Here is a 72089-nt window from a genome sequence, read left to right as displayed (position 1 = left end):
TAGGACCCCCGCAAAAGTTAGGTTTGTAGTTGGGATTTTGGTCAAACGTTAGGGGGTATTTTAAGTATTTTCTCTGTTATTGGAGATAAAAGTCAAAACACACTTGAACTATTATTTTTTCCTGAATTTCACACTCAAATTAATTGTTTTCTTTTCAACTTGAATTATCACCATTGTTCTCTTTTTTTCTCTGAACTACCACTATCTATCTATTTAAAACGCACTTAATTGAATAGATGATGTTATTTCATGTAGAAAATTGGGAACAACTGATAGTGAACTATAGAATCCAAACTGTGTGGTCACACTACTAGTGCACCACATTCTTTTCTTTCCTTATATCCAATTTTCTGTCATATAATAATTGGTCCTTTCGTCTTGTAACAAGGTGGAAGGTACATGTGTATAATTAAGCACAGATTTCAAAGGTCTGGATTTTCTAGCCTATCCTCCTCTTACCTTCAATCATTTGAATTTTTTGTCATCTAATAATTGGTCCTTTCGTCTTGTAACAAGGTGGAAGGTACATATGTATAATTAAGGGATAAGGCATTGTTATCCCGATCTATACCCGAAATTACTACGACACATTTTACCTTTTCCTGCGTCCTATATTATCCCCTTCCAAACGCTGATGTGGCAAGGAGAGTGTATTGCACTCTCTTTGAGAGAGTGAGAAACATAAAAAACGGGAAAACTTAATTTTTTTCTTAACAATTTGTATTTTCTTAAAGTGTGAAAATAAATCTAGTTTTTCATATTTAGTTTTAAAAAACAAGTTTTCCACATTTTAAAAAATAAATTAATTTTTTCAAAATTTTATAAAAATTCATTTTTTTCACATTTTGAAAAGAAAAACACTTTTTCATATTTTATTTGAAAAATAAAAGTGTCCTAAGAAAATGAAATCATTAAAATCAAGATTTTTTAAGACATTTTAAAAAATTAATCAAGTTTTCCATATTTTAACAAATCCATTTTCCATATTTTAAAAAAAATCATGTTTTCAATTTTTTTTTAAAATAAATAAAATTTTCAAGTGCTTTAAAAATCATTTTTTTAAAAGAAAATTTAGTTTTTTAATCCATGTTTTCAGTTTTGTTTTTTAAAAAAAAAATGGGTTTAAAAAAAATCAAATTTTCAATTTTTTTAAATGGGTTTTAAAAATCATTTCTTTAAAAGAAAATTCAGCTTTTTATTTTTTATTTTAACAAAATTGACACGTAAGCTGAAAAAAAATAATAAAAAAAAAATACACATGTGGCAAGGAGAGTCTATGTCACTCTCCCATATAAGAGTGGACATTAACGTTTAGGGAGGTAATTATTCTATTTTAAATAAATTTAGGGGGTAATAGGACCCAGAGAAAGATAAAGTGTGTTGTAGCAACTTTGGATATAGTTAGGAAGGGTAATAGTGCCTTATCCCTATAATTAAGCACAGATTTCAAAGGTTTGGATTTCTAGCCAATCCTCCTCTTACCTTCACACATTTTCAAATGTGTGAACTTGCTATCCTGTCCTCTTACATACATACACACACTTGAACAAAGCTAACCTTTTTTATTGTACTTGAAGAACAACTTTTTACGGAAGGCAATCACAATTTCCAAGTCTTACTTGTGTTTGCTTTTGTTCGATTCTGATAGAATTCAAACTTGTTACCTTGAAAGAAATAAAAAAAGGTTGAATATTATAACCCTGCTTCTTCCATGACACCACCTCAATCAGGAGACAGGGAGGATCGGACAGAAGTACGAAGTTCCGATCTTTCTACTTCCATGTGTAGCTATGAAGTAGTTGTAGTCATGGTTCCATTTCCGGTTCAAGGCCATCTCAATCAACTTCTTCAACTTGCCTGTTTAATCTCCTCATCATATGATCTTCCTGTCTATTATGTTGGTTCAGCCACACTTAACCGTCAAGCTCGGGTTCGAGCCAACGCCTTAAATTCTTCAGACATAGCCAAAATCCACTTCCATGACATTCCAACTCCTGAATTTGCCTCACCTCCACCTGAGTTTAGCGCCTCGAGCAAATTCCCATCACATCATCGGCCATTATGGGATGCATATTTGCTTATGCGCGAGCCTATTGCTTCCGTTTTACACGATATCTCCTCGAAGTCAAGACGAGTCATTGTTATTCATGATTATTTGATGTCCTCCAATGTTCAGGATGTTTCTTCCTTTCCCAATGCTGAATCCTATGTATTTAATTGCATATCAGCTTTCACTTTGTACAGCGTTTCAACCTTACTTAGTGGAATGTCTGTACAATTTGGAGAAACGCTGCTTAAAAAGCTACCCTCCCTTGAAGGAGTGATGCCAGATGAAGTCAAGGACTTGATAGATTCTCAGCATCCCTATACGGATATTAGATCAGGTGATATCCATAATACAAGCAAAGTGATTGAAGGCGAGTTTCTTGATTTGCTGGCACAAGTAGAAAGTAAACAACAATGGGCAATTGGACCAATTCAGCCTACTAAACAAAATCATATCTCAAATAGGAACAATATATGTTTGGAGTGGCTTAACAAACAACCTCCAAGATCAGTTCTTTATATATCTTTTGGAACAGCAACTTCATTTTCGGATAGAGAAATCAAGGAGCTCGCGATGGGATTAGAACGAAGCAAACAGAAGTTCATATGGGTGTTAAGAGATGCCGATAGAGTAGATATTTTTGCTGGGGAAGCTAGAAGAATTGAGCTTCCACAAGGGTTTGAGGAAAGGGTAAGAGGAGTAGGCTTAGTGGTAAGAAAATGGGCACCTCAACCACAAATCTTGGCTCATTCTTCCACAGGCGGGTTCATGAGTCATTGTGGCTGGAATTCTTGCATAGAGAGTATTACTATGGGGGTGCCTATAGCTGCTTGGCCTATGCACTCTGACCAACCGAGAAATAGTTTCTTGGTGACGGAAATGTTGAAAACAGGCCTGATTGTGAGGGAGTGGGAGAAACGTGAGGAGCTGGTGAGTGCATCTACCATTGAGAACATCGTGAGCAAGCTGATGGCATCTGAAGAAGGTGATGTAATTAGGAAAAGAGCAGAAGAATTAGGAGAAGCTGTAAGGCGTTCCACAGAGAAAGGGGGTGCTTCTCGTATAGAGTTGGATGCTTTTATCTCGCATATCACAAGATAGACTTGCTTTTCACCAGAAGTTTCAAGTATTTTGGTTACTTTTCGTTTTCATTGAAAGTTAACTGTCACTTGTCTGCTTCTTGTCTCAGACTAGTTTATACTAGCCTATATTTCTTTGTTCTTGGAATGTTCAGTATCAAACTTTTTATGGCTATCATTGAGAAGCTTGCTTTGTATTTCTCTCTTAACGATCTTGTGTACATTTCTCAGTTGTTTGAATATGCTAAATTGGATGGAATCAGATGTCCTATATTAAGACTCTATTATGACAAAAGACACTTTGTCCATAGATTCCTATGTCTGTCTAAGGGTTTATTGAGAAACAGTTTTGATACTTGTCCTCTAGAACTTCTTAGGAATGAACATGATTAAACTTTTTTACCTATGTGCTTTGAACTTCTGATATTGCCAGAATCTCTTTTCCTTTTACAAGAGTCCAAATAAACTCATATTTTTTTAATAAGAAGTTATTCCTTACATAATCAATAGACAGGAAAGACTAATGTTACTTAGATTATTACAATCTTAGAGATGAGCAGGTAATAATTAATATTGATTTCTTTATCTTTCATGGTTATTTTAGAACTTATGTGGCCAAGTTCATGTTATAGACAACTAGATGTAAGAAGCATATGCAAGTGTTATCTACCAGACTACCACCCACGGATGTGGTGAGATAGATTTCTCCACTCTTAATTAAAAGTTTGGGTTCGAGCTTTATGAATGGAGATATCCCTGGAACATCAGTATTTTTTCCCTTTAAGAGCCTGTTTGGATGGGCTTATGCCTATAAGCTGCAAACAGCTTATAAGCTAAAAAAAATAAGTTGAGATAGTCTAACTTATTTTTTTTTGGCTTATAAGCTGTTTTCAGCTTATAAGCTGCTTTAGATAAGCTAAGTCAAATTGGCCCAATTATTTTTTGAGCTTATTTTAAGCACAAAATGACTTTAAGCTAGTCAGTCAAACACTCAAAAAAACTGAAAACAGCTTATAAGCAACTTATAAGCCAATCCAAACGGGTTCTAAATGTGTCCAACAAAAAGGTTTAATTGAACTCCCTTCAATACACTTAATCATCCACTACCGATTAAAATTTAACTTCAATTTCTACTCTTACAACCCACCTTAGGACTAAAAGTCTGTTTGGTCAAACTTTCAAAATTTGCTTATTTTGAAAAGCATTTTTTGTTAGAAGTGTTATTCAAAAAATTACTTTTAGAGATTAACAATTTTTGTTTGACTAATCAATTTTAAAACATTTTTCAATATAAGAGCGTCAATTTATGCTTGGACAAACTTTTAAAAAGTATTTGGATCACTTTATGAAAAATAGTTTTTGCTACTATTCCAAAGCACTTCTTTCTTTTTTTCCCCTAAAAGCTTGGCAAACATCTGTGTCTTTAAAATAGGCACTATTTTTATATAAACAGAGCATTGTAGCTCTAGAAGCTAGGCCAAACAAGTAAGGATAAATGTGAGATTCAATGAACCCCTTACTTTGCATTAGAAATGCAAATTAAATACGATATTGGAATGAATAGCTCTGAGTAGAGCAGTAAGTAAATTTTTATAGCCGAACCTACTTGATTAACTGACTGAAATGCAATATATTGTTTCTTTTCGGGGGGGAAAAAAAACTGAATTTCTTACCACTCTGTCCGCACATATCTTTTCAATAACTTAAACAAATATTTGAAGATTACTTAAAATAAGTGCTACTTTGTTTATCAAATCGACTCATTAGCAGCTATGAGCAACACCTACATCCAGAGTAATAATTTTGAAGGTAGGAAATTAGGTACTCGAACCAAATGATGTCAGTTTCAAATTAGAACTCAAACTAACTCCTCGTTGCTTTTTGGATCTCTTTTCTAGTCAACAAAAATAAGATTGGCTGATTTTGCCCGGTACAATGAACACAGTGAATGAATAAGCATTATTGTCGATCGTTTGTATCTATTTTGAGTGCATCAAAAGTTCAAATTACTACTGATTAGTTCATCCATTGATGATGCCAAGGGCTTGGACATCCAAAATATTAGTAATTTATGCACAATAGAGACCAAGAAGACAAACACTCTATAGAAATATTGGAGAGATTGTCTGCTTCACTCAAGGAACTAATCATCTATTTGCGCACACAGCACATTCTGCCTACAAAATAAAACAATGTTGTAACGTTTTAGCCAAGATGTTCAAGAATATCCCTTTCTCTTTCTCCATTTGTGGATTCCGGAATAGGGGGTAGCATAACTAATAACGTCCTTCTGAAGGAAGTACGTAAGGAAGAGGCTCCCCAGATTTAAACAGGCAATCCAAAAACATCGGCATACCTTCCAAAGCTCTTTAGCCCAGCTATGTTTACATGGCCTGAAAATGCAGAGCAAGGAAAGTATCATAACGATCCAAAACAGGAATGACCTTCAAAGTCAAATGCTGTGAGCTAAAGGAGGAAGAAGAAAACCTGAAATAATAGCACAAGTAGCTTTCATGGTTGGCTAACGGAAAAGCCTTGGCACTGATCCTTTTGGAATCTTGCCTTCAAGTTTTAGCCTTCTATATGCTTCTCTCATGTGACACGGCCTGATTGGCCCTGTATCCTTTCTCTCAGCCATCACCATTCTAGCTGGAAAAAATAATTCCAAGAAAGATACAGCATAGTGAATACTTGGGAGTGATTGATGCACTATAGCCCTTAAATTGACAGTGCGAACTTTGATGAGTTTTCGATTGAAGCCATTTTAGTGCTACCTTTTTAGTAGTCAGTTTAAGAGGTTAGGCAACATATTCATTCGTGGAAGGTTCTAAGGGCTGCTACTACATTTTACCCTTTAATCAATGAACCAACTACGCCTCACTGGAAAAGATATTTTGGCTTCATCTAGTATATCTAATATAAGCTTGTAAATGTCTACCAACCTGTTTCAACAAGCTCACCAACAAACAATTTTGCTATACCAGACACCACAATCGTCATTGGGATAGATATCTTTGAATTTCCAGTGATACTGGTCAGTAACTGCATAAACAACATAGGCGAAGTGACGACATATAAACAAAATCATGCATGAGAAATTATGAGTGAACAAACAAGTATCTCAATGGACCAGGGGTTTAAACAATGTCCTTTAAGGTAGCAAAGATCATTGTTCCCAAGGATATTCCCGAAATTTGGCGTTTAATCTTGAGGTTCGGAAATTACATATTCTCGGTGACAAACTTAACGCCAATTGCTTTGGTCGGCTAAATGTAAGAGACTGGTCAAATATCAGATAAGAATGCCCTCTAACCTCAAAAAGATGGAAACAGAACTAGCATTAGAGTAGAGGTGAAATGAAAAGGGAAATAAGAGTCTTTCAGCAAAGGAGACTAGCACTTTTCTACTTATTCTATTTCCATCACATATTTATTTGTTTGTGTTAACTTTACTATTAACTTAGAGAGCCTCAGCATATATTAGAAAGATTAATCGACAGAGGCCGCAGAACTGTTATCCAATTTTCTTCTCACTATAGCCATTTTGTCTAAAAACACACATGAATGAGCCCATACACGTTCACAAGCTAAGAGAGGTCAAGAAACAGTCTCAGTATATCCACTATTATGGTACTTTTGGGAGATAATACAAATCATTTGTAACCTGTGCAGAAAAGAGGCTAAAAGGAGGAAAAAGCAAGAGTGTGAGCAACATACCCGCTTCATGTTAGATTTCTGAAATCCAGACCTACGAAACGACTCATACCTACTCATTTGGTCCTCTGTGAATTGAGACAATATAGACCTGCAAAAAAGAGAATAAATTGAAATATAATAGCATCCCAAGAATAATGTTTCTTCTTTTAATAAGTAAATAACAATGTAATTACTCACTTTTTGCACATCAATGATCAATGGAGACAAGTTTGACCCCAAAAAAAAAATGTAATTACTCAGCAAGAAGCTAACAGGACTGAGGTAGACTTGGTGTAAAATCAATGCCTGTGAAGAGGTTAAGTTTCTGATTAGATATAGCTCAAACCATAGGGATTTAAGATTTTCATGATTAAAAAAAAAAAAAAAAAAGCCCTTTGAATGGACGGTGGCGGTGACGTCAACAGCCATCGGGATTCCAAATCTCAACCTTTACTTATGGCTTATGTTAGTCATTGAACTAGAAATATTTAAGACAAGGACAATTTTGAAAATTTCTTCTGCAGGAGGGAAAAGCACCACAGAAACATGTGTTTCCATTGTCGATAAATGGACAGAATAAACAGCATATTTTGTTACCTAACAGCCCAAGAGCATATTTCCATACCAGGTTTGACCATCTTCCTTAAAATGTGATAGCAACTCTCTCTATTACCAGGTAGAGGACTACTGCAATTGGCCAAACAAAACTTTAAATTGGATGTTCTGCCAGAAGTGCAGAAGGAAATGTTACTGTTCAGGAACGCTCAACAATATACACCTAAGTTATGGTATCTACATTTTGGTTCAGGCAGCAAAAATAATTTTGACCACCATTCAGAAGGTTAAGTGGAATTGTATTGTATCTTCTTATTTTTGGTGTAAAGAAAAAGATGTTGGTAGAATTATTAGGATCGCTGTAAGTATTTATTTCTCTGTTTTTCTTTTGAAGGTCCCCAGCATCTCCATAATGCTGAAGAATACAAATTACCAATTTCCCAAAAAAAAAAAAGTTGACCAATCAAAACAACCAGTTTACTAAAAGTCAGACCATATATACTCCAATATACTATAAACCAAGCAGTTTGGTCTGGAAGGCCTCAATGTACTACCCTCATGATTTGAGTAGTTTGGGTATGTTGTAAGACTTACATATTCTTACAATAAACATAGGAGAAAGAAAATTGCTAACACTTCATAGAACAAATTTCAAAATAATACCAATTGTTTTGGCCCAAAAAAAAAAAAAATTAAGAATACTCGAGAGACGAGCAAAGTTGACTATAACGAACTAGCAAACAATGATGCTGAAAGTGAAAAAAGGAAATTACAGCTTATGGGCTTATAGCCTATTTTTTTAATCTATTATATATATCTACAGAACTCTAACATACATTGTTTAGTACTCTCTCAGTTTCAATTTATAAGCACTTCTCTTATTTTTGCACATTCGGAAATGTTTGACACATTCAGCTAATGATATGATTTTATAAGACTTTCACGACTCTCAATAATACAAATTTACAAATTTTAGACTTTGATTTGATGTTTTCTCTATCAAATTAACTTTTCAACCATTACTTTACAACAACAACAACAAGCCCAGTATAATCTCACTATGTGGGGTCTGGGGAGGGTAGAGTGTACGCAGACCTAACCCCCACCTTGAAAGGTAGGGCGGCTGTTTCCGAAAGACCTCGGCTCAAGAGAGGAGAGAAAAAAAAAAAAGAAAAAAAAAAGGACAAGACAAAAGGTTAGATATGATCAAGCGTATCAAAAACAATATGAAAGCAAGGAATAACAAAGCAAGAAAGTCATGGTAAAAGGAGAATTAACTGCTATAAATAACTATGAAAATGAAAACAATGAAAGTAAATAAGCCATTATAAACCAACACATACTCGCAGAAACTCGCTGAAATCAAGAGACAAGAAACTATACAACAACATAACTACTCTTAAGGGAGGATAAACGTGACTACCTACTATCCTTCTACCCTAATATGAGTCCTCCATACCCTCCTATCTAAGGTCATGTCCTCCGTAAGCAGGAAATGGGCCATGTCCTGTCTAATCACTTCCCCCCAATACTTCTTCGGCCTACCTCTACCTCTTCTGAAACCGTCGCTGGCCAACCTCTCGCACCTCCGCACTGGGGCATTTTCATCTCTCCGCATCACATGTCCAAACCATCTCAGCCTCGCTTCCCGCATCTTGTCTTCCACTGAGGCTATTCCAACCTTGTCTCGGATGACTTCATTCCTAATCCTATCACTCCTAGTGTGCCCACACATCCATCGCAGCATTCTCATTTACGCCACTTTCATCTTCTGAACATGAGATTTCTTGACTGGCCAACACTCCACCCCATACAACATAGTTGGTCTAACCACCACTTGTAGAACTTGCCTTTAAGTTTCGATGGCACTTTCTTGTCACACAACACTCTGGAAGCAAGCCTCCATTTCATCCATCCTGCACCAATACGATGTGTGACGTCATCATCAATCTCCCAATTTCCTTGTATAATAGACCCAAGATACTTGAAACTATCTTTCTTCTGTATGACCTAGGTGCCAAGCTTCACTTCCACGTCAGCCTCATGTACTATATCACTGAACTTGCACTCCAAGTACTCTGTCTTGGTCCTACTCAACTTGAAACCTTTAGACTCTAGAGTTTGTCTCCAAACCTCCAGCTTAGCGTTAACCCCGCTGCGAGACTCGTCAATCAGGACTATGTCATCCGCAAATAACATACACCATGGCACCTCACCTTGAATTTGCCGCGTCAATCCATCGATCACCAAGGAGAATAAAAATGGACTAAGAGCTGATCCCTGATGCAGCCCAATCACCACTGGGAAGTGCTCTGAGTCTCCTCCCAAAGTCCTTACCCTGGTCTTGGCCCCATCATACATGTCCTTGATCGCCCTAATGTACGCCACATGTACACCTCTAGCCTCCAAACATCTCCATAGAACCTCTCTCGGCACTTTGTCGTATGCCTTTTCTAGGTCGATGAATACCATGTGCAAGTCCCTCTTCCTCTCCCTATATTGCTCCACCAGTCTCCGTACAAGATGAATAGCTTCTATAGTTGAGCGCCCCGGCATGAATCCAAACTGGTTCTCTGAGATAGACACGCCTCTCCTCACCCTCATCTCCACCACTCTTTCCCACACTTTCATAGTGTGGCTTAGCAGCTTGATCCCTCTGTAGTTGTTGCAACTTTGAATGTCGCCCTTGTTCTTGTACAATGGAATCATTGTACTGCATCGCCATTCTTCGGGCATCTTAGTCGTCTTAAAGATGACATTAAAGAGTCGAGTCAACCATTCTAAACCTGCCCTGCCTGCAGTCTTCCAAAATTCCCCCGGAATCTCATCGGGTCCGGTCGCTCTTCCCCTACTCATCCTACGAACAGCACCCTTAACTTCTTCAACCTTTATATTCCTACAATATCCAAAATCACGACACCTCTCGGAGTACTCCAAATCTCCCAACACAATATCTCTGTCCCCTCCATCGTTCAAGAGTTTGTGGAAGTATGACTGCCATCTCCGTCTAATGAAAGCGTCCTCCACTAGTACCCTACCATCCTCGTCCTTGATGCACTTCACCTGATCCAAGTTGCGCGCCTTCCTCTTCCTCTCACTCGCCTTGGCTAGTTTGTACAACTTCTTATCCCCGCCTTTGTCCTCTAGTTCGGCATACAGGCGTTCAAAAGCTGCTGTCTTTGCCGCCGTAACCGCTAACTTTGCCTCCTTCCTCGCCATCTTGTACAATTCCCTATTCGTTCGCCTCTCTTCATCCTCCTTGCTGTCTACCAACTTCGCATACGCCACCTTTTTTGCTTCCACCTTCTCTTAAACTCCTCCATTCCACCACCAGTCCCCTCGGTGCCGACCACGGCTACCCTTCGAGACCCCCAGCACCTCTCTAGCTACTTCTCTAATGCAACCGGCCGTCCTATCCCACATATTGATCGCCTCCCCACTACTCTCCCAGGCACCCATAGATCTCAGCTTCTCCCTCATCTCAGGGCACCCGTCATGGTCAAACTCCCCCATTTGATCCTAGGCCTATCGTCCACGACCTTCTTTCTCTTCCTCATCTTGATTTCTAAATCCATCACCAAGAGCTTATGCTGGGTCGATAGATTCTCACCCGGGATCACCTTGCAGTCTTTACAAAGACCTTTATCTTCCTTCCTAAGGAGTAAAAAGTCTATCTGCGTCTTAGCCACCGAACTACGAAAGGTTACCAAGTGCTCCTCCTTCTTCGGGAAACTCGAATTGGCCACCATCAGCCCAAAGGCTTTTGCAAAATCCAACAGTGCAACTCCTCCTCCGTTCCTGTCCCCGAAACCACAACCTCCATGCACATCGTCATATCCCCCTGAAATTGACCCAATGTGCCCGTTGAAATCTCCTCCTTTTCAACCATTACTTTGATACTTTTTTTTTTTTTTTGGTAAGGACTTTGATACTTCCTTCCCTTGCCGCTAGTATAATGGCAAAGACAAATAAACATCTTGAATTCTGCATTGAACAACCAGATTAATACAAAATGAAAGTGAAGGAGTACATAGTTTGAGAAAGTATCAAATCATGGAAAAATCAAGCTAATCATTTCAAAAAATATTTAAACCATGAGTTTCAGTTTTCTTGATGGATTAGGTTGGTTTGGCAGTTCTTTAGACATCCCTCACTATCAAAAGGCAAAATCTTATCAGAAAAGAACATAGATCCTATTTTTGTTGGTGATTTCATGACCATATACTTCCTTCAATACAAGCTACAGTAGTAACCTTCCCAATTTTCCCCCTCATTTACAAATCCCAGCCCAAGCAAAAACATACTAACTTGGCAGAAAGATGGACCTACATCGCTAGCAGGAGGCACCTGAGTTGTGGATACAGCTAGTTTAAAAGCTAAAAATTCATTGGTGCTTTCTATAGGTACTTAGTTGCATCATAAGCAAGACGCCTTATCAAATTTCTAACAGATCTTTATACAAGAATCCAACCGGTTCTGAACTTACAATTATTCCGAAATTCATAAAGCAGATATCCTAAAGATACAGGCGTGTAGCAACATACTAAAGACACCAATGACATCAGCAATTCTTGTAGCAAAAAGACAAGCAGGAAAGAAATGGGAGAGGGAGAAAATAATGTTAATGACTACGAAAAATAGTTTTCATCGTGTGCAGGTGATAACACTTATTAAGCAGTCCAACCAGCTTTTCAGACAATGAAATCCCTAAAGAATGCTAAAGAAAAAAAAGGAAAAATCAAAGACTTACTGCATCTTCGACAGTTTATCAGGATCACTGCTTGATGCAAACTTTCCTAACTGCACATCCATGTTTTCTTCCTCTTCCTCCTCATCTTCCTCTTTGATTTTACTATTACTTGGACCAGCAGTACCAGCAGAAATTGGTACATTCCTAGATGTCAAACTATTTTCAGGACCAGGATTGATATTAGCATCATCACCTCCATGCGCACTAACATTAAGTGCAGCTTGGTCTTCAGTTTCATTCTCATCAAGGCCAACAGGAGATTCAGGGGGTGATACCTCCTCTTCCTCAATGGCAGCTTCAAAGGGATCCTTTGAATGCTTCATAGTATTATCTGGAGAGAAATTGAGATCAAAATGAAGTACAGTCAAAATTTATAACGACGCCGGATACTTTTTGGCTGCTACAACAAAATGTTGACATATAATGTAACATAACATAAAAAATCAGTTCCAAAAAAAACTTGGCCATTATAGTGAAATGTTGTTATAGAGGATAATTGCTATACAGAGGTTTGACTATATACACCAAGCTTAGAAATGTCCATCTTTAGTAAGATTACCAGCATTCAAATCACAAACTTTAGTGTGACTTATGAAGTTACTTGGTACATGGAGACTAAGGAATGGTGCTATGTAAGACCCTCTGACTAGGTTGATAGGAAATAATTTCCAGCTCGGATATTCTTAAGTAATTTGTAATTGCAAGAATGAAAAAGAGAAAAGAATTCGAGTGTGTTTGGTATGGAGGCAAACATTTCATTTTTCCAATTTCCCCTTCTTTTTTTTTTTTTAATGACATGGGAACCCGCAGCCACTACCCTTCGGGTGCGCACGGGTAAACTCAGCTCCTGTACAATAGCTCGCAAATCACACAAGAGAGACCTGCACTAGGCAAGCCCCGTGCGACGAGCTCGACCCAGAAGGCAAATCCCCTGCTGTCGTAGGCAGGGGGTTTCGAACCTGAGATTTCCATTATGAAAACCTCATGCTCAACCAACTGAGCCACCCTTGCGGGTTCAATTTTCCCATGTTTGGTTGGTCAAAAGTTTTGAAGAACATTTTCTCTAGGATAACAAGTTCCTCAAAAATGAGAAAAATAATTTTTTTAACGGAAGCAGGGAAAACAAGTTCCATAAGTGACACTCTAAGTTCATTGTCCCCTCCCAACCCAACCAACCCCCCCCCCTTCCTTACCATGAACACCCACTCCCCACCCCACCCCATCCCACCCCATAGTGTTTTGCTAGATTACATATGAACTCTTGAAAATATATTTCTTGGCTTACTTAACAAAGACTAGAAAATAAATAATAATCCCACTTATTCAAGAAAAACATTTTCCTTCATACCAAACACACCCTATGTCCAAGATTAAGTTTTAGGAACAACGTTTGTGCCCGTATGTACAAGATAGGGTGGATTAATCGCAAAGAACCTAGTAAAGAACGTTCTGTGCAACTTCAATTTAACTTCAAACCTACCATAAATTACATATTAAATAGGGGTTGTTAATTTTTTCTATTTAAAGATTCATAATTCCCTTAATGTACAGGGAATCAATTTTTTTAAACAAAAAAACACGGATTACCTACTCATCCGTATAGTAAAACTAAGTAATAGATTAAGGTAAATGATGTAAGAGAATATGTAGATAAAACAAGAATGTAGATATGTAATGGAGGAATAACCTGGAATTAAAGTAACAGTGTTGATTTTGGTATTATAAGGAGATAGAACAAGAAGAGATGCCTCTAGTAAACCGAACCCGATTTATAGCTTTTCAATCGAAAGCAATATTATACTCCCTCCTTTCACCGACTTTGCACACCCTGCCAAATAATAATAATAATAATAATAAATGAAGTGTATATTTTACTATAATATTCATATTAATTAGTATATGATTTTTTAGTGAAGTTGAAAAATAATTTGGAATGAGTAATCAATATTAAAGGTAAAACAGGAAAAATAAATTATTTTTCTCTTGATTTATCAAAGTGGATAAGTAAAAGTGAAAATCTATTTTTGAAATAGTGGATAAGTAAAAGTGAACGGAGGGAGTATATTCGTTTGGGTGATGGGTGATTTTTTTTTTTTTTTGCACGGATTGTCCTTCATTTGAGGTGGTCTTTAATTTTTGTCTTTCAAATTGCTGGTCTTTAAGTTTTATCCCTCAAATTGGTGGTCTTTAACTCTTGCCCTCTGCCTTTGCAAATTCTGCCTCAAGACAGAATTTCACAAATGCATGGACAGAATTTACAAAACTGTCCATGCAGCAGAATTCTGCCTTGCGAAATTCTGCTCTTAAGGCAGAATTTGCAAAGGCAAAGGGCAAAAATCTTTTCAGGAAAAGATTAGACCTAGTAGTATAAATACATGCTACGATTACTTATAAATATCGTATGAATTATGAGTTGGTTCTTTCATCTTTAGGATCGGCAGAATTTCAACATTTCTACCCTGCTAATAGTAAAAAAATTTATAACTTTTCAAAAATTATTATAAAAAAAAAATCTCCAAATGAATGGGGAATCAGTATTTTGAAGGAAAGGGATTATATCCATCCGAAACAAAAAATTCCAGTTAAATTTAACTATTGGGATTAAGTTGAAGGCTTTAATAAAGTCTTTTTATATGAAAATCCTAATAGGAAGCATTCATGGTTTATAAAAATATATGTCAATGTTTATAAATAAGGCATTCCAAATTGGCTTTGTCAACGGTGGATCAATTATGGTCCAACTGTAAAGATTTTACCAGAACCCTTTAAAAGTTTATATACTGAATGGGTTGAATTTTCTCCAAAAATTATAGATTTGGAGACTAATACTACGTTCTTTGAAGGAATTGCTAATATGTATTTCTTCATTGAATTCTCTATCCCATGGATCATGAAATGGTCTGTAGAAGTGGGTAATACCCTACGAAATATTCCTTGCCTACACAGGATTTTTTATATAAAATTCTGGAATAAGTTAATACAAAAATCTGCTGATGGAACTATTCCTGGACAACAGTTAATAGATCAGATTGAGACTACGATAGCTAGTTATAGAGACTCAATCCATTTCAGACAAAGGGAAATTCTCAGTCCCTTCGAGCATATTGCTAGAAGAATTCAAATCAAAAAGGGAATTATACCCCAGGACGAAATAATAGCCGCATACATGGAAGAATTTAAAAAATATTTAATGAAAAATCATAACATGAAAATTCCCTCAGATGCATCCATGGCATCAGCTGGTCATACTACAAATAATGAAGATGATGATGCAAATGCAGAACATATTTTAGCAGGTGAATCACAAAGTCCAGATAATACTGAAGACTTTTCCCAATTTCTGGCACAATTCACAAGCCAGCAGGAAGAATCTTCCAGCTCAGCTCCTCGCTAGGCCTACCTCTGGCACAAGAGAGGTCCCTTGCATAATAGTTCGCGCTGTGTTTGCTATATTTCCCTTTTACTATATGATTTGTTTTGCTATGCAATATGTGTTTCTTTCAACGTTGTTTGCCCAATGTTCGCATTATTTTAAGCAGCAATCATTTGCAATATACTAACACAGTTTTCTTCATTTTTGAAGGTTTTATTTTTTATTTTGATTATTCCCCCAAAAGTTGATTCGTGTTTTCTGCGAACTGGCGGACCACCCGTACTTCACAAGATCAAAAGCACGAGCATCCAACGATATGAATGATTCAGGGGCATCCGAACAGACTGACTTGGGACTTGTCACCGTTCCAAGAGATAAACCTGAGGCTTCGGGAGGAGGAAATGATGAACTTATCGCCCAATTGGTGCAGCAAATAGCCAACATGCAAAGTGAAATTGAGCGACTGCGAAATCTTACCAACCTCTCCATTACCCTCAACACTCCTCACCACGAACAAAGAACAAATGCGACAATTCCACCATCCTTTTCACCTGTTGACTCGCCCGCTCCTCAGCCCTCTCTCTCAAACCCTCAGCTTTACACAGTCAATCCAAGCACTACCAATTCAACCCCCCATCCTACAACAAACTAGCCTGCAACAAACCATCTCACAACAATCAAATCCACAACAAGCCATTCCACCACCGATCCACTCACAACAAACCATCCTGCAACAAACCACTCCGCAACAAACCAACATACAACCAACCATCTCGCAACACAATGACCCGCAACAAGCCAACCCCCAACAAATTAACTTCCAACAAGCCAATCCGCCACCTTTAAACACTCCCTATATTACTCAACCCCCAGTTATCCAAACTACCCTACTTACCCAAAACTATCAAGCAACTCAACACATACCATTGGCACATACCGCTAACCATAACACGCAGTATGTGCCACCAGTATATGTAGCAGAAGCTCAACCTTTCACTACCCAGTTGCAGGTCGTGCAGCATCCAGAGGTTGACCCTTATGAGGAGATGGAAAGGGAAGCCAGGGCGAAAGCAGACGAGAATGTAGCAAAGGATATTCGTAGTCTAAAGGAAGGTTAGAAACATCCAAACCCACAAGGGATGTGAAGGACTGGAGTACGAAAATCTGTGTATTCATACTGACATCGAGTTGCCTGTTGGATATAAAGTATCGAAATTTGATATGCTTGATGGAAAAGGAAATCCTCGGGCTCACTTGAGATCGTACTGTGACAAGCTTGTTGGAGTAGGAAAAGATCAAGCTATCATGATGAAACTTTTCTAAGAATCTTGATAGGAGAGGCGCTTGATTGGTACACATGTCAAGATCCGCATAAATGGCATAATTGGGGAGAAATGGCACAAGAATTCATAGACAAGTTTAGGTTTAACACTGAGACTGTCCCAGATAGATTCTACTTGATAAATCTAGAAAGGAAGTCAACAGAAACTTTCCGAGAGTAAGCTATGCGCTGGAGAGCAGAAGCCGCGAAAGTCCAGCCCCCAATGGCGGAGAGTGAGATGACGACACTTTTTGTACAGTCTTTAAAAGATGCAACATACTATGAAAGACTGATAAGTGTCATTGGACAAAAAAAATTGAAGTTATTAGAATGGGATATTTTATAGAAGAAGGAATCAAGACAGGAAGAGTCACAAATCTTGCAGCCTTGCAAGCAACAAGTAAGGCAATGCAATCAGATTCAGCTAAGAAGAAGAGGGACGGAGTGTCCGCGGTCATGACCATCCAAGAACGAAGACCAAAACATATGTTAACTTACCAATACCCTTCATCCCAGCCTTCATATTATAGCCAATACACCCAAACCCCTCAGCCTTATTACCAACCTCCACCCACTTCCCATCCTGTTTACCATACCCAGCCAGCCTATCACTCATCTCGAGCACCTGCCCATCAAAGCCCATCACAATGCCAGCCAACCTACTCACCTCAACCCCAATACCAATCACTAAACCGTCCACAAAATGCACCCAGACCTCGCCCAAATTTTGAAAGAAAGCCAACCAAAACCTACACACCGTTAGCCGAACCCTTAGCCCAATTATATGAAAGATTGAGAAACACAGGGATACTCCAACCAAGCAAAGAAAATGGCCAAAAGAAGGTTGTGACTCAGGCTGAAGTTTAAGAATTTTGGAGAAAAATGTCGACCAAAGAATATTTTATTGTAGAACAACTGAAGAAAACACCAGCCCAGATTTCTTTATTGGCATTGTTGATGAGTTCTGAAGCTCACAGGAATGCTTTAGCAAAAGTACTAAATGAAGCTTATGTTCCGCCTGAGACTTCCAGCGAAAAATTTTCAGCCATGATTGGAGAAGTCCTTGAAGCCCACAGAGTTTCGTTTCATAATGATGAATTGCCACCCGAAGGTTTGGGACACAACAAGGCATTGAACATCACCGTCAGATGCAGGGACAAATTCATTTCCAAGGTGTTGATTGATGGAGGTTCAGCTGTGAACATATGCCCCGTCACTACCCTCCGAGCCTTAGGCATTGATATCGGGAAGCTTCGCGACAACCAGGTGAGAGTCAAAGGTTTTGATGGAGCCCAAAGAGGTGTCGTGGGAGAGATTGAGTTAGCCTTGGAAATCGGACCTGTGGAGTTTACAGTGGAATTCCAAGTAATGGATATATCCGTTTGCTACAATCTGCTAATAGGAAGGCCATGGATCCACATGGCTGGTGCAGTTCCCTCTACCCTGCATCAAAGTTTGAAATTTGTTTGGAATCATCAAGAAATTTTGATCCATGGAGAAGGCAGAAATTCAATCTATCCTGAAAGTTCAGCTCCTGTTATTGAAAGTGTAGAAAGGCTAGATGGATCTGTATTCCATGTCAAAGAAACCACGTGTACTACTCAAGCCGAAGGGGTAAAGTTGCCCCGTGTGCTTAGGATGGTGGCTTGGGAGATGTCGAAGAATGGTTTCTAGCCCGGTCGAGGTCTCGGGTTGAACTTGGATGGGATCGTGGAACCGATTCAGTTACCTGGGCAGAAGGATACTTTCGGTCTTGGATACGAGCCCAATCCCGAAGAAATCTCACTGCTAGTCTCAAAAGAAGAAGTGATATTCCCTTGCTAAAGCCTGTTCCCCTCCTGAATCAGTCATTATTCAGGGCATCCGTCACCCAAGCATCAGAAAAACCTACTGAAGACAACGTCGCGGAAGGATTCAAGAATCTATTCATTGCCGAGGAAGAAGCTTAATGCAACATGATTCTGGATGATTTCCCCAGAACTCCAACTATCTGGGATGCTAATCCTGGGGATATTTTGAATAATTGGACTTGTACACCACCCCCGGTTCTCCGGGAGTCTTGGTAGACGATTTGTATTAGTATTTGATAAAACAACGCGATTCAAAATTGAGGCCTAAATCGTGTTTATGCTTTGGTTGTTTTTGCATCCAAACTTTTGAAAGCTTAAATGCCAAATCCGAACTATGCTTTTATATTTCTTATTTCATCTTTATTTAATTATTTTTTCTTTATTTTTTTCAGCAATCAAACTAGTAAATCTGCTGATACTGTGAATGTGACACGTAATGAAACAAGCGAGCTCATAGTAAATGCCGAATCAGACTCTGAAGAATATGAAGAGTACATGCGACCTGAAGAGTTAACTAAGAATTTTAAACATTTTGAGAATAAACCAAAATCAAATTTGGATGAAACAGAAACCATAAACTTGGGAGATTCAGAAACCGTAAGAGAAACAAGAATTAGTGTCCATTTAACTCCGTCACAAAGGGAAGAATGGATCAAATTTTTGAGACAAAATATAGACGTGTTTGCATGGTCTTATTATGATATGTTGGGTCTGAGCACAGACATTGTTTCGCATAAGCTGCCTATTGATCCATCTTATCCTCCTGTGAAACAAAAGAAGAGAAACATTAAACCGGATTTGAGTTTAAAAATCAAGGAAGACGTTTCCAAGAAATTTGATGCAAAGGTTATTCGAGCTGCAAGGTATCCCACTTGGCTAGCCAATATCGTGTCTGTACCAAAGAAAGATGGCAAAGTCAGGGTGTGTGTGGATTATCGAGATCTCAACAGGGCTAGTCCGAAAGATGACTTTCCCCTCCCAAAAATTCACATACTTATTGATAACTGTGCGAAGCATGAGTTACAGTCATTCGTTTATTGCTACGCAAGATATCACCAGATTCTGATGGATGAAGAAAATACTGAGAAAACGACATTCATCACACCTTGGGGAGTGTACTATTATCGGGTGATACCTTTTGGGCTCAAGAACGCAGGTGCCACCTATATGATAGCCATGACTGCTATTTTTCATGACATGATCCACAAGGAGATTGAAGTCTATGTGGACGATATCATCATTAAGTCACGAAAGAGCTCAGATCACTTAACGGACTTGAAGAAGTTCTTTGACAGGTTGAGGCGATCCAATTTGAAATTAAATCCCGCAAAAGTGTGCATTTGGTGTTCCTGCTGGGAAGCTGTTGGGTTTTATTGTGAGCAGGAGGGGTATAGAATTGGATCCTTCGAAGATAAAGGCCATTCAAGAATTGCCTGCCCCAAAGAGTTGAAAGGACGTGATGAGTTTCCTTGGTCGCCTCAATTACATTAGTCGGTTCATAGCACAATCGACAGTGATATGTGAGCCGATAATCAGGTTGTTGAGAAAAGATGCTGCTACCAAATGGACAGAAGATTGCCAAAAAGCTTTCGATAGAATCAAAGAGTATCTGTCTAATCCGCCTGTTTTGGTGCCTCCAGGATCTGGAAGACCTTTGTTATTGTATTTATCCGTGTCAGCAAATGCATTTGGATGTGTGTTGGGAACTTGATGAAACGGGAAAGAAGGAGCAAGCAATATACTACTTGAGCAAGAAGTTCACGCCTTACGAGGCCCGATATACTTTGTTGGAGCACACCTGTTGTGCCTTGACTTGGGTTGCACAAAAATTGAGACATTATCTGTCTGCATATACTACTTATCTCATCTCGAGGATGGATCCGCTCAAGTACATCTTTCAGAAGCCTATGCCTACTGGGAAGTTAGCCAAATGGAAAATTTTGCTGAGTGTGTTTGATATTGTATATGTTACCCAAAAGGCCGTCCAAGGGCAGGCAATAGCCGATCATCTTGCTGAAAATCCCGTAGATGAAGAGTATGTGCCTGTTAAAACATATTTCCCTGATGAAAAAGTGTTGTTTGTCGGAGAAGACATCGCAGAAGAATATCCGGAGTGGAGAATGTTCTTTGATGGGGCTACAAACTCCAAAGGAGTCGGCGTTGGAGCAGTTTTAATTTCAGAATCAGGCCAGCATTATCCAGTTTCAGCAAAGCTCAGATTCCCGTGCACCAATAATATGGCAGAATATGAAGCTTGTATTCTTGGACTCAGAATGGCCGTTGATATGAACATACAAGAACTTTTGGTTATAGGTGATTCCGACTTATTGGTTCATCAAGTACAAGGCGAATGGACCATTAAGAATGTTAAGATACTTCCGTACCTGCATTGCATGAAAGATCTGTGTAAGAGATTTATCAAGGTGGAATTCAAACATATCCCAAGGGCTCAAAATGAGCTCGCTGATGCTTTGGCGACCTTGTCCTCCATGATTCAGCACCCGGACAAGAATTACATAGATCCTATCAAGGTGGATGTGCACGATCAGCAGGCTTATTGTTTCTATGTAGATGAAGAGCCTGATGGAGAACCTTGGTACTATGACAATAAGAAGTATCTCAAGGCAGGAAACTATCCAGAAAGCATAACCAGTGTTCAGAAGAAAACACTTCGAAGGTTAGCAAATCATTTTTTCCTAAATGGAGAAATCCTTTATAAGAGGACTCTAGATTTAGGGCTGTTGAGATGTGTTGATGCCAAAGAAGCGGCCAAGTTGATCGAAGAAGTGCATGGCGGTACATGTGGGCCTCATATGAATAGTTTTACTCTGGCTAAGAAAATTCTACGAGCTGGCTATTTCTGGATGACAATGGAATCAAACTGCATCCGTTTTGTGCAAAAGTGTCATCGATGTTAGATTCATGGCGATTTGATTCGAGCCCCGCCAAATAAGTTAAATGTGACGAGTTCTCCGTGGCCATTCGCAGCTTGGGGCATGGATGTCATTGGTCCTATCGAGCCAGCCGCGTCAAATGGACATAGGTTCATTCTGGTGGCCATCGACTACTTCATAAACTGGGTAGAAGCATCTTCGCACAAGTCAGTGACGAAGAAGGTGGTGGCAGATTTTGTTCGCAACAACATCATTTAACGATTCGGAATCGCAGAGTCGATTATAACACATAATGGAGCTAATCTTAATAGTGATCTGATGCGGGAGATTTGCGAAATATTTAAAATTACTCACCGCAATTCCACTCCGTACAGACCTCAGATGAATGGAGCAGTTGAAGCAGCCAACAAAACCATCAAGAGAATATTGTGGAAGATGATTGATAATTACAAGCATTGGCACGAAAAATTGCCATTAGCCCTTCTCGGTTATCGCACCACTGCAAGGACTTCAACTAGGGCAACGCCTTATCTTTTGGTCTATGGGACAGAGGCGGTGTTACCTACAAAGGTAGAGATACCATCTTTGAGAATTATTCAAGAAGCTGAGTTGAGTAATGCTAAGTGGATACGAAATCGATATGAACAATTGATGCTCATTGATGAAAAAATGATGAATGCAGTTTGTCATGGGCAACTCTATCAGAACAGAATGGCCAAAGCTTTCAACAAGAAGGTGAGACCAAGACAATTCAAACCGGGGCAATTGGTATTGAAGCACATATTCCCATGCCCAAATGAAGCTAAGGGAAAATTTGCACCTAACTAGCAAGGGCCTTACATGGTTCATCGAGTACTTACTGGAGGAGCATTAATTCTAGCAGAAATGGATGGCGAAGTTTGGCCAAAAGCTATCAACGCAGATGCCGTTAAGAGATACTACGTCTAGGAGCTTTTCATTTATTTCATATGTAACATCTTGTAATGTTTTTCTATGTAATGAAAACTACGTTCCCTCGGCGGGATACGTAAGAAACCTATATCGGGTTTGGTCTTTTAAGATAGAAATTTTCAAAAAAAAAAAAAAAACATTTATTTGTAACATGAACTACGCCTGATCTGATTCCCGCAGTGGGATACGTAGGCGGCCTACATGGGCCTCGGTCACATTATTAGAAAATCTCAATTTTATTTTGCTTGTATTTTGAACTACGCTTGACCTGATTCCCTTAGTGGGATACGTAGGCAGCCTATACAAGGCTCGGTCTCGTCATATAAAAGCTCAACATCCTCCTGTGCCAGCAACTGGGACAATTTTTAAGGGCATCATCCCAAGCGACATCAAGAGACATGAAAGAGTATATGGTCAACAGAGTCATCAGGCAAAAGGAAGACTTTGGAGAAATGACGCTCTCCTTGTTTCACAATGTGTCACAGTCCCAAATTCAGCAGAAATTATTTATTACTATATATATATATATATATATATATTTATACATACTTCTTTTTGAAATGATATGACTTTTAATCAGATATTTTTATTAGTTAGCCAAGACTTAGAAATGAGCGGAGGTTACAAGTCCAGACAAAGTTGGAAGCATGAAGTGTCAAGAGCCAGATCTTCAAAGTCAACGTGAATCAACCCCCCCCCCCCCCCACCCCCAAACTTACAAATTTTCTTTGAATGCAGATTTTCAAATTGCGGAAGCTGAAATGTGTAATGTTTACAGCCTTGCAAGGATTGCGCGTCGAGCGGTTTGAGCTTTCTTATAACAATTATGCCTCCCAAGTGTCGATAATTCTCGAATTTACAATAAATTAATGCTTGAGTCTTGCAAATGATTTTTCAAACGTATCGATGCACAAATGTTTCCTATTGATTTCAAATGCCTCGCATAAATGCTTTCAAATACACTGCGCATGCACTATTGCTTTCAAATGCACCGCACATGCATTGTATTATTACTTTCAAATGCCCCGCAAATGCACTGCATCATTGCTCGCAAACGCACTGCACATGCATTGCATTATTACTTTCAAAGGCCCTGCAAATGCACTGCATCATTGCTCGCAAACGCACCGCACATGCATTGCATTATTACTTTCAAATGCCCCGCAAATACACTGCATCATTGCTCGCAAACGCACTGCACATGTATTGCATTATTACTTTCAAATGCACTGCAAATGCACTGCATCATTGCTCGCAAACGCACCGTACATGCATTGCATTATTACTTCCAAATGCCCTGCAAACGCACTGCATCATTGCTCGCAAACGCACCACACATGCATTGCATTATTACTTTCAAATGCCCTGCAAAGGCACTGCATCATTGCTCGCAAACGCACCGCACATGCATTGCATTGTTACTTTCAAATGCCCTGCAAACGCACTGCATCAATGCTCGCAAACACACCGCATATGCATTGCACTATTACTTTCAAATGCCCTGCAAACGCACTGCATCAATGCTCGCAAACACACCGCACATGCATTGCACTATTACTTTCAAATGCCCTGCAAACGCATCGCATTATGCCGACTTAGAAAGCCTTATTTTTCATAAATCATTCGGCTTAAATAGCCCATATTCATATCCGGTTTAAGGCCTCATTTTCATTAATCATCACCAAAAGGCATCATTCTCATGAATCATCGGCCTAGAACCTCATTTGCATTAGTCTCAACTAAGGCTATCATTTATTTAAATCATTGCAACTTTTATGGATTTATTTTACATCGCTTTACTTCCGATATTTATTTTACTGATTATTTTATCTAGTTTAAGTTTCGCAGGAGCTTTAGCGCAACGTGAAACTATTTGTTCGGCGGCGAACTGGGGCAATTTGTTGGGGAGGATAATCAGACTTCCCGACAAGGGTCAAGGATCTACCTCGAACACTCGTCTCCTACCCCAAATATTCCGCTTGCGTTCCAGCACATTCAATTTTTAGAATTCTCGAGTTCTATCATAATACCCAGTGTCATCATAATTCGACACTGGATAATATTTTGCAAAGATTCGCGCCAATCGGATTCGTTGTTCACAGGTGTCATAGTTTATCCCAGAACTACATACGACCTAATTCTCGTGTAGCCCGAGATATGTAGGCAACTCGGAGACCGGAGTTCGGCCATAATCCTCTCAAATTTTCTTTACCCTCAGCCCTCCAAAGTCCTTTAGCCGGGACAAAATAGGCTACTGAGTCAACGTCTTTGCCCGAAAATTCTTTCATCATTACCGGTCAAAGAGGGACAAGTTGTTGACACCCAATTTTGTCCCGCCTCCCTCCAAAATATTTATTTACGCTTCTAAATATTTTTGGAAACTTAAGAAATAATTATTTATACTTTACTATCATTATCAGCTTTTATTAATACCGGCGTTCCATTATTCTATTGCAGTCACTAGATGTTATTATTTTATTACTACTACCACTATTATCCTTATCATTATTTTCCTTATTATTATTATTATTATTACCAGTATTATTATAATTCGCATTATAATCATTTCTGCATTTTTTACCATCTTATGCACACTCATTGCATTTTTATTTTCGTGCAATTAAATAATAGCTTTTATTTACTGATATTATCGCACGACTATTACGACGTCATATAATTTTATTTTTATCCGAGCACTAATAAATACATACTTTTATATTAAATAATATTTTGGCACACAACATATATAATTAATTAAAATAGGTCTTTTATTTAAATTTAGAAGCCCGAATTATTTCTTTCATGCAACCCATATTTTTAATTCATCGACCCAATCCTATGAGACCAACTTGTTACCCGTTAATAACCAGCCCACATTTTAATTCATCCAGCCCACATTTTAAGTCATTCAGCCAACCCAGTCCATTAACCTTTCAAGCTACCCGACCCAGCCCATACTCTAAATTTAGCAGCCCATTATTTTAACCCAATACCCGGCCCATTATTTTAACCCAATACCCGGCGCACTACCCAGTGACCCGACCTGACCTGTGAGGACCCACAGCTGGGCGCTGACCATGCTGTGAACCTCTGGGTATCTGACCCCATGAACTGACTGCTGTGGCATCTGCGCCCTGCTGACTAGTCATGACATACTCAGGTATTGTACGGCAGGAAATCACAGACAATTCGAGATAGCACGCTGCAGCGCCTCGAACCCGTGACCTCAAGCCCTTTACATTCCCCTGAGGGAATCGACTCTTACCAATTGAGCTGCAGCTCAATTGGTAAGAGGCGCTTCCTTCGGGAGGACAAAAGGCTTGAGGTCACGGGTTCGAAGCGCTGCAGCGTGTGCGAATTGTTTGTGATTTCTTGCCACAATAGCTCAGTAGTCCATGCGCAGATGCATGTCAGCTAGTCAGCAGGGTCAGATACCCACAGCAGTCAGTAGAGGGGGCAACCTACAGTGCAGATCACTGTGGATCCTCGACAAAAAGTCGCCTTTTTTGTGAGGACCCACAGCTGGGCGCTGACCATGCTGTGAACCTCTGGGTATCTGACCCCATGAACTGACTGCTGTGGCATCTGCGCCCTGCTGACTAGTCATGACATACTCAGGTATTGTAGCAAGGATACACGTGTCCGCACGATAAACCATCTTCACGCTGCAGCGCTACGGGTATCGAACACGCGACCTCCATGCCCTTTACATTCCCCTGAGGGAATCGACTCATACCAATTGAGCTGCAGCTCAACTGGTAAGAGTCGTCTCCTTCGGGAGGACAAAAGGGGAGAGGTCACGGGTTCGATACCAGCCGCTGCAGCGTATATCGAATTGTCTGTGTCTCTTGCTCATACAATACCTGAGTATGTCATGACTAGTCAGCAGGGCGCAGATGCCACAGCAGTCAGTTCATGGGGTCAGATACCGAGAGGTTCACAGTATGGTCAGCGCCCAGCTGTGGGTCCTCACACGACCTATTCAACGATAATGAACCACTAGGGTTATTTTCTTCAGCGCCGCACACACCCCTCTCTCTCCTCTCTCTCTCTCCCCCCTGCCTCTCTCTTCCTCTCCACTTTCGGCAAAACCCTACTTCCCTTTAGCCATGGACAAGAATTGTCCCTTCCCCTTTCCGTGCAAAACTCGTCTGTCTGCGAACCCTAACAGACTCGTCCTTTTCCCTTTATCCTTCTCTCTCTCTCCTCGACAATCTTAGCAAAATCACAGAAAACCTTCGCGATTACAGGCCGTGCATCGCCATCTTAGGAAAGAAAATTAATGTTCAGTCCAGAATATCAACGGTTGAAGTGTTGGTTTTTTGTTTTCTTTTCCGGCCCTTTGCTTTAAATCTGAGAGCAGTTTAATGGGCTTCGTCGGTTTGTGAAATAAAATCGTTTTCTTTATCAGCCTGTTTCATTTTTCGGGTACGAAGTCTTAATGAATTTTGTCTGTTTCTTTCTTTTTCTGATCGGGCATTTGAAATCCGAATGTTTGATTTGGGGGGTGGAGCGTTGTTGACCGAGAATCCCACTCAAAAGTCGAATCTTAGCAAAAACCCTAGTCTAGATCTATAAATACAAACCCTTTGGAGCCTTAAAGGGGGGTCTCTTTTTTAGCCGCCTTGATCTCTCTAAAAAAATTTATTTTTTTTACAATCTCAATATTTCTGGTTTTCTCATTCGAAATATTAAGCCATTCATTTTTATTTATTTGGGTCGCTACTTTGAATTCGAGTGATATCGGAGACCTCGAAGCCCTTGTTCGCTGCACTTGAAGAAGGTCAGTAAATCCCCTTTTCTTTTATTCTGCATTTTTTCATTCGGTTTCTTGAGTTATTTGTAGTTGAGTATTTGTTAGGTTGGATGTTTTTATGGTTGAGCATGTTTTTTTTAGTTCTAAGTTATCTGCATGTATATGCGTTTATGCGTTAATTTAGTTTGCTAAATATATTTTCCTGTATCAGTCTGGTTCAGTAATTAGACCTGTTTTATATGTCGATCTTTCTCGGTTTAGATTGTTTAGTCTCGTATATCAGCTTAGCTTAGTCCTATTCGATTAAATATGTCTTATATGTTGTCATGACCTAATCTATCTCAGTTAAGCATGATTTAGTTATTAGTTTAACCTGTTTAGTTAAACATGCATTAGGAGCTATTTCAGGCCATTCTGTCTATGCTAAATGCGTATTATATATTGGTTTTGCTCTAGTTAATCATGATTTATACGTTGTCTTGTTGGAACTGATCAGCTAGAGAGATTTAGATGTTGTTGGGTCAAATGATTTAGTAATGGTTTCAATGTACTAGTATTAAGTGTCCAGCCTATTTCTCATGTTTGTTCTGTCCTATTAAAGTTGATCATGCTTAGTTTCTGCCCCATATCTTGCTAATTTGAACTTCTTTGGTCAAATAAGAACTGATGCTATACCTACAAGTTTCAATTCTGTGGACTAAAGGTCATGTTTAGCTTTGCCTATTATCCAAATATGAGTCAGTATACTACTATGCTATTTGATGAATGTTGAACTTGTTTTTGATATGGAAGCCTGCCAAGCATATGGATGTAGTGAAGTTCCATGTATTTGTTTATCTTGTGGACTGTTGGTTCATTCATGCATGTTGGAATTCGTAACATTCTGATCTAAAAATACTAAGCATATCCAATAGTTGTTTTAATAGAATGACTAATTTACTTAACTGATTTCGAAAGTAACTAGCTCACTCCTATAATTAGCATGCCTACCAATTTGTCTACTGTTTTAAATATGACCTGAACCTCCGAATGTTGGTCTCTTACTGGTCTACTTGTTATAATTCGTAGTTGATTGCAATTCAGCCTGTTTGTTTTCCTACAGGGTCTTTCGCGATTGTCTTTACTTTAACTGTATTCATTCGTCCTATGTGATCCAAGCCCGTGGTCGAATTCCCTAGATACCTTTGTCTATGTCCTGTATAGTTTTGTGTTTCTGTTGAAGTATCCCCGTGATATATTGGATCCTGTATTCTCGAATGAGGCACTCTGTTGATTAAAATTAGAACTGAATATAACTGGGCCTGAAATCTGCTTCTTAAAGTTGAAAAGGACAATTATTCTTCTTCGTTTCTAAAGTTAAATCGAGTGCAGTCTGGTCTTAAGCATCAAGTTTGTTATCCGACACTATTCTGGATCTTAAAATGAGTCAAAGGATTTCTGAAATCAGCATCTTATAATATGAATGAGTCTGTTTGGTGATTCTGTGTCTATACAAATCTTATATGTTTGCGCATTACAAGTATAATGTGTTTGGTTATGTATATTTATGTATATTACTGGTATACCTTCATTAAAACACGTCAATGGGGAAGTTAGATTGGTCATTATGGATCAAGCTTGAACCCTCCCCGGTGTTAGCCATGCCTGGGATTCATGAAATCCCTTTGAACTTGTGCAACATCGGGAAGACGGAGGCGAAAGCTTTCCAATATTAACCTTCTATACATCCTTATGAATGTGTATATACGAGGTATACTTAAATATACATAGTATATACATAATCTACTAATCTGTTTTGAGTTTATATTTTACATGTTTAACCTTATTCATTGATTCTATACTAATCATTTTCCTTTCATTTTATGCATGACCATCGCATACGAGTCTGAGGGACTCGTCTTCTTGCGCATTCGGTGTTGGGCTAAAAGCCTAACGTAATCTTCTCGAGTCATCCCCCATCAGCCCATACCCGCAGCAAAATATTAAAAAAAAAATCTAGGCCGAGGCCCATACAGCAGCAACAGATCGTAGTGGCCTTAGAATGGGCCGATCCATTCGATCTTCTTTCCCCCCTACCTTATCTTTGTTGTGTATTTTGATTAGCTTTGTATGACTAACGCTTTATTTTATTTTGTCTCTTAGTTTAGATGAATTATAGGAGAATTAGTGTGGATAGTTTTAGCAGTAAGGGGTAGTTAATTTAAGGGAAACTAATAGTTAATTCTACCTGTTTCGTTCTCTTTTTTTATTTTTATATTTCTAAAATTGTTTATAGTACCTATAATATTTACTTTTATTAAAACAATTGATTTTCAAGGGCGTGAAGCCGTGAACACATTTTGAATTAAAATCATGTTTTCATTCTTACTATCTTGGAAATTTTAAAGCGTTACTCATACACAAATATGGACTCAAGTATATTTTATAAATAACTCTTCAAGTTTGAATCAATCACTCATATTTTTAGCTAAGCATAGTTAATAAGAAATAACAAAAAGGATAAAGAAAACTCACATTAGCTATTTTCGTATTTTGTTTATACTCCTAAACCGCAAAAATCAACTAATACCTCGCCATTTGAGTTCTTTCAAATATTTATTAAAACGCTGGACAAACCCGCATTTTCTTCTACTTATATGCAATTATTATATTTTATGCAAATCTTATTTTAAATAGCATTATTATTTAAAGCCTTAGCAACATTTATAAGTTTTATTTTAAATAGCATTTGAATTCTCCTTTTATGCAAATTATTATATTTTCTACAAGTCTTATTTTAAATAGCATTATTATATTTTCCTTTAAAACCTTAGCAACATTTACAAGCCACTTTTCTTAAAATTAAATGCTATATTTGCATCTTTAGCCTTAAATTAATTAACCTAAGTTTGGACGGTAACCGTGATTAACGGATTCTAAAGGATGCCTAACCCCTTCCCTTTAGGATAATCTAGAACTCTTACCTAGAATCATAAATTAAGCAGACCATTAACGGAGGTTTAGTTAGACTTTACCTTAGTTAATAAATTAGGTGTCCTAATTCACCGTTAAACTAATTAGGTGGCGACTCCTTAAAATAAATAAATAGGGATCACCAATATGTTGTACTCCTACTTTGACCCGTTTAAATGGGGTATAACATAGGGTAGCCCCTAGCAGCCTCCCTCTCCTCCTTTGCAAACAAGCCCCTAGGGCCAAATAAAATAAACGGGAAGGAGTATAAGACCCCCCTCGCCCTCCCCACCTTTTAGCTACTTAATGGACCAGGTTCGGTCCTTTTGGACTGGGCCTGGTCCCTTGTCTATTTTTTAAAAGGCCTGATTCGTGTATATATATATATGTGTATGTGTATATGCACCATGTATATTGATATATACATGGTGTATATACATACATATATATAGAGGGTCGGGGAAAAAAGACTAATACATAAATAAATAATGAAAAACTAATTATTGGTCCATTAGGACTTAAATAAAATAAAAGTAAAAATCATGTTGCAAATACCGACTTTTTGAGATAATTAACCAGACAAAAGAAAATGAATCGATCACGCAAATGCACACAGAATCAGGATTTAGAGGGTAAGATGGTCATTCCTTTTAATTACTCAAAGTGCCTTGAACAATAAAACTGGAATAAAATTACTTATTAATCTAATTTTCCTTGATTTAATTAACTAAACAAATAAATATCCAAAAAGGGTTTTCTTGCCCCCTTTTGATTAATTACAATAAAATATCCTTCGAAAATCAATTTCCACAAAAATTTAAAAATACCTCAAATGTTTCTTTATCAACTCAAAAGGATGAAATATTATCCCGAATAATTTCATAAAAATTACCTAGACCCCTTCGGGGTGCACAACTGATTTTATTTATTGTCCAAGAACTCCGAGCACTTAAAATAAATTTCGGGAGGTCAAAAATTAGGTGTCAACATACAATATATTCAATTATTGTATTCATCAAAATAATACAATATTTTTTAAAGATGTGTGCATTAATCCAAACAAGTTGTAATCCGAATTTGAAAGCCCAATTGAGATTAAAACGCTCTCTACCAAGATAATTCTATTTCTAAAATTGCAATCGGAAACTCTAATTAAAATTAACCTCATCACAGGCTTGATGCCCTCTAGAAAACAATTAAAAAAAAAAAATCCTAAGAGGGCAAAAGGACACTAGTGAGTTAGGTAATCTGTCCCTTTGTTCTAACTTAACTAAATCTAAAAAAACCCATTCTTTAACCCAAATTGCCAAAATCAGATCCAAGATTAACCTCTAAAAACTCATATTAGACCATATCTGCATACACCCTTTACCCTTTTAATGAATCTTGATCTCATGTCTTGTTCAATATTTATGCTCTTTTTCGCTCTATTTTTTTCTTTTTAACTTATTTCAACCTCAGAACAATTCCTTCATGTTTTGAATATTATGATGTAAAAACATAAATTTATGCCTCGCGAATATAAGTTATATTCCGCAAAAGAATTATGTAACTTTTGGGCATTTTTCATTAAATGAACAATAGAGTTAAAGACCACATATAAAAGGGACAAAAATTAAAGACCAATGCGTTTGAAAGACAATCCCTGCTTGGGGAAGTTACGTAAATACAAATAAATAAGTAAAATATTTCATAATCTACAACTATTAACTAAATTACATAATCTACAATATATACTCTATATTTAGGTATATGTATAATTTCATACCATAAATAAAAAAATATTGCTATGAATAAAAGGTTAATAATAAGGAGTTTTTTATATTAGTGATAGCCAAATTAAATACATATCAAAACACATTAATTATTTATCTAAACATCCCAATATATTCAGCTAGCATTAATCCATAAAATAGTATACTACTATTCATATGATATATATTATACAATTCCTTGAACAAGTATATATATTCTTGTACTTAAATATTACATATATTTCACTATTATATACTACTCCCTCCGTTTCAATTTATATTAACCCATTTGACTGGGCACGACATTTAAGAAAGAGGGAAGACTTTTGAAACTTGTGGTTCAAAATAAGCCTTGAAAATTTGTGTGGCTGTAAATCATTCATAAAGTGAATTTGTTTCCAAATTAGGAAAGAAGTAATTCATTTTGGCACAGACTAAAAAGGAAATAGGTTCAAACAAATTGAAACAGAGGGAGCATATATCATAGTTTTACGTATATTAACTAGTATATACAATATATAAAATAATTTCTTATGTATATTAAACAAAAAGTATTATATATATATATATATATATATATATATATATATATAGGACCACATACATTATTGTATATATTAGGCATATATTTTTTATTATATTAAATATATACAAATATATATTTAATTGAGTTAATTTTCCTATTTCATGGAAGAGAGAGAAAAATTGAATAGCAAATATGTGACGGCAGAAAGGAAGACAAGTTTAATGGGATGGGGTGTCAATTATTAATTAAGCTCCTATTTTAGTGGCAATCCATAAGTAATTTTATTATTCTATCTATATATTGTATATTGTATACTTTATATGTTATTGTAGAGCACAATTGGTTGACACATAGAGTAATATATTCATATATTAGGTATATCGTAATATTATATACCATATACACAAATAATATTATTATATTATGTACTATAGATAATATACAAACTTAAATATACTAATTTCTACTATTATATTCACAAACATTTTGTTATCATCTTTTCAGTTAAATATACCAATTTGAATATACCATATACTTTTTAAGGTATATTTTCATGTACATTTCTTATACCTTTATTATTATATCTATATATTGTATATTGTATACTTTATATGTTATTGTAGAGCACAATTGGTTGACACATAGAGTAATATATTCATATATTAGGTATATCGTAATATTATATACTATATACACAAATAATATCATTATATTATGTACTATAGATAATATACAAACTTAAATATACTAATTTCTACTATTATATTCACAAACATTTTGTTATCATCTTTTCAGTTAAATATACCAATTTGAATATACCATATACTTTTTAAGGTATATTTTCATGTACATTTCTTATACCATATTTCCATATACCATATCTTTTCATGTACTTTTCTTAATATTAATATATTCAAATAATTTCTTTTAGTCACAAAAAAATAATTGAATCATCTTCAAGTGAAATTAAAAAAAGAAGAATAAAAAGGAGGAAACGAAAGAAAAAAAAAGTCTTTTTAAAACGGTAGATGAAATATGGTATTTGAAGTTGATTTTGTTATGTTTATTTGAAAAATTACATTCTAATGATTTTGAAAGAAAGGAAAGTAAAAAGTGGATATGCATTAATGGTAGTAACTCCTAAAATTAAGTATTATTGATATTTTAGGATTGTAAAAAATTGTATTTTTGTAATTAAGAAGTTAAAATTTTGAATAAGTTGTATTTATGTAATTTTTTGAAAGTAGTTGTAATCTTTTTAATTACCATTTGAAAAAGTTATATTTGTGTGATTTTCCCAAACTTCAACCATAAAAGCTCAATGCACATAACAAACATTTTTTTTGCGCGGATTGACCTTCTTTTGGGGTGGTCTTTAAATTTTATCTCTCAAATTGCTGGTCTTTAAGTTTTGCCCTACGCTTGAATGGTGGCCGAAAATATTCTGAGGTTCTGGGTTCGCACTCCTGCACAGTAAAAAAAATAAATTCACAAGGTAAGACTTTGTAAAAAGTTCTGTCTTATGGGGTATACTTTACCTTAAGGCATAATTAAAAGTCTGCCGCATACGGTAAAACTTTTCCTTAAGGCATAGAGTTTGCCTTATAAGACAAACTTTTAGTTATGTCTTAAGGAAAAATTCTGCCATATGGGGCAGACTTTTAGTTAAAACTTAACTAAAAGTCTGCTTCATAAGACAGAACTTTTCTTTAAGGCATAGACTTCGCCTTATAAGGCAAACTTTTAGTTATGCTTTAAGGAAAAATTCTACCTTATGACTTATTTTTAATTATGTTTTTTAGTTAACGCATAACTAAAAGTATGCCTCATAAGACATAATTAAAACTTTGCCTTATAGGGCAAAGTTTTGTCTTCTCTGGCAGACTTTTAATTATGCCTTAAAACAATATTTGTCGCATAAGACAGAACTTTTTATAAAATTTTGCCTTGTAATTTTTTTATGACTAAACTGAAATTCAAACCCAAAATCTCAAAGTATTTTAATTCACAGTCACAGATTAAAGACCAGCAATTTGAGGAGGGACAAAAACTAAAGACCACCCCGGGACTGTGTAAAATGGCAGACAGGGATTAAGAAGCCTAGGGAAAACAAATCAAAACCAATTTCAAACAGGGCAAAAGGACAGTACTAAGTTAGGTAACCTGTCCCTCTGTTCTAACTAAATCTTAAAAAAACCATTTCTTTAACCCAAATTACCAAAGTCAGATCCAAGATTTCTCAAATCTCTTCCCTATAAACCTCTAAAAACTCATATTTGACCATTTCTACATACACCCTTTTCAGTTTTACTGAATCTTGGTCTCATGTCTTGTTCAATATTTATGCTCTTATTGGCTCTATTATTTATTTCAACCTTGCAACAATCTACTGGATCTCAACGTGGTATTCTTCGTGTGATTAGTAGTAAACAAGATGGTGAAAAACCTGATTTTGCTGTTGAATTAAATGCAACCAACTTTGATTCAGTGCTTAAAGATACACCTGCCCCTTATGCCATTGTTGAATTCTTTGCACACTGGTTAGTTTTACCTTAAATTTTGTCATTTGGGTTTTAATTATTTTTATAGAATTAGAATTTTCTTGATTGTTGCTTTATATAACCTCTGTTTTAATTTGTTTGTCTGGTTTTGACTTGCCACTGACTTTAAGAAAGTAAATACTTCCTGCGTCCCATAAAAATTTGTGTTGCTAGAATTCATTTTATTAGGGGTGAAAAGGTAAATTTAAAGTTGAATCGTTACTTAATATAGAAAGGTGTCCTATAAATTGGGACGGAGGAAGTAAGACTTTTGAATCTTGTGGTCTTAAACATGTCATGTGAAAAGTTGGAATTAATGTATTGCCAAAATAGGAAAGAGGCATTCTTTTTGAAATGAAATAAAAAGGAAAGTAAGACGAACAAATTGCAACGGAGGGAGTAATAACCTAGTTAATTAAACTACGCCTTTATCCGAAGCTAGTTTTGTTTTATTATAACCTGTGGTGTCCTGGTGAACTTGGATTGACTATTCTAAGTAGGCGTTTGGCCATAGAAAACCAAATGTTTTTTTTCATTTTATTTGAAATTTTTGAAGTTGGAGTTGAAGATGGAGTTGTATTTGGTTATACTATTTGAAAAGGAGAGTAGAGAGCATTTTATTTGGAATTTATGAAGATGGAGTTGGAAAATAGGTTGTAAGCTGTTTTTCAAATTGGGATCCAACTTCAAGTTGAATTTTAAATTTTTAGGGCTAAACACTGATTTTCAAATAAAGTGAGAAATTATTCCGGAAAAAAGTGAATAGTTTTATAGTCAAACGGGTCCTTAATAGCTACCTGTGTTCAATTAGTTGGAATACGGGTAACTTTGTCCATCAAATCTTGAGCGAATGGGAATAAGGTCGCCTAGATTGTTTTGCCCCATCAGGATTTTGAACCTTTATCTCACATGGTTTTCATTCCAGCTTCGTTGTCCATTAGGCCTTTTTTCGAGAAATACGAGACATCAATCCAACGTGAAGGGGGATTGGATTGATGATGAAATGGAATCGCGGGTCGCGAATAGTGGTTCGATTGATGATGAAGAAAGAGAATTCTTGGTTCAGTTCTTCACCTTAACGACAGAAAATAGAATTGATCGAATTCTATTAAAGTCTGACTCATAGTGATCTTTTATCAAAGAATGACTTGGTTATCAAATGATTAGGTTCCACCTTAATCCAGAGCTAGTTGGGGTCGACTATATGAATCTTTGTATCCATTCAGCTCCATAGGGGCTATTTTTTTCCTCTGGCCATTTAATGGTCCACCAATTTCATTCCAAAGAAACATTGTTGATCACATGAATAATAACTTTACCTTATTGCCAAACTGGTTGGGGTAGTCTATATCAATAGTTTGGGTATGAGACGTCTACATCCATCCTGATTTTTGGAGTCCACTTCATTCAAATGCTCGTTGGTCCTATTGAAAATACCAGTGAAGATCCAAGTTGAAAAGTGAAAAACATTTATAGTTGGAGGATCTAACCATTCACCCATTTCATTCCAAAGAAATCTTGTTATTTGGTGGAGATAAATTGCTGGTGTTATGTTACCTGTTTCCAAAAAAACAAAAATAAAATAAAATTGCTGGTGTTGTGGTTTTATCATGTTTATATGTATACAAAGAACAGAAAAATGTTAAATTACAATGGTTGTTTGGAGAAGAAATGTTCTGGTATGACCCATTTCATTTTGTGGGGCAAACTTCTTTCTTTCTTGTCTTAGTTTTGGTTGCTGGTCATCCTAAAAGGGTCTTTTTAAAGTTTGGGAACAGTGTGTACATAGAGGATTCTGAGGGGATTATAAAGATTGTAGTTTCTTGGATCTGAGTATTTGTATTTGGTTTGTCATCTAAAATTTGAGTAGTTTGAATATGGACATCACAGTCAATTTGGTTAAACTTTTAGATTTGTAAATTGTATTGTTAGTTGTGTTCTTTTTATTCACCAAGAAACGTGTTTGCATCATCCAGGAATTCTAATAACTTTTACTGTATATTCTAGTTCTCTTTTTGCCGGGTTATGTAATATGTTACACTTGTGGAACTCATATTAAAATTCTATAAAAGTAGGAAAGGATGAGCAAATTTAGCACCAACTCGACTTTGAGGAAAAGTAAGGTGTTGCCTATACTTGTTTCATTGGCGTGTGTTTCCCAATAGTTTGATCAACTCCTTCATGTTGTTGAAGTTCTTTCTTAAATTCTTAATATATTATTTTGAACCGAGTTTGCAGCCATGTGATTTTAACTTAAAGCTCTTTTATTGGTCTTGTAGGTGCCCTGCTTGCAGAAATTATAAGGTATTAGTCTGCTACTTATTATACGAACTTCCGTTGTGATTTTTACCTTCTTACTTCGTTAAAAAAAAAAAAATCCTTTGTGATATTCTAATGATGAGGCAATACTTTTGCAGCCACAATATGAAAAGGTTGCAAGACTCTTCAATGGAGCAGATGCCAGTCATCCCGGAATCGTATTAATGACGAGAGTTGACTGTGCATTGACGGTATTACTCTATGCTTTATTTATGCTTCCAAAAGTTACTTTATCCTCTATTTGTGTACATAATATCCTCTTTTTAATGTGCTTTTGTTAACGGTCAGTGAGCATATTTTGATACATTTTCCCTTTTTTCTGGTAGTTACTGGGATTTATAAAAAGTGTTCATCTTTCTCTGATGTTCTTTTTCCAAACTTTGTAGTTGCTTGACTCAACTGAAATCCATAGATTATGCTCTCTTGCCCTCTTATTCACCATTTCGAATGTTTTTTTCTTACCATATACCTAACTGATTTTTTCCTCTTATTCATCTTTTTGGCAGCACAGATAAATTCTAATCTTTGTGATAAGTTCTCTGTGAGGCATTACCCCATGCTTCTCTGGGGCCCTCCTAAGAAGTTTGTTGGTAGTGGTTGGGATCCAAAACAAGAAAATAGTGAAATACGCTCCATTGAAAATGGACGCACAGCTGATATCTTGCTAGGCTGGATCAACAAACAACTGGGAAGGTATATATAATCTCATTCATAGATTTTGTACTCATTGGTGAAGTAATAAATTTGAGAATAGATCATTTATCTTTCTCAATAAATCATTTGAGCTGTCTTTCATTGGGTCTTTGTGATCTAGGGAAATGAAGTTAGATCCAGTTGTTACAAATTGACTGTGCTACCTTAAGCTATTATGGTTGTTAAAATTAGCCGTTTAAACTGTATTATCTCTACTAGTGATTTCCATTGACATAATAGAAATAGTTTGTCCACTAAGTAGGTTCCTTGAATACATATAATAGATATAACCATTGAAATTAAGGGAAGAGCCTATCAGGCTGATAAGTTACTTTTGGGTTTTAAGGATAAAAAGGTAAAGAATTGTTGGAGAAGTATAAAGTCAGTTCCATGTGGCTTTTGTATAATGTTGTACCAGGCGTAGAATATATATTGCTGAATAGTGAATGTTGTTTATGATTACCAGAAAAAAGAACACGGTCGTAAGATATAGGTGGAGTATTTTGGAGGTGTCACAGGGAACTTGGGCGGACTTTATGAATCCGTTCACTTTTTTTTTTTCCACATGTGTCTTACACAAGTTTTTTACCTAGTCAGCCATTTCCCTCCCTGCATTGACTTTGAACTTTCAGCTCATATGGCTTCGATGATGGGAAGTATGAGAATGAGCATCTTCAGAGGAACTTTTCGGATCCTGCTCAGGTTATTAGGAGAGAATATGATATTATTCTGATTTCTAATTTTGCAAATTTAAGCTGTCCATTTCATGTGTGTCTCTCACTTCTGCAAACCTTTTCTTATGAAGATTGCCAAAGCTATATATGACGTTGAGGAGGCAACATCTACTGTCTTTGGCATTATTCTAGACCTCAAAGTAAAAAATCTAACTCTCTCTCTCTCTCATGGATAACTTTGGTCTGTATGACTTAGTTTCAATGGCTTTGCTCAATAAATGCAGATGATTAAATCGGGGACGAGGGCCTCACTTATAAAATTCCTTCAACTTTTGGTGGCTCATCATCCTTCGAAGAGGTTAGCTCCTACATTTCTGTGTTCTGTGAACTGTAAAGGCATATCCGGCCTCTTTCTGACTTGTAAAATTTGGATATTTGTGCTAGGTGCCGGAAGGGAAGTGCAGATATACTGGTTGACTTTGATAATCTGTGTCCATCAGATATATTATCAGCGAATAACGAGGAGACTGACAGTTGTAGCAAAAAGGGCGCACTGGGAAATTACCAAATTTGTGGGAAAGAGGTTCCTCGTGGGTATTGGGTGAGTACATAAATTTGCTCCTTTATTGTAGCTAATGCATACTGAGTTCATTAATCACTTCTTTACTTAGTTGAAATTGGATAATGCCCTATCCTAGCAGTGGAGGGGCCGATTCTCTATGTTTTACTAAACTTTTAAGATAGTCAAACTAGCTTATAAACGCTTTTTGGCTTATCTATGGACTATGTGTTGGTAAACACCAAAAGTATTCATAAGCCAAAATCAACCAAAAGCCAAAAGTTGGTTGCCCCCAACTTATGGTTTTAAATCTTATAAGAACTTCTGGTTTGACCACGCCTTTTAATCTCAAAAATACTACTACTAAAACATAACTTTTGATTATATCTCTATTCTATTTTCATCATTTGTCCTTTTTTTAAGTAACAGTACTTCGAAAGTTATATTTTCTGTAAATAGCTTTGGGGACATTTCAGTCATTTTGACAGAAAATGCTTATCCATATCTTTTTACCAACCACATTAACTGCTTATATCAGTTTCAACATTTTTATCTGAACATGTAACTACTTATTATAAATTAAGTCAACACCTAAAAGTGTTTTTAAGCACTTGATGCTTATCAACTACTTTTAATTAGCTAATCAAGTGGGTTCTTATACTGTGCATACAGTCAATCAATCAAATACACCTCAATCATAAACCAGCTATCTTCATATCCACCTAAAAAAAAATGGCAGCCCTGTGCACTAAGCTCCCGCTATGCGCAGGGTCCACCTATTCTTTTCATTTTTTTAAGTCTGTTTATAATAGACGTTTCTCTCTCTCTTTTTTTTTTTTTTTTTTTTTGAGAAGGTAACATAATTGTATACATAGAGACTACACAAAATTGTGTAGTCCCTAATTACAGATTGCAAACGGGTAAGCATCAGATCCTGTGTCATCTCACAAAGATTCTAATACATCAGAGATTGATTCGTTATCTTCTAAACCTATTCCTTTTCACCAAAAGTAGAACAGCCCTAAACACTTCATTTTAATCTTCTGGAAATGGTTAGCTTTGTCTTCAAAACATCTTTGGTTTAGACGGTTCTATGTGTAATGGAATTGTCAGACTACACCATCTTGGTGCTTTGTGTTAATTTAACTCACGTGGATTTTAAAATAATAATATACATAATGAACTCTTGATAATGAGAAAATGGAAGCTTTTGAGATAAAAACTTCCTACGTTTATTATTGTTTATTACTACCGCAAGTCTGCTTTGTGTCTCGTTTTATATGACATTTAAATGGATACGGTATTTAAATTCGGCTTATGCAATTATATTAGTAAATGGCAGAAAATGTTAAGGTAATGGTTGAAGACATTATTTGAAAGATGAAACATCACATCGAAGTTTTAAAATTGATTTGGCAAATGAATTTGGTTTCTTGAAAGCTGTGAAAGTTATATAGAATTTTATTATTGAAATGTGAAGGGGTAAGGTCTGCGTACATCCTACCCTCCCTAGACCCCACTTGTGGTATCACATTGGGTTTGTTGTTGTTTGTCGTTTGGAGCAAACATTTGAGGATGTTCCATTGAGGAAAGATTGTCACATAAATTGAGTGGATGCATTACTTATTTTTATTTGTAAGTAGATAGACTGCTATTATTATTTCCTAACATTTAACTAGGAACGCATGCACCTCTCATTATATTCCATCAGTAAGTGCTCCCATTTCAAGTGTACTCATACCAATTATTCATAAATCTAGCTGTAGTTCTCTGGGAAAACTTATACATAAATCTTAACAGGAGTAATACAGAAAAGTGTAAGCTTTATTGTTCTTCAGTGGAGCAGGTTAATGAATAACGAAAATGAATGCTGACAAATGTTTAGGAAACACTTTTGTGGCTGGAAATCTCAACTCACATTAGTATTTATTCTTTCATAATGTTCTCTTGGTAATATATGACAGCCAACTTTTTGCTTGTCCAACCATCTCTTTATGTGTTTATATTTCAGTCCTTTTTCTTTTTTCATTTCTCGGGGGTGCGGGTTGTGGAAAGGACATGGGGAAGGGGAGGGATTGGTGCTATAAGTTGAATGAAATATCTATAAAATGTGTATAGATCTCTTGGGTTAGATTTAGCTAGTTCATCTTCTGTTTCTGGACTAATAAACTTATTTTAGATTTTTTTTCAAGTAACTATCTATTGGCTATATAAGAATGCTAACCTTTTTCTTGTCCAACCTTTTTTGTGTTTCAGTGTTAAGTCCTTTCTTCAATTTCTTACTTTTTTTCCTTTTGGGGTGTGAGGGTGTGGGTGGTAGATGGGGAAAGGGGAGGGGTTAGTTGGATGAGATATGCTCCACACATATAGATATTCTTGAGTTTGATTTAGCATGTGCATATCTTAGTGGTTCTATAGCTCCTCCCCTCCTCATCCTACTCCTAATTTTGGCTTACATGAGGTCTCGCATGAGTAACAGTACAGTAGCAAAAGCTCCCCAAATGACCCTAACTTCTAATTCGGTGGAATTTGTAAACTGGAATTGTCTTGTGCATGAAGACACTCCCATCTTTTACGATATTAATAGCTTGAAGGAGATGAATGCATTTTGCTTTGCTGTTGGAAATGACAATCTATTTCATGCAGATGTATTGTCGTGGCAGCAAGAATGATACCAGAGGTTTCAGGTAATGGATCATTGATGTACTCTTTATTCATATGTGACATCTTTTACATTTTTATGATTGTAGAAAAGCTGTATGGTAAAATATAGTGAAGCAGATAAACTCATAGCCAGATAATTCATTATAGAACTGTTAATTTGAGGATTTGCATTCTATCGATTTCTTTAAGCTATTTTTTCGATGTTACTGTGTCAGAGGCAGTATGATTAGTGGTCTAAAGGGCCAAGTGGGACAGCAGATAGGCCATTTGAAAGGTCAGCATCTAGGGTTATTTTTACCTTTTTGCTTCTGGTGTTGGTTAGCGCTCAAGGTTGTGTCCTGACAGTTAATGAAGGGGTGAAAATCCTGGGAGACCAGGATTCAAATCTCAATAAAAACAAAAATGCAAGGTGATTTCTTCCCATTTGCCTAACCCTTGGTAGAGAGAGTTACTTGGTGCATGTGCTGGTGAGAAATAGCAGGTACCCTGTGGATTAGTCGAGGTGAGCACAAGTTGGCTCGATCACCACCTTTTATCCAAAAACCAAAAAAAAAATGAAAAAAAAATAGTGTTAGTTGCAGGAGGAAGGCTGTAATGGAAGTAAGCATTAAAATTTAGTTGATTTAGGACATATAAAGTTTGGTCGTAATTCCAAAATACAAGAGATGTTGGACCAAATCAAGATATAATTGTTTAAATCCAAGAAATGGATTTACTTAAGAGTCCAACTTGCTCCCAAGGCTTTGGTATAGTAGTAAGAGTGTAACTTGTGATGTGTGAGATATGCGCACGTCACCGGTTTGAAAATTGCTGCAGATCCATTGAGTTTAACTTGGTTGAGGAGAAGACTCAGAGGATATCCTTTGTAAATCTAGTGACATCGTAGACATTATAACCCTTATTGTCTCTTCACATTAAACATTGTAATTTGTTAAACTTTTCTTGTCTCGATTATTTTTCTGACTCGGAACTTTTTGCAATAGCGAACAGTTGAAATTCCTAAATGGATCAACGTTATAAAAAACTCTTTTTTAAAGGATGTAGAATTATGCTTTTGTCATTCTACTTAAAAGGTCCTCTGTAGATTCCTTGGAACTCCGACTGACATACATGTTGAGTTTTAAATCTTGGAGGCCTCAATTATCTAAATAGCATACTGTTAAAGCTGCAGAGGATTTGGCAAAAAAACTTAGATAGTAAAATACAGACGAAGTTGAAGAATCGGGTTTGTTTATTTTTTGGTGTAGAATCTAATAAATTCAAAACCTTAAAATGATGGATGAATAATCTGTAGGTTGACCCTAACTCCAAAGCACTTGTAACTGGAAACTGCGGTTCATTTTCTTCTTAAATGCCTGTATAAGTAGCAGAACATAAGTCAGCAACCCAAGAAAAGTGGTTCAATTTAGTTCAATGCTTAATGCTTTTGCTTAAAAAAACACAGTAGCAAAGGTAGTGGATGCTAAAAGTTAATCACCTTATGTTATTATATTACTTTGCTTTGGCAGTTTTCTCAGCCACATGTTTATGTCTTTTGCAGTTGCGGTTTGTGGGTGTTGTTACACTCACTCTCTGTCAGAGTTGAGGATGGGGAAAGTAACTTAGCATTCAGAACCACATGTGATTTTATTCACAACTTTTTCATCTGTGAGGAATGTAGACAACACTTTTATGACATGTGTTCAAGGTAAAATGTCAATGAGCCTCTTTTTGCGTCTCAACTTATAGCCTGTTTGGCCAAGCTTTTGAAAAGTCAAAAGTGTTTTTTCCCTCCAAAAAAGTGTTCATTTGAGAAAGTTGAGGCGTTAGGCCAAGCTTTTAGGAAAAAATAAGTGCTTTTGAGTAGCAGCAAAAGTCGTTTTCAAAAAGTTGAAAAAAATAGTTTTTTCCCAGAAGTACTTTTTGAGACCTTGGCCAAGCACAAATTGCTGCTCTAATATTGCAGAAGTAATTTTCAAATTAATTAGCCGAACACAAACTGCTACTTTCCAAATGTACTTTTTTGAAAGCACTCATCAAAATAAGCAGATTTTGAAAGCTCGGCCAAGCAGACTATTATTCTTCCTGAATGTTGTCTATTTGATATCTGACCATCCAGGCTGGTCATTTTAACTGTTATGTTTTGAATGTTTGCAATTCCAGTGTATCTAGTCCTTTCAAGAAAGCGCGTGATTTTGCCCTCTGGTTATGGAGTGCTCACAACAAAGTTAATGAGAGACTAATGAAGGATGAAGCATCACTAGGAACAGGTGATCCTGAATTTCCAAAAGTTATTTGGCCTACAAAGCAGCTTTGTCCATCATGCTATCTCAACCCAGACAAAACGAGCAATGAAAATAGTAAGATTGATTGGAAAGAGGACGAGGTCTTTAAGTTTCTGGTTAGTTACTACGGGAAAGAGCTAGTGAATCTCTACAAGGACAAAGAACTGCAAGCACGTGGTGGGACCGAAAAAGCAGTTACCGAGGAGTTGGTAGCCTCAACAAATGCAGTTGTGGTTCCATTGGGAGCTGCACTGGCAATTGCAGGTGCAAGCTGTGCATTTGGAGCGCTAGCTTGCTTTTGGCGTTCTCAGCAAAAGAATCGGAAGTATAAATATCTCTACTCTTTGAAGAATATATGACTTTTACTTATGACATCATTCAAGTTGGTATAGAAAATCCAATATAATTTTGAAGCAAAAATTGAAAGTTGAAAGAATTTTTAAGAGGTGGAAAGGATAATGGAGTTTGCGATCATTGGAGGTTGACATTCTTGTTGTCTTATTTTTCTCTTACGCTAACATTTTCAGGCCAAGGAGGAGCTGGAACTGAGTGTGTTAAATGGGACAGATCTACACATGGTGTATATTACAGAAACAAGTCAAACGAGGCTCGATGTAGGAAACAAACTGAGAGGACTCTAATGTGGATCTCTACTGCTAGAGATTTTAAATACATCTTTTTCATTTTTCCCTAATGGAGTGTACAGATCTACTTGTAACAGAAAAAGATGTTATTTTGAGAACCTGCATTTTGCTCCCTCAGCTATTCCTTCCATCTGGTCTTGGATTCTTGATTTTATAGGTGGAGAAATATGCTAGAATTTAAATGTTGCCGGTTATGAATTGAGAATGGTAGATTCTAAAATGTATATTTAACTTCATATATTCTTCTTTCTTGCACCTGCATATTTGACTTGACCTGGCAGCACTATCCATTGTTGGATTTGTTACTGCATGTGTTGGAATTGAAAGCCATTTGTAGGCATATTATTCGTATAAATCCACACACATCACCTGTAAACTAGATAGGAGTTATGATGTGTTGTCCTAATTCTTTTTGAAACACTTCCACAGAGTCCATGGACCATGAATTATGCTATTATGAGCAGGCTCATTAAGCTTCTATTTTTGTTTGAAGCATCTAAGAGACTAAATTGCTCTAATAAGCAAGATGAATCATTCCCAATTTCTGTCACAACTAATCCCACAATTAACATGTCTTAAAAAAGTTGCGAGCAGAAATGTAAAACGCATTTTGTAACCCTCACCCAAAACTTAATAGTGCTAGTAATATCACCCGAATTGGCGGCACAAGACTGCTATTACTCGAACTTTCTGTGGGACCTCTTAAGATGTGTGTGAAGAGAAAAGAGGAAATGGGAGTCACTTTAATTTCTTGAAATTTTAGTTGTTTGAGAGACATTCCGTTAGTTTCAAAACAAGATCAATATTTGCAACTACTAGTTTGGACATAAAATGTATTTGGTTTTTGCAAACTGATGTTGAGTATTTACAAATGCTAGTTCGGACATTAGCATCTGCAAGTATCAAATTTAGTATTTGAAGTAGTGACAGTGATGAAACATTGAAAACTCCGTTTGAGAAGTATTTCAAGTGAAATAATAGACCTTTTCATCACAAATCTTCTACTTTTTCTTAAAGTGAATTATTTCTAGGCACAACTTTCAAATATTCGTTCCAATTTTTTGAGGAACATAATTGAGAGAGAATTGGATTTGGTTAGACAATGTGTGGTTGGTAAACGAGGATTGGGTTTTTAGCAAGGTACATAATGTATTGTCAAATATTCAATCTTCCACAAGATCTTAGTTTCGTTCAACTAACGGATTTAGCCAACTGAAAGGATCTTCTGATCAATCCATAAATCATTTGGATTCCATTAGTAATGACGATTCAGAACATCATACATTGATTAATCAACGTCAGAATCAACAACGAAAAGAAAGGATACGGTGGTGAATTCATTCCCGAGCCTTGTACACACTACCTGTCACACTAGGGGAGCTGGTCATGCCCGAAGTCGTAACCTTAACCGCAAGGAGGGGGGTGCCGAAGGCAGGGCTAGTGATTGGAGTGAAGTCGTAACAAGGTAGCCGTAACAGGGAGTTTCAAATTTAGTGTAACGAGGTCAATTTTTTATTTGTTACTTTATGCGTTGTTCTCTTATTTGTGGGTGCAGTTGCTAAAGCTGCCAATTCCAGCTCATATATGGTTACCTGATGCCATTGAGAGGCCTAATCCTATTTCAGCTCTTATACATAGTAGCAGCGGGAGTTTTTCTTGTAGCAAGGGGTTGTGGTTTTTTTTTCTTCTACCAATTGGGGCTCTCTCTTCTTCTACTTCAAATACTTTTTTTTTCCCTTCAATTTCAACCATATACTGTCCAAACACATACTGAAATCACTGGCAGAATGGAAGTTCCAGATATTCTAATTAATAGAATCTAAGCAAGTCAAAAACTTGCAATTAGACCGATTAGGAGCTTCTCCTCACTGAAGGAATGATGTTTACCTTTCAGCTCTGTAAATAGATTTTGATGTTAAAAGGTTTTTATATTGGCTTTCCCAAAGGATTTTTAGGTGTATCTGCCAAGTTAGGCTGACAAACTTTGGCCAAAAAACAATACAACTCCAGCATCATATCAGTACTAAAATCAACAACTTTTTTTCTAATTTTTTGTATTCCTTCAAAGTGTTCACATATATATATATATTAACTGTACATAGATCTTTGAGATATCTCTAGTTGTAAAATTGGATATCTTGTCTTCTTTTCATCTCTTTTGAGTCGTTTCTTTATACCTCTACGCTTCTATTTTTAGTTTTCTTCACTGATCTCTTCAATATATAACTTCTTGTCGATTGATCATCCTTCACGATTTGAAGCAGCAACTCCATCTGCAGCATACTCATTGCAGGAAGAGAGAGAGAGAGAGAGAGAGAGAGAGAGAGAGAGTAATAACAAAAGGGTAAAGTGAAGATCGGCAGCAATTTAGATGTATATCAGCTATCTTGAAGAATAAATAAACCCTTTTTTGTTATTCAACAACAAAAATATTCATCGGGTAGCAATTACGGGAGGCTCCTGCTGCAGAGTCACCAGGCCAGCTTCTTCACGGGATGAAGAGATGGGCAAAGTAGCCTGTAAGGTCAAACAAAAAGAAGAGAAATTGACATAAATAGCTGCGATGACAATAACAGCCAGCAAAAGTATATTTCTTGTATATTAGTGTATATTACTCCCTCTGTCTGTCTCAATTAATGTGATAAAGTTTGACTAGGCACGAAACTTAAGGAAGACTTCTGAAACTTGTGGTCCAAAACAAACTATAGATATTTGTGTGACTGTAAATCATTTCATTAAGGGTAAAAGAGAAAGTTTTAAGTTAATTTATTTCAAAATACAGAAATGTATCATTATTTTTTAGACCGACTAAAAAGGAATGTGTAACACATAAATGGGGACAGAGGGAGTATACATTTTTGATACATACTAGTGTATATTTTTTGTATATCTGGTTAGCATATGCAATTATTTTTGGCCACTGCCAACTGTGTATATTTAAGGTGAAGCTTATACGGAAAAAAGATACTCTCACACACCTGTTGGTGTAGTCTGTGGTAGTAGCAAGAGGTCACTGCTTTCATTATGATGTAGAGAGGCAGAACAATGCATGTAACTTTTAGCAATAGCAGCTGCAAGCAATGGGTAACAAGTGAGACGCATTCTATATAATAGCAATACTTACGTTCCCATTTTCCCTATTCAACTACCTTACCGTAAGGTCCGTAACCAATGGAAGTGAGTAGTCCCCTGCTTGATTGATTATAGCGGGAAGAGCGTGACGTATAACTAGAAGCAGCATAAACTATTAAGAAAAACAAAATGAAAAAAAGAAGTTAGAATGACACATGTAAATCAGAAAATTCCCAAACCTGGCTTCCCAGAGTACAAAGATATCCTTCCAGATTCAAAATGGATGAGCAAATGTTGTTAAGTCATTTCTTACATATTTGAAAATATGCTACAATTGTTTGATATGTACTCCAGCCAAGCATGGAACTTAGTGCATTGTATTTATGATTTTTGGAGTGATCACTTTTTGTGTCGCATATCAATTTAGTTACATTCTTGTTCGGTAATTTGTTGCTCACAGGATACTTATCAATTATCATGGCTCATATTACCAGAGGCGGTAACACTCTCCCTGTTATTTGCCATATCCGCTTTAATTCTGTATTTTCCTTTTCTAATTGCTTTGATATGCGTTACTTGAGCCGAGAGTCTTTCAGAAACAGCCTCTCTACCTCCATGAGGTAGGGGTAAGGTTTGCGTACGCTCTACCTTCCCCAGAGCCCACCTGCGGGATTACACTGGGCATGTTGTTGTTGTTGTATATTACCAGAGGCGGAATTACAGTATAATATAGGGGTTCATGGGAACCAGTAGCTTTTGCATAGACCCTCTATAGATAGTAAGAAATGCATTAAATATTTGGGAATATTTAACTGAAACAAATTATTGTTGTATATTAACTGTGTCGCTTGCGTTACTTCATTTCCATATCGCTTTGAATCTCTTAGCCGTATCTGACCTCTTTTTATGTTTTTATTGAGTCGAGGGTCTCTCGGAAACAGCCATCCTACCTTGGTAGGAGTAAGGTCTGCGTACACTCTACCCTCCCCAGACCCCACGTTGTGGGATTTCACTGGGTTGTTGTTGTTGTTGTTGTTGTATTAACTTGAAATCGTTGTAGGAACCCACTTAAAATCCTGGATCCGCCTCTGCATAGTACCTGTTATGCACGTAAGCATGTGTGTGTGTGTTTTTTTTTTTGTTTGTGTGTGTGTATGGATGGAGAGAGAGAGAGAGAGAGAGAGAGAGAGAGAGAGAGATTACTATTATGGCAAATGCACGACAGCAGATCATGCTTCTTGATGTAGAAATTTCAACTTCATCAGAGTTAATGAGAGTGCGATCGGTTGAAACCACTGCTATCACACGTTGATTATTCAAGTTCCTTCTGACAATTCGCCAATTCCCCCTAATAGAAACACCATACACATTAGGTTCTCAAGTGCTCTAATGAGAAAAGTAACATGGAATTTGACATTAGGATATTCAAACTTCTAATATGTTTATAGTTACTATATTTTAGAAAAGCATGAAAGAAGAAAAAGAAACCTTAAGTTCATCGGAATGCCACCAAGGCGAAAAATAGAGGGCGGTGCTGTGTAACCAGGCCTGAAAGGCTACTCACACAAATGCAAAGATAAGAAAATAAGCAATCAACACTAATTGAATCCAATTAAGCATGTGCTAAACTACTGTAATGTACCCAAATAATCAAACAGGAAACAGAAAACATATCTGACCTGGTGGCAGATCTCACAAATGGTATCACCCTTCTCATTACACCACCTTTGCACGCATCTACGATGTGCATACTGGAAGAGAGAAGTCCATCCAAAAGCAGTTGCAAAACATGTGTTTATTAAAATAATATTATAGTATTACGAATGGAAGGAGAACAGAGTATGCATTTAGCACAGCGCCACAGCCATTACCGATATCTCGGTCTACGTTTAAATCATATATCGCTATCATGTTATTCCAATAGTAAATCCAACTTAGTTAACTTGTATCAACTTTACCATTGACTAAAGTATTCTGGAAAGACATTGATCAACTTTAATAGATGTTACATATGGTAGACGCTATTTGGAACTCGTACAAACATGGCAAAACACAAGACTATTATGTGGGGATAAGAAGATAAGTAAATCAGCACACACGGGGACCCATTTGGCCAACCAAAGCCAAAATGCACCATCACAGACAACTTTCGCTTCTAAGTATTAAACATCTAGATAGAAACTAGTTGAGAGTTCAAATGCCTCCTTGGATTGGCCAAGCACTTAACCGCTAACCCCACTAATTAGAGGGTTCACGTTTTTCAAATTTCTTCTTTTCTACTTGCTCCTGCTTGCCTACTACAAGGAGCCAAGAAACAAATGCAAACTACATTCCCCTCGGAAAGAAGGAGAAGGTAAAAGAAGAACAATTTCAAAGCACATTCAACAGTATTCCACGTTTCACTGACCAAAAAGTTCATACAGGTTCGGGACCTTCAAAGCAAAACAATTAGGACAAAGGTAGAACTCAGGCTCTTCAACATTTTTCTTAAGTGGACAGATAGTAATTTGCAACAATAAACTGGTTCAAGGCCCGAAAAAGAAGGAGAAAAGGAAGAACAACCCAGACGAGCCAACTTTCAAGATTACAGATAAAATAAACTGGAACCATTTGGAAGGCGTGAAACACATTTCTAAACAAATTCTTTGAGAAGAAATAACAGATATGAAGTAGCATATCTTATATATGGCCATATCCACTCTAAGGCATGAACTCTTGGAACTCGCTATATACTCTATGGCTCATCGCAATTTAAATACGCCTGTGAAAGCAACCCTATCTCACACAACCTTAAACAGAAATATATTATCATCTAAAGGACTAACTATGATTGTGTATGCATAACACAAGTTTGATTTTGAGCAAAAAAAACTACTTCCTTTGTCTCAATTTATGTGACACTCTTTCATTTTTAGTATTTCCAAGAAGAATGACATCTTTCCATCTTTAGTAATAAAACAATTTAACTTCAGATTTCTCATTTTACCCTTAATGAAATGAATTATAGCCACTGAATTTTCTATGGCTTATTTTAGACCACAAGTTTCAAAAGTCTTTCCCTTTTCTCTTAACTCCGTGCCCAGTCAAAAATCTTCACATAAATTAATTTGTCAAAAGCACAAGCATACCAAAAGACAAACACAATTGATAACACATTTGCATACTTAAACTGAAAGATGATAACAATAATAATGTAATAAACAAGCGTCTTACAAACCTTTAAGCTACCACAACAAGAGCATGGAGTCTCCATATTTGAATCCCAATCCTCATCTTGGCATATCCTGCATTCTACCATTTTCCTTGGAGTTAAAATTGCATCAGAACTTTGGGAGGAGTAATCAGCTATCGGATTATTGGCTGTCCACGATGCTAACTGATTCTGATTCCTGCTCTCGATTGCAGCCTCCAAAGTTGATTCAGTAAGCAAACGATCAACCAGAAAAACAAAGTGGTCTCCCATCCTTTGCTGATATGAACAAGACACAAACTTATGCCTTGAACAATCTGTTCATGTACAAGAACTGTATGAAATTAGAACACGGCATAAGTTGCCTTAGAACACAAAAATATGTTTTTACTATATGAAGAGCAAAGCCGAGCGTCTATTAGAAACAACCTCTCTACCTGCCAAGGTAGGGGTAAGGTCTGCGTACACTCTAACCTCCCCAGACCCCACTTGTGGGATTACACAGGGTATGTTGTTGTTGTACTATATTAAGAGCAATACCACAAAACAAAGGCAAGAGTCATACAAGAATACAAAATATTCATTTAGGAAGCAAACCAGCTGATTAGCTCTTAACCTGTATAGCAATAAGGAAACAAGCACTAGGAAATAAAGGAGACAACTCTAATCAGCAACAACATAAGTTTAGCAGATTGCAACACAAAAAAAAAGGGCCCCAGCTGCCCAAGAAAATGACAAAAACAAAAATCAAGAAAATCCCTGAATAAAAGGAGACAAAAGAAAGAAAAGAAAAAAAGTACCCTAACAAAGAACAAAATGAAAACTTGGGCAAAACCCAAATTGCAAAAAATAGCTTTTGAATCAATACCAAAATAAATTAAGGTGAAAGGAAACGAAAGAAAAAGGAGGGAATTCAAGAAAACCCAGATACCAAAAAGTGATCTTTAACATAAATAACAGGTTAAATAACAAAACAAACATCAAAAGTAAGGAAAACTCAAGAAACTATGCATAGAAAAGGAAAGCAAAAACAAGGAAGAGAAGAAAAAATAAGACTTACAACAAATTCAATCTTTGAGAAAGAAACAAGAAAGTAGCAATCTCAATGGAACATAATTATAGTATAGGGTAGTAAAACATTGAACAGTATATTTCAGGTTTATATAACCAAACAAACATCAAACTAGATAGGGAATTCAAGAACATATGCAGAGAAAGGAAAGAAAAAACAAGGAAGAGAAGAAAAGATAGACTTACAACAAATTCAATCTTTGAGAAAGAAACAAGAAATAAGCACCCTCAGTAGAACATAATTATAGTATAGTTAAAATATTGATTCTTGAACAGTATATTTCAGGTTTTATAGGGGTGCCCTTTCTTGTTATAGTTTGTGTTTCATGCTACAACTGCACAGTAATGATGAGCATTTTATAATGAAACAAAATTTGAAAATACCCCACCCCCCACTATGTCCGCCCACTTCTCCATGACCCGTGCCACTTTTGAGGGTCACACATACACATACACACACACACACAACATATTTGAATTTATATTAATTATTATTCAAGTTAAATAAATTATTCTAAGTTACTTGAAATTGACCATATGAATTTCTTGCATGCATCTTCTTCTACTATTTGATTTCGTTGCATCAACGACTTTCGAAGTTTATAGATTCGGGATTTTAATCTCTTAAAATTATTAGATTCTAAATTCGTTAGGATTTCGTCTTTAATTTTCTTTATCATATATTTGAGTTTTACTTTTGAGTTGAAGGAAAGTTACATTATTATCATAATTTCTTTACCTTTTCTGAAAGAAAAATATAAATATATTTCATATTTGATTATTCTTTGTCTTGAATGAAAGGCTATGGACATATATAAATTGATTATTGAGAGAGATTGTTCTCTCAATGATTTTATGTACGGAAAAGGGTCAAAATTATCCCTGAACTTTAAAAAATAGTTCATTTATACCCTTCGTTATACTTTAGGGCCAATTATACCCTTACAGTTATACTATAGGGTCAATTATACCCTTATGGCTAACGGCTGCCACGTGGCATCATCCCAACCCTTCAAAATTATTTTACCCTCAAATAATTTTTTACCCACTAAAATAACTCAACAATTTTTTTTCCAGCAAAAATAATACGAAATTATTTTTATTTTTTTTCTGGAAAAAGTATCCGTATTATTTTTGTTGGAAAAAAAAATCGGGTCGGGTTAAGTTATTTTAGTGGGTAAAAAAATTATTTGAGCGTAAAATAATTTTGAAGGGTTGGGATGATGCCACGTGGCAGCCGTTAGCCATAAGGGTATAATTGACCCCATAGTATAACTGTAAGGGTATAATTGACCTCATAGTATAACGGTAAGGGTATAATTGGCCCTAAAGTATAACGAAGGGTATAAATGAACTATTTTTCAAAGTTTAGGGGTAATTTTGACCCTTTTCCGTACATAAAATCATTGAGAGAACAATCTCTCTCAATAATCAATTTATATATGTCCATAGCCTTTCATTCAAGACAAAAAATAATCAAATATGAACTATAATTGACCCTAAAGTATAACGAAGGGTATAGTACTTCTTTTTGTATGAGTCATATGTAGGTCAATTTGACCAAACCAGTTTAATACAATATGAGTCTTTTATAATTTCTCTTTGTTATCGTCGTTCAAGGTTTCTTTGTTAGCTTCTGCACGACGTCCTGTAATTTTGAACCCAATAAACATGATAAATACATATTCAATGAGGTTTTAGTACAAATATAAAATTTAGACCAAAGCTATAGGACTTGAGTGATCCCGTAACCAAAGCGTTAGCTGCGCCCTGGACTCATCTTATGTGATTATTGGATAAATTACATCCTCAAACTTACGATTTGTTTATTGGATACTCAAATTTAACTAATGGCCAGATAAATCTCTACTTAGCAAATAAACTATATAGATATTTATTTAGCCTTGATTCTTTTTTGTAACATAAACTTTCAGGATTCTTTTTTGTAACATATATAAATCTCTACTTCTCTGTTTCATTTTTTATATTCAATATTTTAATTAATCTATTTAGAAGAGAATGACATCTATATTTGAAAGAGTGAAGTTGTGTAGCTTGGGGAAGTGGGGGTTTAGAGACTTCTCAAGTTCCAAGATTTTATGTAATAAAAAGATTTTACTTCTTGTTGGCTGTTTAATTGAGCAAATACTCGTATTATTTGCGGTTCAATAGTTAGATACAGCTCAACATATGACTCTACCAATCAATCAAAGTCAATAATAATTGTAGTTTTCAGTTACAACATCCATGATTAATGCAACTCATCTTTAATTATAGTTTCATCAATTTAATGATCATGGTATTGTACCCTATATGCTGGTTAAATTGTATGTACCGAAACGTTTTCCTTTATTTCATTTTTCAATAGATTTTGCATTTATTGTAAAGCCTGATGAAATTTACAGTATGAATATCAAGAAAAAGTCGAATTAATAGACAGCTCCTATAGTGCTTCTTCAGTTTTGTTATATCAAACGCTAATCATAATAATAATCATTATATGGGTGGGATTTTGACTGACGTTATGATATTGTTTGATAGCTCTGTATTTTCGAAAGGTATTTTTTGGTCATATAATTTTTTTTCTTCAAAATATTGCATTATATATTGTACTGATATTTTAATTAGTTTTCCACTCACAAACTTTTAATTTTTTAAAGTGAAATGCATGCCTAGACACAAATGCAACTTTTAAATGTACTATTTAAAACTAACTTCAGTATGGCCAAACGCCTACACAATATTGGTTTTCTGCTGTTGGACATGCCTCATTTTTTTTCTTTTATCAATCATTTCAGAAACATGAACAAACATGGAAATCTTATAAACGAATAATACATGAGGAAGCACGCCATTTCTGTTGTTGTTGTTGTTGTTCTTTTTTTTTTTTTTTTTTTTTTTGATTGAGATAATGCATGCGGATTTTATTTCCCATGCAATGTAGTTACAAAATTTGGTTTAGGTATTTGCCCATGAAATTTAGTGCCTCTCCCAAAAACTTTTACAAAAGGACAAAAATAAAAAATCGGAAAAATTTTCCACCTCAAAAACTACTTAATTTTTTATTAGATTAAAAGCTTATCTTAGAAAAAAAGTTCTTCAGAAAAATTGAATGTTTTAGAAAAAAAATAATCGTCTAACACTTCTTCATGAAGAGAAATGTGCTACTGCAGAAAAGAAGTATCCATCTGATAACAATTGTAACGTAAGTAACTCAATACTCTATACAGGAAAAACGAAAGAACAATTCGTTAGGATCTAAAAGTAACCCGTAAGTATCTGCTATTGATTAATGAATTGGGAATCATAGCTTGCTCTGTTAGGAAAAGATTATAAGGGTAAGAGGGGAGCTCTATGCTTTGCGTTTATGCCTTGTTTTGACATAAAATTTGCTTAAACGTCATTTATGTTGAAGAAAAACAACTTGAGTTTCAATAAATTAACTGCGGGTGGATTAGGAAGTCAATAGAAATAATTAAAGAAAGACAGACCAAAAAAGAAAAGATCCTCACTTCAGCCTCTGTCTTTTTTTTTTCTTTTTTTCTTTCCATCAAAAGGCTGACTTTTTTATTCATTTGATAGCAAAGCAAAAGAGTCACGAGTTTCATGTACAAGCCATATAGGAAATTGGTCATCCCAAGAAACTGCATCGACTAAAATCTTTGAAAACTAGCAAGATGGTGACTACACCTATTTTTGCTCCTTCTAATAAAAGAAAATCGAACTATATCTAGGGTGTCCCTGAGCTGCATGATTTATTCATATACGTTTTGCACAGGCCAAGGTGCTGACTTCAGTCCTTGGCTTATCATTACCAATTCCACATACCCTACATGCCACATCTTGTAGCCTTAGCCTCTTTGCTAGCAAACATTTAACCGGTAAGGCATTCAACAAACACTTTCCTCAAAAAATACTTTAACTTGTTCTTAATTTTCATTTTCCACACACTCAACCAAAATGATTTCGGAAAAGACTGGTTACTCGATTCAATTCTATCATTTCTCCTTTCATGAGCCTCCAATAAGGATTTTGCTAGGTCATAGCCTGAACGCACCTCATAACTCCCAGATTGTGTACAGTGCCATAACAATCTATCAATCCCGCCCGACCTAGACAAAGGAATAGAAAGAATAGCTTTAATGTCACCCTCGCAGAATAAGCCACTAAGCATATCTAATTTCCATGTTGAGCTCTCACTATCAATCAAGTCATAAACCTTTAAATCCCTATCACTATCGCCATGAATTGTAATGGGATAAAAGTTATCATCCTTAGGTAGCCATGGCTCAGACCATACGTTAACATGTGCATCATGCGCAATATTCCATCTGACTCCCTTTCGTAAGAGGTCTCTTCCCCACATCAAGCTTCTCCAAATCCACGAAGATGATCCTTTCACCTTTGCATTCATAAAAGAAGAGTTTGGGAAATATTTGCTTTTCAAAACTTTAGCCATTAACGAGTCTGGATTTTTCAACACTCTCCAAGCCGGTTTAGCCAATAAGGCCATATTGAACGCTTTTAAATCTCTAAATCCAAGACCCCCTTTGCTTTTTGCATCACAAAGTCTCTCCCATTTCTCTAAATGCATCTTCCGTACCCCTCGTCTTGCCCCCCACTAGAATCTATTAAACAAAGATGTGATCTCTTTACATAATTCATGTGGCATTCTAAAGCATGTCAAGGCATATGTGGGTATAGCTGAAAGGACCGATTTTAATAATACTTCTTTTCCTGCCGGACTTAAGAATCGTTCCTTCCAACCTTTTATTTTTATCCGAACTCTATCCTTGATAAAACCCAACATCTTGTTCTTCGATCTTCCCACCACTGCGGGTAGCCCCAAATACATATCATTGGTACATATTTTCATATTTCCCAGCATAGCACAAATCTCTTCCCTTTCTTGACATTCTGTATTCTTGCTAAAGAAGACTGCAGCTCTGTCTTCGATTAGTTCAAGAAGGGCGGATTTTTCCACAGCCATGCGTGGCTCTTGGAAAATAATCTACGTAGATTTAGCAATCACCACATTAGTTTGTACGTAAAGTGACTAAGTAGCCCTCAACTGCAATGTTATCGACAAATAATAGGCATGTCGATCCACCTCTTTAACTCACATCTATATATATTATAAAGCTAGGCATAAACAAGGTGATGTGACACCTCTCTATGGCCACCATTCATATTTATCTTTTTTCTCATTTTTTTGACTTTTTTTCCTATTTTTTCCTATTTATAGGATATATTAAAAATAGGAAATTCATTTCTTAATTAATTACATTCTATTAATTGCTCTTTTTTTTTTCTTCAGTTTACAAAGTCTGAAAGTCACTGCCATTGCTTTTGCAATTAGTGATAGTCACTGCTACTATTAATTTTGCAATTACTGATCAATTATGCACTAAAATAAAACTTCATAAAACGTTGAAATATGACCTAAGAATATGAGCACAATCAGCAACACTAGGAATGTCCCTCTCTTTTCTTTCTGCAGAGGTAATTTTCAGTTCATTGTTGTTTGAATTTTAACGTGCACAATCTTGAGATTTTGTATATTTTCTAGGAGGTTTTTGTTTTTCTTTTGATGTCTAATAATGGTGGTTAAATAATTTATTCATGTAATATGTTCAAATGGTCTGGAGAATAACAAAATTATTGCTTATACTTTAGCTAATTTCAAAAAAAATTAACTTCGTAAAATCGGCCTCTCTCATTTCTATCTTCGCATAAATGGGTGAAAGGATGCAACAACCACAATTCACATCAATAATCATGTTCAGGTTTGTTTTCTACGTCATAATGCTCATATGTATATTTTTCAATAAAATAATATATATGATATCAATTTTGGAGTTGATTCTCAAATGAGTTCTAGCATATTATACATTGAATTAACTTGCTTTACTAACCATGAGAGGTTAATTTGGTATCAACTAAAATGGGGTTTTGCTTTTCTGTTTTTGTTTATCGTCATTGATTGTGATTTGGATCCGACTACAGTTTTTTTGTAAGTATTTTTTTGCCAGCTTGATTAAGTCCCGAAAATGTATTTCAATATCTTTTTCTACCTCTTCATGTTCTTTACATTATTCTATGGATTATCGTATCTTTCTTTTTCCTTTTCTCCTATAATTGTTTAGTATATGTTGATACTATTGTAATGTGTAGTTGTTTATATCGATGGGTTGATTCTTTTCAAATTCATATCAGTTTACCCTTTAAATAGTTCATTTATTTTCATATCCTCCTTTGTTAGGTATATATTATACTGGATTGATTCGAGAACTGTCGAAAAGGACAAGAAATAATTTTCGGGGCGGTTCATTAGTTTCTTTTTAATTTTATTTCCTTGAAGTATTGCATATATATATATATATATATATATATTAGGCAGAAATAATGAAAGAAGGGAGGATCTTCAATGAGATTAAAACCCTATTGAGGCAGGTGAAATTGTAAGTTGCAATGTACAAATTCACTATTCCGCTCTTTCTGTCTTCCTCATCAATTGCAAAGTGCATAGGGCAAACTGCCAAAAAATCTATGGTCACCTTAATAAAAGGGTGTTTGAGATGGCTTATTTCAAGTGTTTTTTTTTGGCTTGAAGCTGTTTTCTAAATACTTTTTATGGTGTTATATTTTTCCATTTAGCTTCTTTTAGAGATTTATTCATTAATTTTAAGGTTCACATTCGAAATCTTTAATTTATTATGAAAGAACTATCTCATGGCATACTTCAATAATGATTTTTTCTTACAAAGTACGAATATATAACATTTGCAGTTAACTTAGAATCACCTTTGTTATTTTTTGTTTTATACCAAACTACCATTATATATTTGTAGTTCTTTCTTCTTTTGATAAGTATAGTATTTATAATTTTTATGTACGTTATTGGTTTTATATATTTCGAAACATTTATTGCGTGAAGAAAAAGAAAGAAATATACATATTCTCTTCATGCCCTTTTATTTTTTAAAATATATTTAACATTGTTGACTGTTGTAACTCTAGAGTTATTTGTGGACAATCATATAACTTATTGAGGAGTATATACTATTCTTGAAATTTTTTAGTAAGCTTTAATTAGGAGAAACAAATAAATAATTATTTTCACTTTAATTTGTTATTTCAGATACACATACAATAAACTCATTAAATTTTATAGACATTCGAATATCCAATCATTTAGAGATTTTTAAAATGGTTGGAGAATTTGAGATGTGGATAATTTTCACTCTCTTATACTTTTATTCTTGCACCTTCTAAGAACACACACAGTTTTAATGTTGATGCAAGTTTTTTTGTTTTTTTTTTGTTTTACAAACTCTCTCCCCACCAAAGTCATTTAGTAAAGAACAAAAAAGAGAAAATGTTAACATTGAAATTACGATAAAATTTGTAGATACTATCTTCATTTTTAGAGGCTCTATTCTTTTCAAAGAAGAATTAATTCAGGTTTATTGCAACATCAATTTTAGTAATCTTCCAAGTAAAAGTTTCATTAAAAAAAATGCAAATAAAATACATATTTGTCACACATAACCTAAGTAAAACGAGTATTTATATAACCGCGCGATGCGCGGATTTATTTACTAGTTTCTAATATAGTAAAATACTTGTCTATTTCTTTTTAACATTTATATTTACAACTACAAAAATGAAAAAGACTCCTCTTTTAATTTCATCCTTTAGTTTGGCTCTCAATTGGAAAAGTCTTTCTTTTTAGGATTATATATATATTTATCAAAATAAAGAAAACAATAAACTAAAGAATCAACATAATTGGTAATTCCACGGTAAGAATTTAGATTAGTCGGGCTGATAAACACCAGAAATGATTATAAAAAATAATAATATTGAATGTCATTTTCAGATATGATGAGCTTAATTTGAGTGACTGGTGATCTTCCGAAAAGCCTATTTGTGTACCAATTGATTAGTTGGCTTACTTTTTTATAGAGTTTTCTGTCATTATATTATCCTTCTAAATCTGCTTTACGTGTTGAGAAGCTTTAAACGTTAAAGTCATATCTCTTTCATTGGTTTGGTTGGTAATCCTCCCAAACCAATTAGTTTCCTCCCAATATCTCATGCATGGGTCAAGCTCATGCTTTCCCCTTTCCTTCAATTAAAAACTATTTTGTCACACACTTCTTTTCCATGCAAAGAGGAGTAGTTCTATTTTTTTGTTATTTACTTTTTAGTTATTCGGGGAAATGGGAAGGAGAACGATGAGAATTGAATTTATATTTATTGTGTGAAAGTCTCTCATGATACTTAAAACTTTTATTTATAGGATAAACATGTAAAGAATTGGCTCTTCAAATTAACGTCTAAGAACTGTAGAATTAATTGCTTGGTTTACTTTTAAATTTTGAATCGAATTAGTAAATATCAAATCACTTGATTCAACTATATATGTTTCTCTACTTTTTATTGCCCATCTCTTTTGTCAGAGAAAGAGTTACATGCTGATAAAGTATAAGTGAAATTTATTAGTAATATTCTCCATAAAAAAAAATAAAAAATGAGTTCAGTTTTTTCAAATTTTTATGTGTGTGTGGGGAGAGGCTAGAGTCGACTACGAATATGATTCTCGATTCCACCAGATACAAATCTAAACTAGTTGGTCAACCATACCTAATATAATAATGCTAAAGATGATATTATATAGGGGATCTTCAATTTGGTCCTTTTTAGTATAATATTTAAATTTATTTAATTAACAATAGCTGTATCTGTAGGCTAATGAATTCCACAAACATATATTTTAAATATAAAAGGACCAAATATGTCCCTAATATTTTAATAATATTAAAAGCTAGCATCTCAGTGTATTTGAAATATGTCAGCAATTGTGAAAAGGTCAAAATTTACTCTTACGTTACTTCCATTTTTCGTGCATGGAGGATACTTGGATTTTTTTAATTGTTATAGTGGTGTATTTGAGCTAGAGAGTGGTGGTTAGATCAACTATGATGTATGGGGTGGAGTGTTAACGAGTAAACAATTCTCACGTTCAGAAGATGAAAGTTGCGAAAATGAGATATATGGGCATACTAGGAGAGATAGGGTTAGAAATGAAGATATCCGGGACAAGATGGGAGTGACCTCAGTGGAGGATAAGATGCGGGAAGCGAGACTAAGATGGTTCGGCCACGTGCAGAGGAGATGCACGGATGCCCCAGTGTGGAGGTGTGAGAGGTAGGCTGAAGAAGTATTAGGGAAAGGTGGTTAGACAGGATATGACGCAGGTCTAGCTTACCGAGGATACGACCTTAGATAGGAGGTTATGGAGGACTGGATTAGGATAGAAGATTATTAGGTATTTGAGTGTTGTCCTACTTATTATTTCATACTAATAGTCTTAGTATTATTCTTGTAGTTTCTATTCCTTCGATTTCTGCTACTATCTGTTGTTTCTTGCACTTCGATTATCGTATTATTTTGTGGTATTTACGACTTTTTTTCCAGACAGTTTTATCATGCTTTTTACAGTATTTTGTCATGTCTTTTAGACTATTTTGAACTGCTTGTCCTTGTGCCGAGGGTCTACTGGAAACAACCTCTCTACCTCCCAAGGTAGGGATAAGGTCTACGTACACTCTACCCTCCCTAGACCCCATTTTGTAAAATTTCACTGGGTATGTTGCTGTTGTTGTTGTTATGGTGTATTTGAGACAGAAGATAACACCAGGAACTTCTATGAGCTCAAAGGCGAAGGTAGAAGTCCAGATTTGAGTTTGGTCGAACTAAGTAGATTTTTCTCAAATTAGTATATTTGTGCCAAATAATTCATTAAATATGTATAAATATTAAATTTAGAACCCAATAACTATTTGATACGATTCCTAAAGGGAAACTCTAAGAATCAAATCACAAGATAAATGCGGAAATTAAAAGATAGAAGCAAGACCCAATTAGTAATAGATTTATGAGCAAACTTGGACTTGAAACCAAACCCTCCCAATCTAACCTAGCTGAAAGAACCTATGCTATTTGAAATCAAAGAAGAATTAACCCAAATGAATCCACAAGTGAGTAACTCTAATATAAATGAAGGATAATGATATCACACTCTTACAACTAAGATTAAACCATGGCTAGTCAACTAAACAAACTATCAGTCAAGATATGTTTATCATCAAAATTCAAGCTAAAGCCAAATCATCCTAACCTTGTAGACTCTAGTGAATTGTTCTTTAAGCGCCTCCAATGCTCCTCATTTCATGAACATAGCTTGCAAGACTTGAAGCTCTTTGGCTTGGCTAAAGGTGAAAGGCTTTGAACAAGTTGTGCCATTTGATGTCGTATCATCCTCCCCTTCTTGAAAAAGATTTATCCTCGAATCTAAAGGCTCACCTACAACACAAGAAGATAGATCACTCATATTGAAAACATTATATTCACTTAGCAAGTCGATCTTGTATGCATTGTTATTGATCTTGACTTTGAAGGGTCCATCTTCTCTTGACACAATTTCTCTTCTTCAATTAAGGAAACCTCTCTTTTCGAAAGTGAACTCAAACCCAATCATTCGGTTGGAAGTCCACCTTTCTTCGGTCATGGTTTTGTCTTTTGGCCACCTTTGTGTTGAGTTTTTTGATGTTCCCCTTTACCTTATCATGAATCTTCACCATTTCAGTTGCCCTTTTTTTGCATCTAAACTCACAACAACATCGCTAGACAAAAGGGTTAAGGTTTGAGGGGAACAAGGGGTTAAAATCATAACAAATTTCAAATGGAGTCATGCTAATAGAGGAATGGAGAGACCGTTTGTAAACAAATTCAATCAAGGGAAAGCGGTCCTCCCAAGATGTGGGTTTTCTTCTAATCATACACCTAAGCATACTCCCAAGAGTCCTATTTACTTCTTCGGTTTGACCATCCGTTTAAGGATTACAAGAAGTAGAAAACAGAAGCTTGGTGCCAAGTGCACCCTAAAGACGCTTGCAAAAATAGGTATGGAATTTGGAGTCCCTATCACTAAAAATAGTGGGGGGAACTCCATGCTTTCATAGTTTCACTGCTAAGAAACTGCCAAAAAACAACAGACAAAATCGACGGCCCACGTCGGTTTTTTCATTGAAACAAACAGAAAAGCGACCCAACACGGTCCGTCGATTTTCATAGCGTCGCTTACATGGTCCGTCGGTTATTTATTTAATTTATAATTAAAAAAAATGACGGACTGCGTCGGTTTTCTGAAAAAAAAAACCAGCAGGTAATTGCTGCATTTTCTGTAGCCATATCTGCACAAAACCAACACTACCTGCTCAAAACTAGCTCTAAATTGCTTCAAATCAATTCTAAAAGAGATACAACACATAAAATCACTGTAAGAGTAATAATCAAACACATGAAACACTAACTAAACACATCAAATACGATCTAAATAGACCATCAAAGTTAAAAATATTCAAATGTCCTACCAAAAGTATCATTAGCTAGTTCTACATAGTTTTAACATAAGTCCATAAAGCATAAAACATAAGACCATTATGAAATCCAAACTACTGCAACTCTTCATCCGGTGTCCGGGCTACGTAATCACCGTCATCATCATCTTCTGGGTCGGTCGTCCACATGCAATGTGACCTTTAACTTGTGCCTTAAGTGATTCAAGGTTCCCTTTCATCAATTTACTTTTCGCAAATCTTTGTGCCTCGATCTGCGCTAATTTCCGATTATGTTCTTCGATTTGCTGCGCCATAGCTGCGACTTGAACACCATCAACTCCCTCGGCTTGTTGAGAAGACCCTTCACTTTGCAATCCTGACCGAAGGCGACTTAAGTTGTTCCTTGGGCCTAGACCGTACGCTTTACCCTTTTTACTCCCCACCAAAATTCTACCTCTAATTCCAGTGGAGGACGGCTCGGGTGGTCAGGCTGAGTTTGGCTGTACTGCTCCACATCTTGCATAAATTGCATCTATATATTTAAAATGAAACGAATATGTCATAATAGACTTATATATAATTACTTAAATAATAAAATTATCACTTACATAAGAATCATGAGCCCTGTTCTCAACCCATTCGATCAGATCCGACTCCTGCTTCTTCTTTTTTGTGCGGGTCTTTAGGAATAGCTCATCCTGAGTCGGCATTTGTCCCGTAGCCTTTTTCTACAAAAAAAAGTTAAAGATAGAATTAATAACTCAATAATGACATATTGATCGTAGGTTATTATAACTTAACAATTCTAACTTTGAAAAGCACAATCTCAACCAATTCTAACTTTAATAACTTATGGATTCTAACAAAAAGCACAATCCAACCAATTCTAAAAATCAAAAAATAAAACTAGTCAAATAACGTATACAATTTTGCACAAATTCAACATCAATAATATTACAAACGATGTTAATTAAGCTTAACACAAATACATTGACAATGAACATAAAATATAGCACAATCTCAAGCAATATATATATATATATATATATGAGAAGTAAACTAATCAAATAAAGTTTACATATTTTCACAAATTCAACATCAATAACATTACAAATGATGTTTAACAAAGCTAAATAAACTAACATTAGACCTAAATTCTACAAATACAACTAACATTGAAAGAAACTTAAAATCCCTAATTTGAGTACTAACCTTAACGTTTTTGTTAAAAACAGTGGTGGGTCGTCGGGATGGGTGGCGGGGAAGTCAGCACCGGTTGTGGGGACATCGGCGCCGGTGGTGGGCACATCGGCGCAGGTGGAGTGGCGGCGCAGGTGGTGGGTCGTCGGGATGGATGGAGTTTTTTTTTTTTTTTTTTAATTTTTGGGAAATGGGGGAAGGGGGAAATGGCTATTGAACCCGTTTTAGGTCTAATTGAATTAGAGAACCGACAGTCCGTCGGATTTTTAATCCATTGACCAGATTTTGACCCCCCAAAAAATTAAAGAAATCAACGTCGTTTGTCGATTTCTTAAAAAAATATATCGTTTATTAATAATTTGAAAAACAAAATGAATTATAAATTTTTTAATATATTTTTAAAAATAAAACCAATGTAGTCCGTCGGTTTTTAATTATTTAATTATTATTTTTTAGTAAAACCAACGTCCCATGTCGGTTTTTGTGTAAAATTTTTGGTGGAATTGTAAGTGCAAATTTTCGCAAAAAATAAATAAAAAATAATTAGAAATACACAAAATCAATGGACTGCGTCGGTTTTTCGTCGGTTTGTTGAACCGATGCAATCTGTCGATTTTTTGTGCCGTTGATTTTTGTTATATCCCGCATTTTGTACATTAGGATAATTCAAGATAATTGCGGGAAGTTAAGAGCAAGGCTATGTTCTTGATCTTGTTTAGCACACAAGTTGTCTATGAAAATATTGATGCGAAAATATTGAGGAAGGCTAAGGGAAAATTTGGAAATTAGAAAAATAGTTTTCATGAATTATAAAAATTGGTTATGAAACAAATGGGCTTGAAACAAAAAAAAAATATTTGGGCTTAAGAAAATGGCCAATGTGGCCGGCCAAGCTAATGGGCCAAGGCCCATGTGGGAGTTAAATATATGCTACAAAAGATGACAAAGTCATCTTCAACACTAGAATAATCAAAAAACTTGGAAAGAAAAAGAGAAGACCAACAACAAGGGCCATTCGGCCAAGTGAGGGAGAAATTGAAGACCAAAAATCTTGATCCAAAAAAATTATTTCTTTTAATATTCCTATCAATTCAAGAGTCCTCTTTAACGTGGTATAGTTGTTGGAGCAAGGAAACCATCCATTTTTACAAGGAGCAACTCTAGCCAAGTTGAAGAGCTAAGAGGAAAAGGTAAGGGTTAACTCTCTTTCATATGTTATGGATGGTCTATGCATGTTGTTGAGTGTTGTAGTATGTGAAAATGGGTGAAATTCATGAAATATGCATGTGTGAGGGGTGGCCGAATATAGTGGTGTTGTGTAGAAAAGATGAAATAATTTTATTTAGTAGTTTGATTGTTGTGTTGTGGATTCCATGATGTAAAATGAAGGTTTGGTGGCTTGAAATGAATTTGAAATCGTTTGTGCATTATTGAAGAAGTTAATTTGACATTAGTATGGTTTCTTATATTTGTAGGAATGATATTGCTAATGTGTAGGTTGTAAAATATAATTCATGAATTTGAAAGTGAGACATGTGTTTGGAAGATTGTAAGTTGGGTTGTTGAAATTGAATTTGAAAGAAGGAAGTGTGTTGTTATGGTTCTTGTTGCTTTTGGAAGGTTTCGGGTGAAATGACATATTGGCTAGATTGTTTTGAATATTGCATGACTTGTTTGAAGTATTCTTGGATTGTGTTGTAAGGTCTTGGGCAAGTATTTGAATGTGTAAGCATTGATGTTGGCTTGATTTCATGTGATTGAATTGAGTATAAATGGAATGCCGTCGGATTGTGTAGAAAGAATTGTTAATGTTAGAATGTATTTTGAAATAACTGTTAAAGTTGGAAGATATGATTGTTGGTATTGTTGTTGATATTTTGGCCGAGTTAAATTCTCGGGTTTGTTGTTGTATTTTTGGCCGAGTTGAATTCTCGGGGATGATGCGTTTACAGGGGAAATGCTGCCGAAATTTCGGCAGATTATAAGTGAATTTGTTTGAGAAGCTAAGTCAAGTGAATGACAATGAATCTAATGATTATGTAAAATCTTCTTGAATGTAGAATAGCAAGCTTGGATAAATAAGCGTAGCTAATAAGGTGTGACACAGGTATGTAAGGCTTACCCTTTCTTTCTTTGGCATGTCCTAGAGCCAAGTAAGGTATGATGTTGATATGCACATTGGGGTTACTCCATTCTGTGATTCTGAGCTCGATTATGATTCGTATGCACTTTTGATATGTTCTTAAAAGAGTTCTGTAAGAATTAGTGTGTTCGACTTTTAAAAACAGTCTGCTATGTTTTGATACGTATGTATGGTTCCAAAAGACCTATCTGATTTGATCCATAATGAGATTCGAAAAGCTACTGATATGACTATTGTTTTGATTCTCCAAAGAAAGCTTCTGAAGCGTTCAAAGAGTTTCTGTTCCTAAAAGAATTCCGTAAGTATCAATGTCCCTAACTTTGGTATATGGTCTCGAATCGGTTTGATAAATGACTATGATCCCTATGGCTCTTGATGTGCTTATGATGTTTGATATGTTTCTGAGTAGCATTCGAATGATATTTGGTATGACAAATGTCTTGATTCTCAAATAATAGTTCGTTCGATTATTCCATCGAGTCTTCGATATAATTTGATATGTATACATGGTCCCAAAAGTTCCATTTGATTTGATCCATAACGACATCCGAAAGGTACTTGACATGATCATGGCTTTGATTTTCCAAAAATGGCTTCTGAAACGTTCGTAGAAGGTTCTGTACTTTAAACGCTCATAACTTTTGCATACTAAGTCGGATTGACTCGAAACTTGTTTCTGAGCCATCAGATGTCGGTAAGTATACTTGTCTGTCGAGTCTTGATTTACATGCATATGGTTTCTCACTACTCTGCTCGTGCACGCCTCAATGTATCTTTCACTAAGTCCCGGGCCAGGACACGTTATCGTGCGCATTCCTCTGCATCTTTCACTGAGTCCCGGGCCAGGATATGTTCTCGTGCGCACTCCACTGCATTGTTTACCGAGTCCCTCATAGGCGGGCCGGGACACGTTATATGAATATGTATATGATGATGTGATGATACGGGGATGGCGGCCAGGATGACATATGATAATTCTATTCACCGAGACCCGCACTAAAGGGCCGGGACTAGGGCTGGGCATAAAATACCGAAAACCGAATCACCGAACCGAACCGGCTATTTTGGTATTTTGGTATTCGGTAATTCGGTATTCGGTACTAAAATATAAAATTTAATATTTCGGTTTCGGTATTCGGTATTTACAATTATACAGTTCGGTAATTCGGTAAATACCGAATACCGAAATTAATACCAATACATGTACAGCCTAAAGAAGTAAAGGGCTAAAACATTTCAGGTCCAGTAATCCAGCTCAAACATTTCAAGTCCAGCAGCCCAAACATTTCAAGTCCATTCGTTTCACAATCTTTTCATATTCTGTGAATTCTTTATAAACTGCATAATATATTGTCATTTCATTTCACTTCTACAATACCTTCTATGTGTCAAATATTTATCATTGATCATATTGTTTCAGCCTTAAATCAATTTGATGTCCAATCTTGCGGAAAGAAAGCTAGAAATAATGTTGAAGCTATTGTTGGTTTATGGACTGTTGAAGCATTAAATCAATTTGATGTTCAATCTTCACTTCGCAGTCTTATTTAAGCGGATCTTATTTGGTTGCCAATGCGCTTTGCTGCAAAAAAATGGTATTACCGTATACCGTACCGAACAGAAATTTGATTTACCGATTCCCGAATTACCGAACCGAAGTTTGAAAGTTCGGTATTTGGTATATACTTTCAATTACCGAATACCGAATTACTGAACCCGAACTTTAAAAATACCGAACCGAATACCGAACGCCCAGCCCTAGCCGGGACACGTTATATGTATATATGATACATGATGTTGCATACATGATTCTATTCACCGAGTCCCTCACTGGAGGGCCGGGACACGTTACATGCATATATGATATATGATTTTGGCATATGATGATTCTGTTCGCCGCGTCCCTCACGAGAGGGTCGGGATCTGTTACATGCATATATACGATATATGATTCTGGCATATATGATTTGTGTTTGGAAAGTGAGCATTTTGGCATTCTGTACCTTCTGTACTTCTTCTGATATACGATATCGGCATACATGATCCGTGTCTGGAAAACAAATATTCTGACATTCTGGATCCGTACTCCTTCTGACATATGACTTCGGCATATATGATCTGTGTCTGGGAAACAAGTACTCTGATATCCTGGATCTGCAATTTTCTGACATGTGACCTCTGCATACACGATTTGTGATTGGAAAATAAGCGCTTTGGTAATCTGGATAATGTATTCACTCTTGTACTGTTTGTTTCGGTTATGGTTCTGTTTTCTGTATTTCATGCTTTACATACTCAGTACATATTCCGTACTGACCCCCTTTTTTCGGAGGCTGCGTTTCATGCCACGCAGGTACACCCAGATGAGTAAAGGACATTGCTAGAAGATGCTTCAGCTGGATTGGCAACTCCAATTGCTCCTGGAGTGTTGCCGAGTCAGAGTATATGTGCTATGATGTTTTGTTCGAAGTTAGAGACTTTGCAGACAAAGTCGTGGGTATTGGTTGTTAGTTTTGTAAGCGGCTCCATTAGCCGATATGTCATTTTGTGTTATATGATAAATCCCATATGATTACAGATTTTGTTGATTTGAGAATAAAGAAAAAGAATATTTCTGAAAGCCTACTATGTATTTTACGTTTGTTTGATTTAAAAGTTTGACAAGATTATGTGTGTACTAAGGGTCAGAGGGTTCGCTCGGCCCTAAGTAAGGGTCGGGTGCCCATCACACCCCAGCGGGACTAGGGTGTGGCAATTTTTGGCAGTTTTTTAGTAGTGATTTAAGCACATAATTTACAAATAATAAGTTACATGAGAAGCATCATCGCATTTTTGGCATGGTATAGACATCTTAGAGAATTTATTTACCACAACAAATATGCTATCATGCCCTCTTTTGGTTCTTGGAAGACCCAAAATAAAATCTATAGACATGTCAACACAAGGACCAAGAGGAATAGGAACAGGAGTGTACAAACCTTGAGGACGAGTCTTTGATTTCGCTTGCTTGCATTCCAAACATTGTCCACAAAGCTTCTCCACATCATGCTTCATTTTGGGCCAATATAAATGTTTATTGAGGATGTCAAGTGTCTAGGCAAACCCAAAGTGTCCAATCATTCCTCCACTATGGGCTTCTTTTACAAACAACTCTCTCCATGAGCTTATAGGAACACACACTTTACTATCTTTGCACAAGAAGACATCAACTAGTTGGAACCGGTCAACTCTCTTCCCTTGAGTCAACTCCTCACAAATCTCTTTGAAGCCGGAGTCCTTAGAGTAGAACACCTTTAGGCTCTCAAAACCCATCATTCTAGAAGTCATAGTATTCAACAAAACAAACCTTCTAGACAAAGCATCCTGTTATATCCCGTATTTTTGAACCTCGGAGCATCTGTTGGGGTGGGGCCCACATACCGAGATTTTTTTTGGAACATCTGAAAAGTCATATGAATCACATATGTAAAGTTAAACACAACTCATGAAGTACCTTTGGACCAAATCAAAGTGGAAACCCTCCAAACGAATATTTTTAAGAAAACGTTTTCGGGTGACCTGACTTTGGGGGGCAAAAACTGTATTGTAAGTTTGGAATTTCGAAAATACCTTGAAATATAAGTTGTAGATAATTGAATTAGCTTTCCATCCATAGGTCGTGGGTTCCCAGGTGACGTCGGTACAAGGAGATATGAACGTTTTAAGGTCGAAAGGTCAGTGGGCTAGGCCCAACTCGGGACCAACCGAGTTGGCCCAAAAAAAATGAAAAAACAAATTCAGGCCCAAGTGAGGAGCCATTCGGCCATGGTCCATAAAAAGGATCCAAGCCCATGGAATTAAGTCATGTGGTCAATGAATAAAAGACCACTTAATCATCCAAATTCCATAGAACTTTCAAGAGAAAGAATAGGAGGAAAAACAAGAGAAAAACAAGAACAAAAAGAGGGCATTTCGGGTTTGGCCATAGAAAAATCACCCCTCAAAATCTTGCCTCTAAAATTATTTTCTTGTTGAATTCCTACTAAATTAAGTGTCCTCTACAACTTGGTGTAATTGTTTTGGAAGAAGGAGCACTTATTTCTTCAAGTTGACAACTTGTTCAAGTGAAGAAGTTTGTAGAAAAAGGTAAGAATCAATTCCTTTTTCTTATGTTATGAAGGTTTGTTTATGTTGTGGTATGTGGAAATGAGTAGAAATTATGGAAATAAGGAAGTTTGCAAAGTGGGTATGTATATATATATGTAGCCATGGGTGTATATATGTTGTATACATATATGAGTTGAATTTTATGTTGCATTCTAGTTGTGGTTATGATGGAAATTATATTGGGAATGAAAGTTGAATGAATTTTGGTTGAAGTTGGAATGTAGATGATTATGTCACTTTAGAATAATTTTGTGATATTATGGAAATGAAGTTGTTAAGATGTGAATTATGATTATGGTTGATGAATTTGGAAGTTGGAAACTTGTTATGAAGTTGTATGCCAAAGATTTGATGTTTTGCATAAGTTATGATTTTGGCGGAAGATTGTATATCATGTATATCGAGTGTATATCTTAAGGAAAACGATATGAAATGTTTCTAGAACTATATGGTGATGATCATGATGGTTGTTGAATATGAAATTATTGATCTTAGTTGAAAGTTGGGTTGAATTGAAGATTATGTCAACTTGTGAGAAAAATGACTAGTTGAAGGATATTTGTGTTTTTAATGTTCATTGTTGATATTGTTGTTGTCGTTTGGGTTGTTGTTGATGATTTATAGCCGAGTTGAATTCTCGGGGTGTCATATGTATAGGGGAAGTGCTGCCGAAATTTCGGTAGCCAAATATGCTTAAAGTTGAAATAATGGCATTAATAATTCACAATTGGTAAACTTGACCAATTGCAGTTTTTCGACGAAACGGGAAGTGAGTTTGAAAAGGCTTAAGGAGCGCGAAAGGTATGTAAAGCAACCCCAATTCTTCCCTTGGCATGCCCTTAGTGTATTAGGGTCGGATCCGGGCCTCGAAGGACCTCTTGGCCCTCGGAATCCGCAAGACAAAATTTCAGTTTTTCCTTCAGTAGAATTGAACCATTTTGATACGCTTTTTCTGAAATTATGCAATTGTGCTCTAAGTTACTCAGAAAGTCATAGAAT

The 72089-nt window shown here is 36.1% G+C and overlaps 3 protein-coding genes across 7 annotated transcripts; 2 read left to right on the top strand and 1 right to left on the bottom strand.

Annotated features, from left to right (window-relative positions):
* The first annotated feature begins 1456 nt into the window (after positions 1-1456).
* Positions 1457-3323, top strand: LOC132613937 (zeatin O-xylosyltransferase-like). The gene has a single exon (XM_060328243.1). It carries the CDS (start codon positions 1712-1714, stop codon positions 3146-3148), a length of 1437 nt encoding a protein of 478 aa, XP_060184226.1. The 5' UTR covers positions 1457-1711; the 3' UTR covers positions 3149-3323.
* Positions 3324-34559: 31236 nt separating this feature from the next.
* LOC132613687 (sulfhydryl oxidase 2-like) lies at positions 34560-45102 on the top strand. 2 transcript variants are annotated; one of them, XM_060327840.1, is made up of 12 exons: positions 34561-35043; positions 37323-37347; positions 37461-37553; positions 37874-38055; positions 38688-38757; positions 38861-38929; positions 39014-39087; positions 39174-39330; positions 41935-41975; positions 43493-43639; positions 44095-44541; positions 44744-45102. In XM_060327840.1, the coding sequence occupies exons 1-12, from the start codon at positions 34829-34831 to the stop codon at positions 44763-44765; spliced, it is 1542 nt and encodes a 513-aa protein (XP_060183823.1). In that variant the 5' UTR covers positions 34561-34828; the 3' UTR covers positions 44766-45102. The 2 variants fall into 2 exon arrangements, with proteins under 2 accessions (XP_060183822.1, XP_060183823.1); XM_060327839.1 differs by having other exon boundaries at positions 34560-35043; positions 44095-45102.
* A 1775-nt stretch (positions 45103-46877) lies between these two features.
* LOC132615162 (uncharacterized) lies at positions 46878-52532 on the bottom strand. 4 transcript variants are annotated; one of them, XM_060329739.1, is made up of 8 exons: positions 52380-52532; positions 51150-51439; positions 49612-49683; positions 49421-49488; positions 49136-49280; positions 48015-48104; positions 47839-47931; positions 46878-47377 (listed from the first exon to the last, which is right to left on the bottom strand). In XM_060329739.1, exons 2-8 carry the CDS (start codon positions 51393-51395, stop codon positions 47294-47296), a joined length of 798 nt encoding a protein of 265 aa, XP_060185722.1. In that variant the 5' UTR covers positions 51396-51439; positions 52380-52532; the 3' UTR covers positions 46878-47293. The 4 variants fall into 4 exon arrangements, with proteins under 4 accessions (XP_060185722.1, XP_060185723.1, XP_060185724.1 ...); XM_060329740.1 differs by having other exon boundaries at positions 51150-51456; positions 52380-52527; XM_060329741.1 differs by lacking the exon at positions 52380-52532 and adding an exon at positions 52183-52313.
* Between the last annotated feature and the right edge of the window lie 19557 nt (positions 52533-72089).

This window comes from Lycium barbarum, chromosome 10, assembly GCF_019175385.1.
Source record: "Lycium barbarum isolate Lr01 chromosome 10, ASM1917538v2, whole genome shotgun sequence".
In the NCBI taxonomy this organism is placed as follows: Eukaryota; Viridiplantae; Streptophyta; class Magnoliopsida; order Solanales; family Solanaceae; genus Lycium; species Lycium barbarum.
This window is presented reverse-complemented; position numbering and strand designations above follow the sequence as displayed.

What these genes read in the sequence shown, in the direction of transcription:
- LOC132613937 (XM_060328243.1), top strand. Translation starts at nt 1,712, where the DNA reads ATGACACCACCTCAATCAGGAGACAGGGAGGATCGGACAGAAGTACGA.
- LOC132613687 (XM_060327839.1), top strand. Translation starts at nt 34,829, where the DNA reads ATGTCTTGTTCAATATTTATGCTCTTATTGGCTCTATTATTTATTTCA. An exon ending in CTGCTTGCAGAAATTATAAG is followed by an intron (nt 37,348 to 37,460) that starts GTATTAGTCTGC and finishes ATACTTTTGCAG; the next exon opens with CCACAATATGAAAAGGTTGC. An exon ending in AGGTTCCTCGTGGGTATTGG is followed by an intron (nt 39,331 to 41,934) that starts GTGAGTACATAA and finishes TATTTCATGCAG; the next exon opens with ATGTATTGTCGTGGCAGCAA.
- LOC132615162 (XM_060329739.1), bottom strand. Translation starts at nt 51,395, where the DNA reads ATGGGAGACCACTTTGTTTTTCTGGTTGATCGTTTGCTTACTGAATCA. An exon ending in GGCATTCCGATGAACTTAAG is followed by an intron (nt 49,281 to 49,420) that starts GTTTCTTTTTCT and finishes TGTTTCTATTAG; the next exon opens with GGGGAATTGGCGAATTGTCA. An exon ending in GTCGTGCATTTGCCATAATA is followed by an intron (nt 48,105 to 49,135) that starts GTAATCTCTCTC and finishes TTTTCTTAATAG; the next exon opens with TTTATGCTGCTTCTAGTTAT.